At 31.5% G+C, this 63,805-nt stretch overlaps 7 protein-coding genes, 1 long non-coding RNA gene and 1 pseudogene across 15 annotated transcripts in view; 4 read left to right on the top strand and 5 right to left on the bottom strand.

Moving 5' to 3' along the window:
• The first annotated feature begins 3,657 nt into the window (after positions 1-3,657).
• Positions 3,658-10,078, top strand: LOC100778545 (translation initiation factor eIF-2B subunit beta). Of its 2 annotated transcripts, XM_003543116.4 has the most exons (11): positions 3,658-3,755; positions 3,885-3,953; positions 4,123-4,277; positions 4,911-5,198; positions 5,621-5,750; positions 6,943-7,050; positions 7,148-7,250; positions 7,356-7,481; positions 8,924-9,111; positions 9,232-9,359; positions 9,830-10,078. In XM_003543116.4, exons 2-10 carry the CDS (start codon positions 3,901-3,903, stop codon positions 9,326-9,328), a joined length of 1,248 nt encoding a protein of 415 aa, XP_003543164.1. In that variant the 5' UTR covers positions 3,658-3,755; positions 3,885-3,900; the 3' UTR covers positions 9,329-9,359; positions 9,830-10,078. The 2 variants fall into 2 exon arrangements, with proteins under 2 accessions (XP_003543164.1, XP_040860961.1); XM_041005027.1 differs by having other exon boundaries at positions 3,718-3,755; positions 3,885-4,277.
• A 1,896-nt stretch (positions 10,079-11,974) lies between these two features.
• On the bottom strand, positions 11,975-15,636 carry LOC100778011 (syntaxin-81). The gene is made up of 7 exons (XM_003543115.5): positions 15,265-15,636; positions 14,971-15,054; positions 14,752-14,856; positions 13,593-13,736; positions 12,933-13,175; positions 12,680-12,811; positions 11,975-12,336 (listed from the first exon to the last, which is right to left on the bottom strand). The coding sequence occupies exons 1-7, from the start codon at positions 15,340-15,342 to the stop codon at positions 12,193-12,195; spliced, it is 930 nt and encodes a 309-aa protein (XP_003543163.1). The 5' UTR covers positions 15,343-15,636; the 3' UTR covers positions 11,975-12,192.
• Positions 15,637-19,365: 3,729 nt separating this feature from the next.
• LOC100777474 (carbon catabolite repressor protein 4 homolog 5) lies at positions 19,366-25,848 on the bottom strand. 5 transcript variants are annotated; one of them, XR_417698.4, is made up of 15 exons: positions 25,366-25,848; positions 23,912-24,075; positions 23,513-23,578; positions 23,364-23,416; positions 23,058-23,139; positions 22,779-22,825; positions 22,360-22,447; positions 22,028-22,120; positions 21,889-21,921; positions 21,340-21,434; positions 20,558-20,687; positions 20,259-20,344; positions 20,090-20,174; positions 19,795-19,977; positions 19,366-19,636 (listed from the first exon to the last, which is right to left on the bottom strand). XR_417698.4 is itself a non-coding variant. In XM_003543114.5 (14 exons), exons 1-14 carry the CDS (start codon positions 25,490-25,492, stop codon positions 19,909-19,911), a joined length of 1,218 nt encoding a protein of 405 aa, XP_003543162.1. In that variant the 5' UTR covers positions 25,493-25,847; the 3' UTR covers positions 19,366-19,908. The 5 variants fall into 5 exon arrangements, 2 of the variants coding, with proteins under 2 accessions (XP_003543162.1, XP_040860962.1); XR_005886389.1 differs by lacking the exon at positions 25,366-25,848 and adding an exon at positions 24,647-25,344; XM_003543114.5 differs by having other exon boundaries at positions 19,366-19,977; positions 25,366-25,847.
• Positions 25,849-29,059: 3,211 nt separating this feature from the next.
• Positions 29,060-31,292, top strand: LOC100776946 (zinc finger protein CONSTANS-LIKE 16-like; annotated as a pseudogene).
• Positions 31,293-36,701: 5,409 nt separating this feature from the next.
• LOC100526869 (NADH dehydrogenase [ubiquinone] 1 beta subcomplex subunit 10-B) lies at positions 36,702-38,781 on the bottom strand. 2 transcript variants are annotated; one of them, XM_041005036.1, is made up of 3 exons: positions 38,422-38,780; positions 38,218-38,280; positions 36,702-36,904 (listed from the first exon to the last, which is right to left on the bottom strand). In XM_041005036.1, the coding sequence occupies exons 1-2, from the start codon at positions 38,708-38,710 to the stop codon at positions 38,249-38,251; spliced, it is 321 nt and encodes a 106-aa protein (XP_040860970.1). In that variant the 5' UTR covers positions 38,711-38,780; the 3' UTR covers positions 36,702-36,904; positions 38,218-38,248. The 2 variants fall into 2 exon arrangements, with proteins under 2 accessions (XP_040860970.1, XP_003543160.1); XM_003543112.4 differs by lacking the exon at positions 36,702-36,904 and adding an exon at positions 37,053-37,309 and having other exon boundaries at positions 38,422-38,781.
• A 1,863-nt stretch (positions 38,782-40,644) lies between these two features.
• LOC102661588 (uncharacterized) lies at positions 40,645-44,728 on the bottom strand. The gene is made up of 2 exons (XR_417694.4): positions 44,217-44,728; positions 40,645-40,901 (listed from the first exon to the last, which is right to left on the bottom strand). It is a non-coding gene; the product is annotated as an uncharacterized lncRNA (long non-coding RNA).
• A 1,759-nt stretch (positions 44,729-46,487) lies between these two features.
• LOC102661689 (LOB domain-containing protein 41-like) lies at positions 46,488-47,063 on the bottom strand. The gene has a single exon (XM_006595364.3). The coding sequence runs from the start codon at positions 47,061-47,063 to the stop codon at positions 46,488-46,490; it is 576 nt and encodes a 191-aa protein (XP_006595427.2).
• Positions 47,064-54,677: 7,614 nt separating this feature from the next.
• LOC100779403 (kinesin-like protein KIN-14P) lies at positions 54,678-59,831 on the top strand. Its single transcript, XM_041005499.1, has 16 exons — positions 54,678-54,822; positions 55,344-55,471; positions 55,574-55,657; positions 55,799-55,876; positions 55,974-56,066; positions 56,381-56,410; positions 56,495-57,256; positions 57,340-57,421; positions 57,531-57,626; positions 57,704-57,880; positions 58,037-58,143; positions 58,225-58,385; positions 58,546-58,707; positions 58,787-59,040; positions 59,229-59,392; positions 59,706-59,831. Exons 1-16 carry the CDS (start codon positions 54,678-54,680, stop codon positions 59,829-59,831), a joined length of 2,649 nt encoding a protein of 882 aa, XP_040861433.1.
• A 2,399-nt stretch (positions 59,832-62,230) lies between these two features.
• The window catches only part of LOC106794632 (transcription factor TGA7), a 4,146-nt gene continuing 2,571 nt past the window's right edge, over positions 62,231-63,805 (top strand). The window contains exons 1-2 of one of the 2 annotated variants that reach the window (XM_026123810.2): positions 62,231-62,609; positions 62,709-62,978. The gene's annotated coding sequence lies outside the window, so the exon portion shown is untranslated. Of the gene's footprint in view, positions 62,610-62,708 lie in introns of both variants that reach the window. The other variant, XM_041005035.1, reaches the window with a different exon arrangement.

Genomic DNA, 63,805 nt, shown 5'->3' with positions numbered 1-63,805 from the left:
ATCAGAATCACACATAGTACAATTTAAAACAGACAAAAAATATAATTAAACTTAAAATAATTTTTATTAACATAAATAATAAAATAAATGAGAGAAAAATAAAGAATTTCATTAAAAATTGAAAACAAAAATAAAAAATATTAATTAGTTTTTTTAATCATTAACTAGTTATATAAACTTAATTACCCACACACCTTTATTTTAATTTTATGCGTATTTGAATATACGTCACATTTCTTTCAAAATCATGTCAATTTTGCATCTGACGTAGGAGTTTGTATCAGCTTCAATTTTTCCCATTCCTTTGGCACGTGAAAAACCTAATAACCCAGAACCAAACAAGCTAACTAGTAACTCAAACACGTAAATAATTGGCTTCCAAAAAATAATAATTACGTAAATAATTATAAATTAATTGAATTGAATTCCATAGGAACACAACACACTCATCTGACACTGTCTCCGCTTTGGTTGATGATCTCATTCAGACAATGTCACACTTAGTAACACAAAAAATCTCAATTTCAGGGACATAGATAGTGTTTAATGTTGACTTTTTTTTAAAAAAAAAAAAAAAACCTTTCTTTTTCATCATATGAGTAATACTCCTCTCCATGCTTGCTTGGTTTTCTTAGCCTTGACTCCTCACTTGCCTTGGCATCTTTTCAACATATTTAAATGATTCTCGATTTAAGTACACAACCCCATACCCAAATGACAACATTTGTAATACATAACTTTCATACTAGTATACTACCCAGTGAACCCGTATGCCCTTTACCTTGCCAAAGAAATATAAGAAATAAATTGCAGCACTCTTAGTGTGAGGTTCTTAAACTATTTTTTTAATTTAGTCTTTGAATTTATATTTACTTTTTAATTTTTTAATTAGATACTTTCTTCTAATTGTTTATTGTTGTTCCCGAAAATTAACTATTTGAGTCAATTATGTGAGTTATAGTAAAGTTCTTGTAATGTAAAATATATCTGAAGAAACTTATGAAAGAGTATTTGGGTTGAGTGAGTCTATAGAGGTCAAAATACTGATCAAATAACTTTGTTGAGAATATTTGGTTTAGAATTTGTATATGTGGAAATATTTTTTTTTCGGTGAAAAAAATCGTAAACAATATTGGATTCATGAACTAATTAGGACCTTATGATTATTTTATTTTTAGTAATGACAGTTTGGCAAACAGATCCAATTAAAAAAAATATTTGGGATCTCTTTATCAAAAGACTAATATCTTAACCTGTTTAACCGTCTTTTACATGCAATCTTTTTTCTTTTTGTATTTTTGCTATTTTGTTCTCCAATTATAAAAAAATTAATTTAAATTGATTTCAACTCTTAAGACTGCTTGAGAAATCTGATTAATTCCATCATCCTGTTTCTTTCAAGATGATTTTATTAATTTTATCATCATAAATATTTTAGTGTAATAAATAAATTTAGATAATTATGTTATTTTATTATTACATTGAGAAAAAGAATAAGAAGATAAATAATGTGATTATTCTTAATATGAAAAACTCTTTCAGTTTCATATTTAGAAAAACCCATATTTGATTTAGGTTCAAAATTTAGAGGCTAAGCTTAAATTTTACCGAGTGGGTTCAAGTTGGCGAACTCTTGGCACTTGGCAGGCTTGGTCTATTCTTTAGATCGTATACTAATAGCTTAAGTTGATTATTGACCAATTAAAAAAAAATTGAGAAAAAAAACCTTATTTGACTGAATTATAAGTATAAAATAATAATAATAATAATAATATATATTAAGTTAAATAACTCAACTTATCGAGAGGAATTAAAATCACAAACAAAAACTTTGAGTTACTAAGATCCGTCAAAGTCTTTTCAGGGACTAAAAAGTAAATCGTGACAATATATGGACTATTTTCATAATTTATTTTTGGGCGAGTTTAAAATCATAAAAAAAACCAGTATAAAAAATTTTAAAAATACTATTTTGTCACATGGCTTTATGTCAAACTAATAATGCATGTGAATGTTACAATATTACATAATAATCCAAGTTAACAGTGGAAACTAAAAGTGCATATAGAAAATTAATGAGAGACTATAATTGGTCCAAACTTTGTTAAAGAACTAGGCGAGGAATAAAAATATAATTAATTAAAGAAAATTAGGGGTGTATTGGATTGTAATTTTAAAGCACTATTTTGGTATAAAAAAAACATATGAATTTTAAAAGACTTTATAAGAATGTAATGACTTTTAAGATTTTTTAAAATACTTTTATAATTAAGATTTTGTAGTTTAAATTTTAATTAATTTATAAAATATGAATTCATAAGATTTGCAAAGATATTATGAATTTTTAAGATTTTAAATGATTCTATAAATTTGAAAAAATATTCAAAATTATCAATAAAGATTTGTGAATTTTGCGTACCCATTACTTTTAATAAAACTCATTTTATATAAGAAATCCAATAACTGGTACATAACAAATCAATTTTTTCTAACATATTTAGAAGCATAATAGACTTATTGTCCTCTAATCATAAAACATGTTAATTGCATAAAAATTATATACAACAATGTCTACCAGTCACATGAATACTTGTAACCATTTCCAAAATAACGATCTCACCAAACAAAAAACATGCTCGACAATTGTTTTAAATTCCATTTGTATATTTATCTACTTATACATGAGTCAACTTCTTACATTCATTTAAATTATATATTTCTGATGTTGATATATACTCACATTCATTTATATGTATAAACATTTAATTAAGATGCTCCAAATTCAAAAAATCGAAAAGATCTCTCATATCATGTGTCCTAAGATATGTTGATCATTGGTCGAAAGAGTAAAAAAATATGAATGTTTATCGTTTTCAACAAAGACACAAGAGATTATGTGTGATGAAAATAAAATATGTCAATTAGAAGGAAAATAAAAAAAGTTATGAAAATTCGACCGTTTGAGTAAGATTGTTTTATGTGTATTTTCTATTAAAAAAATCTCATAAAACCCATTAAAATCTATCGTAAAAAAAAATCCACCAAAATTTATATATTTTTAAATATTATAAAATTTATTTTAAGTTGTAAAAAATCTTAATTAAATACTAATAAATTTTAATAGATTTCTTAAAAAGTTATAATAGTCTTGATTCACAAAACTTATTTTTATTATTTAAAAATCTTAATTGAATATGTTAAAGATTTTTTTTTAAAAAAATATCTTTTAAAGTCTCTTGAAATCTTAATTCAATACTTCCTTAATTATTTATTTAGGTGATCCTTTAGCTTTATTTATTATTTATTAAAAATTGCTTCCTAAAATAAAATTCAGATACTACGTTAGAAATTCAGAAGAGAAAAAAAAAGACAAAATTTGTGGGCTGGTGGGTATCCGGATCCGAATATGGGCAATCGGATTCCACGAAAGTGAACTGATAAAAGCCTGACACGCTACCGGATTCAGTGCATTTAAGCATTCACGCAGTCATGAACTAGAGCCGTTAGATCAAGATCAGCGGATGAAATTTCGGATGCATATTTTAAGTCTGGATTACGAGGCAAAAAATGATTCGTCAATCTTCATCCAACGGTTAATATTATCTCACTGCGTGAATTCGATAAATTCCCGACCGCAGAAAATATGGGTTTTGGGGACACATTTGCGAATTAATATAGTACCCCTTTCTCTTTCATTCTCAAAAATTTTCTCGCAGACACTCTTATTCGAGCTCCAATTAAAAACCCTTGACACTGTAATACTACTTTAGCTTACTCTTTTATTTGTATTTTCATTCAGTAAAATCCTATTCTGTTTTTTTTTTTTAATTATTATTATTGTTGTTCTTATTGAAAAAAAAAATTATTGTTGTTATTATTTTCAGGTTGCGTTTGGCTAAAATGCCGGATGTTCAGACCCTTGTTAACGATTTTCTGAATCAGCTTAAGAAACGGTAATTATTTCCTCCTTTGATGCTGTTTGAGTTCAATGAATGGCGTATTTCGAGGTTTAGGATTTTATTTTTGTTATTTTTCTCTTTACGCGCGTGTGCGTGTGTGTTTGATTTATTATTTGTTTATATTTGTGATTTCTTATTTATTTGTTTTGCTGAGTGATGCTAGTAAAATTGAAGGTTCTCAGGCCACAGCGAAGCTCACAGCAGAGTTGCTCCGGTCTGTGATTTCACAGCAGCGAGTGCCACACACAAACCAAGCCACAGCTCTGATTAATGCAGTGAGGGCTGTGGGGGAGCAGCTTATTGCTGCTAATCCTGTTGGTATGTTAAGATTAATGTTTTTTTTATAAATTTTTTTATAATTTGTTTATGACTATAAATATGCATGTTAGAGATCCATCATTGACTAATGATATGGTCAAAATAGAATAGATATTAGATAAGTGAGGGGGCAAATCTTAATCTATAAGCTAGCTTTTGGGAGTTGAATTAGGCTCAAATCAGAATTCTAAGAAGGTATTAGAACCTATTTTAGTTGTTGTTAGGCCTATATGGCCATTATTGGACCTTTTGTGGTTGTTCAGTCTTGCAAACTTCACGCTTGAGTGTCTAGTCCCCCAGTGTGAGGGGAGATCCCCCATTGACTAGTTATATGGCAAAAGTAGTGTATATAAGTGGGTGGTAAATCTCACTCCATGAACTAGCTTTTGGGGTTGAGTTAGGTCCAAATTCTAATTCTCAGAATGCATTTTGTATTTATTGTGTTCAATGATTTATAACAGTTGAAGTATGTATTTTTGGGTTTATTTGCAGACTGATTTCCTAGATTAGTAGTTCTTTTGTTGAAGGATGTTCTAGAGTCACACGCACAAGTTTATTATGATTTGGGAATTATGGAGATTTATTTATTGTTTGCCTATCATGATTCATGACATGTAATGTATGTGGTTGCAGAGCTAGCTGTCGGAAATATCGTGAGGCGTGTTTTGCACATTATAAGGGAAGAGGATCTTTCCCTTGCAACAGCTGCTATGGATGGTTTGGGGGTATCAGCTGCAAGTGATGATGAAGATGATGCAGAGCGAGATGAAAATCCTGTTTTATCTGCTGCTGCTGTTGCAGCTGCTGCTAGAAGCACATTGCGTCCACCGTCATTGCAAACTCTTCTAGAGGATACATCTGATTCAGCTGCCCCTCCCCACACATCTTCCTCAGGGGGTGAATCTGATGGGAGAAGTAGATGTGAGGATTGTGCTAGGCTATTGAGAATTTTAGAACTTTTATAATATTTTCCATGATATATTATTTTTGCTTAATAGAAAAAGGCCTTCGCATTTCTGGATACTCAGAAATTCATGCCAAAATGCCATACAGAAGTCATTTTTTATTTCATTCTTTTACATGCAAAGTTCATGTAAGACACCTGATTTCATTTAGTTTTGATAAACTTTTGTTGTGCTACAAGTATTATTTTTTTCACATTTTTTAAAGATATTTTAATGCTTCATTGACATTACAGGATGTTTATTTGTTGATCCCTGTGAATAGTTAATAATGTTGTTTCCTTCTTAGGTGGCATTTGATGAAATATTTGTTCTTGCTGTTGTTTTGCTGTTCAATTGCATGTATTTTTGTGTTATGAGTTTTGTTTTCCTTTGTTACAGCTGTGGAAAAAGGTTCAAGAGGGAGGAAATTGAAGCATGATGTCATCGAAGCAGTCAATGAACTTATTCAAGACATATCTACTTGCTATGAACAAATAGCCGAGCAGGCAGTGGAGCACATTCATCACAAGTTCGTTTCCCATGAAACTACTATAAAGATAAATTGTTTATCTCTAGCTACTTGAAAGTGCTTGTTTTAAAACACTTATACATGCTTTTCAAAAGCCAGATTGTTCTGTGACTTTGAAAAGCTTGCATGGAAATTTTTACATATTTATAGATTATTTATTTTGAGCCTAAAATGTGTCAGAAATCATTCTATTTTATTTGGCATCGATACTAAGATTTATTCTGGTCATAAATGGGTATTTTACAAAGGGTTCCAACACCCAGGAATTATCCTCTTAATGGCTTATTGAAACTTGAAAGCTTTTGCTTCCTGAGTTGAGTATTCTTTACCAGGTCTTAATAGTGAACAGTACATTATAAACTGTTATTGTTATTTATAGCAATTGTATAAGAGGCAATGCATATGTTAAGTGCCCAATACATTCTTTTTTAGCACTTTTTATTATTTTGTTAATGGAAGAAGATTGGACTGAAATGGCAAAGTATAACAGAATTGGAAGATTCCAACTAGATTTTTTATGTAGCTACTTATATGGTTGAGTTTATCAAGCCACACTTTTGTTAAAGCTTCGCTTGGAGGCTGTCTTGTCTTACCCTCATTGTTTTTTAGCTTCCTGTGGAGTATGGATTACCTTAATGTACAGTATGATAGCATTACTGGTCTCAGATGCAAAACAGATAATAGTACCTTATTTTATGAATATATAGTAATTGTATTTGGGGTAGCTACAATTGGCTGACATTATTAGTCAAAGAACAATTTTGAAATACATAACATTACCTTAGAATATCATGTGTCTATTTGATAAATGCCATTTAATTTACAACATCAAACAATGGAGTATGGAGTCTACAATATTTATCTTTTTGAAAGTAACTCTGATGTGGCTTGTTTTCTTGTATATTGGGAAAGTAAGTTATTTTTCATGTTGATGTTTCTCAAATTTAAGGTTGTTTTGTGTTGCAGAAGATTGCCTAATCTACATGACTAAATTTAAGGTTCCATATATTTTCCTTATATTTTTTCTTGTATCCCTAGTATATTAATAACCAAGGAGAATGCTCTTCTGTTGATTTTTGTGATCAAGTATTATGATGATTTTTTCCCTTTTTCTTTAGTTTCTTTTTTAGATAGAAGAAAATGTTTTATTCTTTTTCTTATTATCTAACACTTCTGTTTGCACGATTTTCAGCGAGGTAATATTAACGTTAGGCAGCTCAAAAACAGTGTTGGAATTTCTTTATGCTGCTAAGGAAAAACAGAGATCATTTAAGGTCTTTGTTGCTGAAGGTGCCCCTAGGTTGGTTGTAGTGGCTATGTAACATTTGCATTTATTTGCAATGAACTTGTTTATATTCTTCATAAGACAATTTAATATTTACTGGGTGTGCAATCAGATATCAGGGGCATCTCCTTGCAAAGGAATTAGCCGCTAGAGGCTTACAGACCACAGTAATTACTGATTCGGCTGTTTTTGCAATGATTTCTCGAGTGAACATGGTATGTGAAAATCGTGGCATAATTTTCAGAATCAAGACTCATGCTATATTTAAGTTGATTTTTTTTATGCTGTATTTAAGTTGACTTAAACTTACCATTATATAGGTTATAGTTGGAGCTCATGCTGTCATGGCTAATGGTGGAGTTATTGCACCAGTGGGGTTAAATATGGTTGCACTTGCAGCTCAAAGGCATGCCGTTCCATTTGTTGTACTTGCTGGGAGTCACAAGGTGAGTTGTTAACATGTAATATCTTTGTGCCTCACATGCCATGTTCTAGGAAACAAGAATGCTTTTATGACTTTTGGTGTCTCCCCATAACTTCCTTCCTTTTGTTAAAATCTGGAAATAGGATGATAGTTTATTGCCAAATTCATGGGAGACAAATTATGAACTGTTTTTTGTGCATTTGGAGTTGAGAATTAGTTGTTAATTGATTTGGATAATACATTACAGTTTGTATATTTTTAAATTGAAATATCAAAATCAAAATAATACATAATTAATGTGGTGTTTTTAATTTGTTTTACTGAATTTTCAAAATGTATCACCAAACAATATTTGATAGTTCAAACCTAATATTAGACAAAAGTATTAACTTTTGCCCCTTTTCTTCTTCCTTTCTCTTCTTTAACTAGAAATGGAGGGATAATATAGAATAGTTAACCAACTATGAATGGTCAACCCAAAAGGTTTCATTACATGTTAGTCCTTCTTTAGGGTATTTAGAGAATTTATTATGGCATTAAAAGGCCAATGAGGAAGAAGAGACAAATGGTTTGAATGACTTTTGAATGTATATAACATACAAAATCTTTGAAATATAGATCTAAATTAAAAGTGTGTAAAATTTTTAGCCATTAGTTTAAAATAATGGTACTAAATTTTTTATTATCATGATGAGGTGATAGTGAAGCGTAGAATTCTTAATATATATCCATATAGACGCTAATTATTCCATTTCTACTAGTTTTAGAGAAACCTGATTTCATTTTGTGTTTTAAGAGTTGGTATTATCAGAGTTTGAACTCTGAGTGTCAATATATTTTTGAAAGCTGCTTAATTGTACTCTTGTCGTCTGCACAGTTATCTATTTCTAATGAATGTAATGTATGTTTAAAGTCTAGATATCTCAAACTGTTTAAATTGGTTACTCTTGACGTAATGATGGAATTTGTAGAGATTTGAAATTCTGAATTTAACAACATTTTGTGATGATAATGAAATAGCTGCTTCTTAGGTATTGACTTAATTAAGATGTGTCCAGACTCCAGATTGTGATAATATTACTAATTACTAATAATACAAAATACCTCCAGGCTTTCCATTAATTGCTTTTAAGGAAACTTTGATGCCATTTAGAATTAATTTGTGATCTCCTTCATCATCTCTTTCACCAACATTTTGGCTTTAGTTACTGGCCTGTTGGGTGTGATGGGGAAATTTCAAGTTTCGTTACTGGAGCATTAGCAATTTAGCATTAGTTAATATGCAGGGGGGTTTGATTGTATTAACAAATCGTGTTTGACTTATTTGGCTTAGGCCTTTCTTTGTAATTTCCTTAGTCTGTTCTGGGCACTTCTTGTGCTTTAGTACAGACTGTTAATAAATTTTGCTTACGAAAAAAACCAACTGTTCGGCTTTTGTTGAAATTTGCTATATTTTGTTGACAGTTGTGCCCTCTGTATCCACACAATCCTGAAGTCCTACTGAATGAGCTGAGATCCCCATCCGAGCTACTTGACTTTGGGGAATTCTCAGATTGCATGGATTCTGCAAGTGGTGCCGGTTCTCTTCATGTCGTTAATCCAACATTTGATTACGTGCCACCAAAACTTGTTAGTCTCTTCATTACTGACACGTAAGTTGAACTGAAATTGATTGGAAAAACTTGCTTTCCTTTATGATTGACTATGGAAAATGTGTTTACTAATTGGATTCTTTTTCTGCACTCGTTTGTTTGGAAATTACTTCTTCTTAGAGGAGGGCATAACCCATCGTATATGTACCGGCTCATAGCTGATTACTACTCAGCTGATGATTTGGTGGTGAAACGAAGACCCACTACAGGGAGTTGAGTTCAGATACCCCAAATTTTGTCCTATAAATGTAAGGAAGCAATTAACTATTTTTATACTTCTGTTTTCATTTTGTCTATGTTATATTGGTTGAGAGGACTGGTGAGACAACCATGTTAATTTCTGAAACAAATAGTTATGCGAAGAAGTTGGTGTTTGTGCACAGTCAATATTGTGATAGACTAGTAAAATCTGATCCGATCTGAGCTTATTGAGATGGGACTCTTTAATTTATTCATATATTATATAATAGAATATTAATTATTAATAATTAATAATAAAAACATTTCTTGCTCTCTTTAATTTAATTTTATTTAAACGTTTTATTTAAATTTAAAAATACCCATCTAAAGAACAGGAAACTTACAAGTTATTATTATTATTATTATTTATTATTATTATTATTTTTTAAAGCATCTAAGGCTTTGTAGCAATTCTTGCAATGGTTTTTCTGTTTTAAAGGAACATCTATATAATGACATTTCGGTGGTCCATTTTCAGGTTGTTGGTGTTCTCTGATGAACCATGAGCTAGAGATATTTGTGTAGTAGAAAATGAACCTTATTAAAAATGGTAGGAATTGAGGTGGAGAAATTGTAATCGTGGAAATGATATGGGAAAATACAAAGTGAAACAAGGAAAATTACATTTTTGTGGTTCTGACTTCTTGGACATAACATTGTCGTTTTAGTTTTGGGCCCAATCTTGGGCATTCAAGAATATCAACTGTCCCCATTTTTTAATTGTACATCTTTGTTTCCACATAAAGAAATGCTAATACTATTTTTCGTCTTTATATATACAAAATTCTAGTGTAGCTATCTGAATGTTACTTGAAAATGTGGTTGCGATAGTAACATGTTTTTTATTTGAACAAATGAAAATCGTAGACTTTTAAGCACATAAGGTCTAAGAGGATGGTTTTTGTCATGAAATGTGCCAGTAGTCTATTTTTGTAAAACATTTAATTTTTCATTTTTTAAATTAGAATAATCTCTTGAACTCTCCTTTCTTACATAATACCCAGTCACTTGTCTTGGTAATTTTAAGAGGGTTTTTATTTTTTATATTAAATTAAGTTAATATTTCTTTTCTTTTGATTAATTGTTCCTTAAAGAATGTGTAGTTTCTTTAATTAATACTAGTTTGTTTTTTGTAAAGTTTATGCTCTTGTGACTATTGAATAATAATTTATTAAATATGTTTATATTAAAGAGGTCTAGATAAATTTAACGAATAGATCAAATGAGGTAATCACATTTTACCTAAACAAATTACAAGTGATTCAACTTTGGAATAAAATTAGTGGCTGACCTCAACTTTGAGGGAGTATTTATAGCCAACTCCACATTTCTTATAAGAGTGAGAGTAAACTATAAGAATAAATAATTTAGGCTTGTGAAAAAACTTTACATTGTTATTTTAATTATAAAAATGAATGTTAGTTAAATTTTACAATGATTTTTAATTAGTTAATCATGTAAAACTTTTTACATTCACAATATATAACCTTTAAATTGAAACTATAAAATTGAAATTACTTTTTAATTAAGGGTATTTTAAAAAGTATAAATAAAACAGTTAAACAAATAAAAATAAACAATGGTTGGAGTACACCAATACATATGTACATAAGTCTAAGAATAGACCCTTACACATTCTACACCACATATGCAAATATTTTAATAGGTAATCTTCCAAAAGTTTATGTAAATAGATTATCTAGCCCTTCTCTCTCTAAAAAAAAAATCCCTTCTTCCACTCATCAGATTGTGTACTATACTCGCTTGAAATCTTTTGCACCCTATTAGCCACCATAAGCAATAAGGACTGATGATAAATACTCCGACTTGGATTAAAAACATTTTCATATTTATTGATTGGAAAAAAAATCCTTTAATTTATAAATTACCAGTATTTTGTTTATACGATAATCATTATTATACTTTTACTTTTCAATATTTTTCAAAAGGAATTGAAGTCATCGTCTTCTTTCTTTAAGTACCAAAACTTGAAATCTTTAATCATTGATGATGAAACTTCAATCTCTTAGAATGTGTTTAGATAGAAAAGTTTAACTGAGAAAAATAATTTATTAGAGAATTTGAATTTCTGTAATTTAGAATTCATTGTTTGGATGCTTTTTATGAAGAATTTAAAATTTTAGAATTTTAAAACAGAATTTTAAATAACTAAAAATCTGGAATTTCAATTTTCTTTTAAAAGGTGAAAAATTGAAATTCTCTTCTTACAGTCTTCTTCAAGAAACATTGTCTGAACTCCTAAAATATCGATAGAGTGTGAACATAAAGGATCACGTATAACTAACACATTTTTTTCATCCTCATAATTTTAATTTTTTTTATCCAAACATAAAATTTTAAAAATAAAAGAATTTCAATTGAAGTATTTGAAATTCTTAGAATTTTAAATTTCTCATAATTTTAAATTTCTCCATCCAAACATACTCTTAATTAATTGACACTAAAAATACTTCATTCCAGAAGATATGACAGTGCCTAGTATGAGTTATAACAGGTTCAGTGAGGAATTCTTTTAACATTTCCAGCATGAAAGAAGAAATTTTAGTCCCTTCAATTTCCTTTATTTCTCCTCCAAACTTACAAACCAAATAAGATATTTTGATTTCCCTCCCCTCCTACCAAACAGTAGGCAGGTCTCTTTTGTCATTCCCTTCATAAATTGATTACTAAAATTCTGTCTCCAATAAACATCGAATCTAGAAAAAGATGCCTTCCTAGTGGTAAAAAGTAAAAACAAATATTGACAGCAATAGGGAAAAAAGAGAAAAGGGGCAGAGAGTGTCTATAAGATACACTGTGATAGCAGAAAACCAAAAGCATTTAACTATACCAATCAAGAAAGAGGATTGAAAAAGTAAGCACAAATAGAAATAGTAAAAGAAATGTCCTGCTGCTGCTATTCCTCTGAATGGCTTGTGAGAGTTCTTTGTTACCAAGCTCAACATTCTTAGTAGCTTCAACAGCCTGTAAAAGGCGGCAGAAGAACTATTATATTTCTTGGAAATTGGAAATGCAACTATTTTTGTGCAGATTAAACATTTAGCACAGTACTTACTGCACTACAATGTTGAAACCTGTGAAAATATATACCTTCATAGTATGAATTACTAATACATAGAGTATGGATATTAGGATTTTTAGGTGAATAAAATACAGATTATTTATTTTTAGGATCACTGTGTTATCAAGTGGGATTTGCATAATATTTAGATTACAACAGAGATATGATAGATGGCGACCTTAAAATGTTCACAAAATAATAATCAAAAAGGAGAACAAGGGTGAAGAATATGATATGTTATCTAACCTGATCATACAGATGCTCAATTTGCTGAGCTTGATGCAAAACATGTGTAGACATGAGGTGATTTAGTGCAGACATCTCCACCATCTTAGTTTCGGTTTCTTGAACTGTATCGAGAAGACTAGTCAATTCCACCTACATGAAAAGAAACAATGGCAAATGGTTAGTTATAAGAATCTAATAGCTTACAATTAAACAAATGACACATGATAGAATAACTCCCACATAAACTCATAAGGAAATTGATTTTTATCACCTGAAGGGCACGTGTTTCATCGTCCAAGAGTTGCTGTTGGACTCTTAGAGGCTCAGAGCGTAACTCCTCAGGTTCTCTGAGCTCCATGTCACCTGACTTAGAGGTTTCTGCAGAATCTTTCCTGGCTACACGGTTAAGTTTTCTTCGTGGTATTGCTTTGTTAATAGCGTCCTGGAAGCGTACAGCTCTGAGCTGATCAAACTGTGCCGTAACTGAATGGAGTCTCTCACTTAAAATTAGAACCTAAAATCGGAGCCAACTAAACATTAGCATACAAACAAGCAAATAGCCATCTCAATTCATGAATGTATTAGTATTCAGGAGTTCAATGGAATAAAATTATCAACCATTGACTGTGCATATGGGATCAAGATGATTGTCTCATAGCCAGTGTTTTTCAATTTTATTTTTTTTTGGGGGGGGGGGGGGGCGGGGGGGGGGGAGGGCGGGGGTCCTGTTGTTATCCCATGTCTTGGAGAAAAACTGAAAGTAACACTACTCCGCAGAAAATGTGATTCATATTTTCATGATCAACATGGACAAAGACAAATAGATAAAAAAAAATATATGTTCCTTTTAAAGTATTAGAAAAGGATACAACTGCTGACCCACATAAGTAACTAATAACTGAAAAAATCAACAAGCACCATAAGTCCTTACCACCCCATGTTTGTGGGCAATGGTGTCGGCATTAGATTTTGTGGTTGCAATGCCAAGCCAATGTTTCGAAGTTTCCTCCTCTTGATTTATACTATTCTTAAGAATATCAATTTGTTCCTGGCAAGTTTTAATAAAAGTACTAACCTGCACCAAAGTGATTACAAAATAATATTAAGTCATCAGCAAAACTCTGCACAACTTTTCAAGGATGCTATACAATAACAGGATAACAATTCTTCTTGACCCATAAAGAGAGGAGACTAATAGAAATGACATATAAGTAGCTGAAGCCCAAATCACTTGGCAGGCTTAAAATAAGTTCAACTTATACATTGTTGTGAGTTGTGACTTTTGAGTGACATTGGAGTGAACATCAAAAACAAAACCAAACAGCCTATGAAAGTTCAACTTTGACTGATTTGTGGGAACCCCTACGGATGGAAGCAAAGTGAGAGAAACAATGCTATTTAATGATGATGGTGATAGAAGTGAAAGCATAAATTAATACCAGCCTAAGAAAGACCATAATCTAAATACATGTTATCCCCCAGCATAATAAAGAGAGGATCTAGAAGTTGTATGTGTGAAGGATCAAAGTAGAGAAACTGTTAGACAGCTGTTTGGGAAGTTAGTTAGTCTGGGCTGGCTACCAGATAGACTGTTGAAGTGATAGTTAATAATAAGGGGACATGTTGTATAGAAGGGTAATTATCTGAGAGAAAAACCAAGCCTTGGATTCAGTATTTCATCCTTGAGAAGGAGTTCTCTCCTTGAAGCATTTTTTTGCCCAAAACCTAAAGTGATACATATCTTAATCTCTTCTCTCTTTCTATCACTCGCTCCTTGATCAGTTTCTTGCTAATTTCTCTTTCTATTGGTTGTTTCTCTCCCTAGACAACATCTATAAAGAAAAATGACTTCACAGACCAAATCACAAGACTGTCTAAGTAAACAAATTCATGCCTTATCATGTACTACACAGTTGTGGGAAAGCTGTAAAGCATCAACGTGAAGCATAAAATTAAGTGAAATGTGAAACACTAAACTTTTGCTGAGAACCAATCTGATCAAATAGCAATATCAATAAGCACTACTATTTTCCAATTGTCAAGTATGACATTGACACCGCAATTCTTTCAAAACTAGTGTCCCGGCTTACTTCATGCTCAATGCTATCTCTCTCTTTTTCAGTCGTGCGATGCAGATCCGTGTAGTCCTTTCTATGCTTCAACAAAAACTGATCCAGCTCTCCAATACTCTCCAACTATAAACAAAGAGAAAAAAAGGTCACATTACATAAAATTAGCAATGCACAACACACAGCACAAACATAATCATAGTAGCTGACTAAAAAGAACAATATGAAAGCTGAGTCTACCGTCTTCAATGCGGCTTTGGAAAACGGGGACCTTTGCGGCGGTTTATGAATAATGAAAGATGCCATTACGGACGCCAATTTAGCCTGCCAAACGAATAATAATCACACTAAGACTCGAAACAATTCAAAGCTCAAACCAATAACCAATTACAATAAAATTGATCCAAAAACCGTAATTAGTTGATCCGAAACATTGCATTTCCACAAAAACAAAAATAAAACTAAAATTAACGATTTGGATTATGAGGATCATGAAATAGTGAATGAGAAATTGAGAAAAAAAAAAAAAGAAACCTCATCGTAGCCCAAAGAGCGAGCGGTGTGGCGCACGGCGTCTTTGAAATCTTCGGTTCTGTCCCTTGCTTTTCCCATCTCTCAATTGTCGCCGATCAATGGGAGTTCAAAGACAGAAAATAAAGAAACCAAATTATCGTGAGATAGGATACCACTCAATGAGATAGTGTCGTTGTGCTTGAAAGAGTGAATATGGGTCGAAGAAATGCGTTGAAGGGAGCTCTGCAAAACCTAACCTAAGGGAAGAAGATGAAGACGATGCCTTCTTCCAATCTAAACGTTTCGTTTCATACCATACTAGTGAAAAAATTTCTTCTTCCTTTCTCTTTACATTTAATTAATTAAAATTAAAATAAAGTAAAACTTCATAATTTCTTAATGAATGACTCAAGACATTGGAAAAATCCTAATACTAATGCTAACAATTATTTTAAATGTTATAACAAAAAGATTATTTTTAATGAGAATCTAATGACCGGTCAACTAACAAGTTTAACCATCCATCACTGATTTTTAAAATAATACTAATAGTTTGAATAAATTAAGTTTTTAGTTTTTAAACTTTTATAAAATTTAAAATTTAAATAAATTTAAATAAAAGTTTGTCTGATAAAGGTTACTCAATTTTTTTATTTAGATTTTTAATCTCTAAAAAAAATTTAATTAGTTACTATGATTTAATTATAAGAACTTTGTTATAGTTTCTGCATTTAAAATTTAGAGGATATTAGCAATAACTAGTTTTAAGAGATGTCTTAAAAAATATTTGTTAACTTTTATAATAACTTAACTTAAAATTGATTTTGACCGTAGAAAAAGAACACTTACATATATAAAAACTTTCCATTAAAAATAAATATGAAAATTCTTAATTCTTACGAAACATATGTAAACATTTCTTAGAATGTATTTTTAGATATATTTCTTATCAAATATATTTTAGATCAATGATAAATCTTATGAAGTAAAGAATTGAAGTTTGTAAAAAATGTTATGGTCTACCGGATAACAAGAGATCCTAATTAATGAATAAAATGTATGATAAAATAGTGAAATCTTATTCAATGCTTACACCAACTTTCTATATAAACTAAATTCAAATTTCATGAAGTTGTTTAAGTTATATTTTTGCTAATGTAACCTTCGTTTGCCAAATCTTAAAGCTGAGTTGCGAAGAGCACAGTTGTAAATGCAGAAAAAAAAAAGTAAAAACAAAAACGTAAAGAACAAAGAAGGAATGTGTCTTGAAATTGAATTGAAGCTCAGTTGTCCCCGCGTGAACTCAATAGAATTGCTCTGCCCAAAGGAACTGAGTGAGATTTTGACTGCACGGGGATAAGTAAGATAGTGGAGTCAACCAATTAGTTTCCCTTTTCTTTATTTTCTAACATTTCAAAGAAAAAACAATAAATAAATATATGTAACGACATTATTATATATTCAACTAATTTTTAGCATTCTAATTATAACTAATGTTACACCATTTTGTTTATACGAGAAAAAATATGTTTCAATCATTTGGAAAGATGTGAGTTCAGGTGGATTGGAAAAAGCTGAAGAGTGAAGAACCTATAAAGAGACACAATTCAGTGTTGGGGGGAGGGAATATACTCAGAGAAACAGAAACGAGTTTCAGCATCATTGTCCAGTCAAATTCAACATCAGTTACTTTCCATAATGTCATCACTGGCTGCTGATTTGGTTTCCTTGTTGTATCCATAAGAAACAAAATTCCCCAATAATAAGAATAATATAGAGTCATTGAAATGTTACTTTTTGGTTTCTACGTCCCTCATTTCACCTCCACAGTGTAAAGTATATGCTTTCTGCAGAAAACAGCATGAATCTGATTAGTTTGGAGCTCTGAAGCAGTCTTCTCTATGCTGTGCTTCCTTTCATGCACTCCTTGAGCCTTTGACCATTGCATGCAACTCTGGTCACTTGATCAGAGACACAACCTTTTTACATGAGATTGAGATCAAAATGGTATGTGAGTTCACCTTGGTATCTGTAATTCAGTGTCTCACGCAGGTTTTGCAATTTCTTTATTTATCATTTTTTCACTTCAGAATTTTCATTTTTTTTACCACTTTAATGCAGGACTTATGTTGGGTTTGAATGCTTTAAGGCTCTTGACACAAGTAAGGGAGATGGTTGTTGTAAGATTTTGGGTTTCTCTAGATACTCGAAAACTTTGATCTTTCCTTGTTTATTTAGATTTTTTTTACGTTTTTTTGGTTCCGGCTTAAAATGTCAAGTTTTAGCACCCAATCTTACTCGGCTTGACCAGGATTGTGTCTTGTGGAAGATACCTGCAATCTCATACAAAAAAATGTTAGACTTTCCTAGGAAAACTCAGAAACAAGGAATGAAATGTAAGAGAGGAAAAGAGAAAGCTCCAGTCAAAGAAGAAAACATAAACACATTGAGGAAAATTATAACTGTGTACACTGACCCTGATGCCACAGATTCTTCAAGTGAAGAAGATGATAAGTTTTTCAGCAATGGCTATCCGTTAAATGGTTGTTCTAAGTGGGTTGTCAAGGAAATTTCGCTTCCATGCATGCCAAGCAACTTACATGAAGAGAATTCTTCACAAGAAGATGCCAAAGGTGAAAAGATCAAAGCAAGTCTAGGCCCTTTTGCAAGTAGAAGGAACAGGAAACCATCAAGCATGTACAAAGGTGTTCCACGTAGTAAATGAGGAAAATATGTGGCAGAAATTAAAGACCCTATTCGAGGGATCAGAATTTGGCTTGGTACTTTTGATACTGAAGAAGAGGCTGCTATGGCATATGAGAGAAAGAAGAATGAGTTTGACAGGAAAAAGAAGTATTGTTTCATCCATCTCCATCATCAGTGCTTGATGTCAGTACTACAAAAGCTCCACTAGATGTTAATGACCTTAATGGTTCAGTCAAAGAAAAGGTCAACGTGGAAACAAATGGTGAAGATGGAGGCATTGATGTGGAACCAGTTTATAGTGAAGACAATTCAATTCTACATTTGCTTGAGGAGCCAGTTGTGCCATCATTGGTTGGTCACGATGGTTTCTATTTGGACGAAATAGAGAAAGAGGCGATGCTTCTTGGTAATGACTTCTATAATTTCTTGGACAATGACATGGAAGGTGGCTCTGTGTGGAATGTGGAACATGGGGAAGGCATCACACTTCCCCCTGTAGACAGTGCTTTTAATGAATTAACTTGGATTGTTGAAACTCTAAATTGGGAATGTTCCTAAATTTTGTAGTTAAGTTAGTGAAACTAGTGGTACAGTTATTACAGAGTATATAGGCAAACAAAATGAGTTTAGGCATGTTGCATTCAATTGTAGAGGCTTTGTTCTTCTGTCAACAAATTGTATCATATTTTCTTCAAACTAAGTGTGTCCTCACATCTTCAGTCTTTTCCTTCTTTCTTCTTATTATGTACACTTTGAAAAGACATTGCTCCGAACTGTACTTTATTAGGTTTTGGCTACCGTTAATGCATGGAAAATCAAAACAAAAAGAAAATGCCAAAGGAAAAAGCAAAAGCATTACAATCACAAGAAATAAATGTTCCCATCATGAAAATTTTTAGCAACTATTTTCCCCTTTCACGAAACATGAAAAAGATTAATTAAGAAGAATCATTTGAAAATATTCCGTTCATTCCTGCCCTGCTATTGGGGTGGCTAACAATGACAATCTACACAATGGTGTGGATTCTCATAAAATCTCTTGCAATTAGATAATTAGCATGAGATAAAACAACCTTTTAACTTGACATGGATCCAATGTTCATTATTTTTTCTTCACCTCTGTTGCACGGGACTCCAGTTGCAGGTTAGGGGATGATAAGACAATAAGACACATCTTTTGGTTGAATCAGATCACATAGTCTTATAACAAGTGTGTGCGCTTGGTTTTTGTTAAACTAGTCTAATGAAAAAAAAATCTTTCAAATTTTCTAATACACGTGTAATAACTAACCGATAAGCACAGCCTAAGCCGTTAAATAAAATTTGTGTTAACAAAGAAGAAAGAAGCTGACACAATGTGACTAAACTTCGAAGTGTAATGTGTAATTAGGGGTGTTAGACCTAAAAAGCAATATCTCATGAATTGATAAATATTTCACATGATATTTGGAGAATTGGAGTTTCTATTTGAAGGTGCTGCATAGAACTCTATATAAAAAAAAAATTAGTGGAAATGGCAGCCAATTTGTCTTGGAATATCATAATACTTTAGAAATACATCAATTGCTCTCTGAACCTCGTAATGAGAGGTTACCTAGCAAGCTCACTATGCAGAAAGTTCTTGATAAATTTTTAAGCAATTCCATGTTCCAAGCAACATCACAGCTAGAAAGGAGAGTTTGCACATCTGTTGCAAAGAGGTGTTTATCAGGTGCAATTCATTAGATCTCATGATGCTCCTTTACCACAAGGAATCAGCAGAGTAAGAAATCTTGAAAGGGATAGAAGTGGACATCAATGGTAAAATTCAATGAGATCTGCAACAGCGGCAATGTTTTGACTCACCTCCATCTCCATATTTGTTGATCAGCTTAAATCTCAGACCTCATACATACTCTTTGTAAACAAAATTAAGAATGAGATCATTCAGCACAGCGTTGGAATTGCATAATGAGGCCATCAGGATACATTGGCATTGTTTGCAAAAGCAAATTCACATACAACAGCTAGGTGGTCACTTCCCCATTTCTACAAGTCAAGAAAGAATCATAAAGATATTGATAATCCAAATCCACTGTGGAACAAAATACGTAAACACATTAATAGTCAAGGTTTCAAGAACTAGATTTAAGTAGATTACCTCACTAGGGAGTCCTCTAGATCTTCTAAGAGTATCAATGGGCAAGGTTTCAAGAACTCTAACTGGAATAAGATCCTCAGAATGCCTGCTTACAAATGACATCAGTAACAACTAACAAACAATTTGTAAATGCAAATTTTTTATGCTTAGTGTCAAACAATATAATTACCAGATATAATCAACAGTTCCCATGAACTTGGAGTGGTATGATGTTGCCAAGGGCTCCCCAATATCATCTCTTGTTCTATGGTTTCCCTGCAGCCACAACCACAACCATATGAGATTTATGAATATTAAGGGGGAATGGGAAATATCACAACTGTTTTGAGTATCCAACGAAAAAATTCTAGAGTTTCCCATATCAATATTTCATGGACAATCTTTATATCACAATCACAAAGAAGTTGCAGAAATATTTGATTTTAAAGATTTTATTGAAGTTGGAGTAGACTTGGGAATACAGCATACAGGAACACCACTATAAGCACTGCAGAGTTTGAGCTGGTGCTGAAGACGAGTGACTCCTTCTGCCCCAGACGCGAGTCTTAGTTCTTCCACACTCCATCTGTACAATTGTCTTGAAACAGACATTGAAATGCTGCTCCAAATACTCAAATAATTAATAAAGAATACTGAATACCTAAAATTTGACATAATCAACAATGGCAACTTCCCTCTAACATTGGACAAATAATAATAATAATAAATAAATAATAATATACTTGAAACACAGGCAAGAAATTAGTTTTGAGTGAATCTTGCTTGGGAGGAGAGCTCTCAGCTCTATCAGTTATATTGCAATATGGTACAAACATAATCTCGTAATTAGGGAAGGAAAATTGCAAAATCAACAAGATGTTCTATCCTAATAAGGTGCAGCGTATAATTACAACAAAATTTAATGCATAACCAAGGAAATAATCAACAACAATAAAGGCAATACTATCATTATAGGCATGTTTGAATTGCAGTCATGTTCAGTTGAGCATCAATCCTCCATGAGTGTAGAGTTCAGTTGAACGTGCATTGGAAAGTGAGATTTCAGTAAAACAAGCACACACTATCATTCAAAGCAATAAAAAAACACATTATAAATATCAACAATCAACAATAATCTACAGTCTTGCAAATAAATGGTCATGAATCTGTTTCATAATTGATAGTTGCCTTGTTCTTTAGGAGTAGCAGGAGGGGAAGTTATAACAGATAGAAACCGAAAATAAAAGACTTAACAAAGACTAAAAAACAACCTAGCGTCATCACCAATCTGTGATCTGAAGACTCTGTTAGTCTGGATTTCAAGCTGTCCTGACATATTTCTGCGATCATGTAATTGGATGTCTAACTGCAATAAATGGAGCAATACTTATAAACACTGAATACTCATTAATGGATTTCTCCCCTCAAAGAACAAGCCCCACCTCTAACAGTGTTTGGATAATAGAATGGAATGGGACAAGTAGGGATAAATTGGACAGGCAGGGTAAGGAATGGAACAAAGCTAACTTTCCCTTTGTTCGTAAGATTAATAAGGGCAAGAAACCTTTAATTTCTTCCAATTCCAACCAATTTTCAGCGGAACAAAGGGTGAATAGATGCTCTTGAATTCCTTTTCCATCCTACCTATTTTCAAACTCCCAAACAAGGGAGTTTGTTCCCCACATTATCTGTAATCCAAACACAGATAAATTACTTACTCAAGGTCTGAGACTCGGCAAATAGTCAAATTTCTCAGATACAGCACAACAATAAGCAAAAAGGCTTGAGAGTATACCATGACAAGGAGATGCCAAACTCACCTTTGATGAAGAAAGAAATTTATATATGGCACTCTGACAGTGTGAGATGAAAAAAAAGAATCAATGAAATAACAGCATATTAGATAGCAGATAACTAATTTGAAATTGACCAATCACTAAGTATAAAGCAATACCATACCTGTGGAACACTATTTAAATCCCCAGCAATAATAACAGGAATGTTGCCCCATTCTTGTGACAACTTGTAAGCTTTATCAAGTAAAAGTCTGACCTATCCATTATGTCATGTAGCAAGTTCCCAGAATCAATAAAATAGATTAGACAACTTAATTAACTATAGACAATTAAATGCATTTTGTTTGACGTAAAACGCTTTGCACCAACCCTAGCCCAAGAAAAAAATACTATTAAAAAGTTAAAAAAAATGAATCACAAACACAAAACACAAATGCCTATGCATGCAAAATCAGCATAATGCTACCCATCTAGTTAAGAAAATTCAAGAAGTACCTGGCCCAGTTTGATGTCACCACGATTTGGGTTGAACAACACGTGTATATTTCCTACTACAAATCTTCTTTTTCCGGTGGATGGTGTCCTATAGATGTAGATCAAATTATGAAAATCATTGGCCATGAAATAGGCACCATGTGTATGAGTGTGTAAGAATATGGGAATACATGAGTGTATACATTATTCTTTCCAAAATTTTCAGTTTTAAACTAGCTTTGCTGCTAAAAATTAGGGATAACATAAAGGTTTTAAGAAGAGTAGGAAATAATAGAAACTAGTAAAATAGTATACATTAGTAAATAATAACCATTCCAGGGTAATGGAATGGAAACACTCTCCAAGTGTTAAACAAAAGATATGTCAAAGACAACAAATAACTGTGTTCATACTACCCATTTTAGACATCTGAAACTTACATTGTTGTTAGGTTACATGCATCAGATTCTTTCTTATCATGGTTTGCCTGTACATTGATAATGAAATAATGAGTTATAAGATATAAAACCAAAACCTAAAACAATAGGTTTCATCGCAGCAAGAACTCATGTATGCATAGTATACAGGAGGTAAATCAGAATTTAAGAGCGAGGGTAAAAATTTGCATCAAAGATCATAAATTCAATTCTTCTAATAAAAGACAACAGAGCAAATATAAAATATTGGAGGGAAACAACTTAAAAAAATAGAAACAATACCTCAAAAACACAAAGCTGAGCAACATTGTTACGCATACCAAATCTTTGAAACTCTATATCTTCTTGATGCAAAAGTTTGAATCTGCATTCACATTCCAAAATATACTTTAATTAGGCCAAATTAAGAATATTTTCTCAATTGCTATGTTCTATTTGCACATTTTCTAGCTATTGGTATTCTGTTGCATCAAGGAATACTTGGGCATATCATTTACTTATTGTCAAAGGTTAACATTGTAAGATATTAAATAAATTGATTAATATAGGATACAAAAACTCAATTACTTATGGATAAGGTAAACCTACAACTTGTCTTTCCAAAATACAGCACATCCATCTTGTGCTTCTCCTGTGCGAGCCTGTGACAAATGAAAATAATGACCCAGATAAGGTACTTGATTAAATATTTGGACTTTTAAAACTTCTACGATAGTTCAAATAGGTATGCAACATACCTTGTAAACACCTTTAAAGCCACTGTTCTGGAAAAGATCATCCAGATCATTAAAATGATCAACCTCCTTCAGACACAAGATTTATGAGAAAGCAATTCTTGACAATCCAATTCTACAATGCATGAAGTTAGCTTACAATTTCAAGCAGGGAAAAATTACTAAATCGGGTAAAATTAAGATGTTTGTGCCAACTGGAATTAACATCAGTGTAACTTGTATCTCAGCAAATCCTACGTAACATGCTCAGAATATCAGAGTCACTAGCTACTCTTTTCTACCTTTTCAAAGCTCAATAGAGATGTATAAATCCTAGCAATAAGAAATGATTTAATGTTTGTAACAAGATAACAAGTAGTGCTGTTATTCAATGTATAACAAAAGGAATCACTATTAAACTACCTGGAAGCACAGTATGCTGGCATTATAGTTATTAATCTCTTCAAGTATGAGCCTTTTCCGCCTGTCCCACTCCAAGAAACTATGTGGAATGTTAGAATACAGATCTGGATGGTTTGATGCATTTTCAACACCAAGTATATTGTATGAAACAACCAGAACCTTATCTGCAAGGGAAGGAATGGTTCAAAATAGCAAATACGAGGTAAGCACAATTTAATCTAGAGTTTAAATGACAAAAGGTTAACAGTGGCTCCCAAATTTTAGAGTAAAGTAGTAGCTATCTTCATCATGGACTGTTTGTTAATGTGAAAAAAAAACCATAAGCAAGCAAATTCCTTCTTCTTTAAATTCAAGCCAATTTTTATTTATTTATTTTGTTGGCAAATATACCATCGCCCCTCCTAAAGCAACTGAAATTTGGGAGAAGGCACTGACCAAAATATATATGAATATGTAGAATGGTATCTGGCAATTAAATTATCCATTTTATACATTTGGTGACAATCTCTACCAGAGAAATATAAAACTAAAATGCTAACTTTTTCCTTAACAGGAAAAGAACCACAACAAACTGTATTCGCATTTCTACGCAAAATTAGACCAAAGCACAAAAACAAACACACCCACATGTGTAATGAATTTGGATGACATTTGAATACAATTTTTCATAGTGAAATAGAATTCAAAGTATTATCCTTTTCATCCAATAGCATATAAATTTCTTGAAATTCTGACCCATGCAATTGGAAAAATCTTTCAAAGAGAAAACCCATCTCCTGGAACACACTCCACAATCTGAAACAGGGGCTTCCAGCTGAGGTGTTCTCTGCTTTGACAGGTAACAAGTACTTAAATTTTCCAGTGGAGGACTTCCACAATCGTGGCCTGCCATGCTGCTGGCCAGGATAGATGACGGCGGCTGCGGCAGCATATGAAATCAACTAGGTCTAGGATTTCATATTCACTCGGGAAGACAGTTACTGCTTCTTAGGGACACACAGTAGGGTGTCATTCACAGGTAGCTATTTTACATATCTTTCCATATCATCATGTAGGTAGCATTCATAGAGAGAATCCACTTAGAACACACAAATAAGATACCGTTTAGGCGTTTACTAATTGTCACAAATATTAATTAATTCAAATGCCTCTTCCTTTCACCTAAACCCTCCACCAAATAAAATAAATTCCCCAATTTTACAAAAGCGATATCGGAATCCATCAATTGGTAGCTATCTTAATCAATTGTGTGTGTATGGCTTTTTGTATATTCCAAAAGCGCTTTTTCTATCATTTTGAATCCACTCTCAGTTCCTAATTATCTCCTCGTTTCCACACAACATTACACAAACGGAACACAATTGGCACCGAATGCAGAATTTCAAAGTGAAATTGAATTCGAATTAATGATGTACAAAAGAAGATAGGTGCTATGTTGTATTTATAATTCTGACCCGTGCAATTAGAAGAGTCTTTGGAAGAGACAACCCATCTCCTACGACATTCCAACGGAGAACGTCTTCTTCTCCGTTTGGACGGAGAATTTTCCGGTGAAGGCCTCCCACGCTTGTGCCGCACCATATTTGCTTCGGTTCAAACTGAAACTCAGAACGTGCGAGTGCGACGGCGAGATGGAGAGCGTGTGCGAGGGCGACGTGCTCGAGTGTCCAAACAGCACGACAATCAGGAGCGCCGGCGACGATAAGAGAACAACGTTGGCCTGGGTGCGCCGGTGGTGACGGGTTTCGCGGATGTGAAAGCTAGGGTTGTGTCTCTGTTTTGATTTTTTTTTTAAAAAAAAAAAAAAAATTAAGTTGCAACGAACCTAGCCGGTTGGCGCTGGGTAAGACCAGTTCGAATGCAAGTTAAGCTGATAAAACCTCCGATACGTAGTAGAACCGGTCGGACTAGTCAGATCGTTCTACGTTTTAAAATATCAGCTAACTGATTTAAATGTGTTTGATAATTGATAAATGTCAAATGAGATAAAAAAAATATATTTTATATTTTTAATATTATAATTTATTTTAAATAACTTATAATTTTAAAAAGTAAAATAATAATTTATTAAATTTTATTTTATAAAAAATGGAAAAAAATTATTAATTTTAATTATACGGTTTAAACTCAAAATTTTCATTTAAAAAAATTAGAATTAAATTAATTGACTTTATTGGAGTTATATTATTTAAAATAATTTTATTTAAACTTTATTAATAATATTATTTTAAAACAAATTAATAAAGCCTTTTTTATAATTTTTCTTAAAGATTTATTTTATTATTTATATAAGAAATATTTGAATATGTATATTTCTCACTTGTATGATGAAACATGATAAAAATTATATCTTCTAACTGATAAAATAATTTTTTTTTTGTGTGGTTTCAGTGCTGTAAAATGAAGTACATATAATTTTGTTTTTTTTTATCATATTTTATTTAACAAACAAATATTTTAACTATAAATCCAAATAAATAATATAATAAATCATAAAAATAAATTGTTTGACATTAAATAAACTAAAAAAAAAATAGAATTTCAAGTTGCATAATAACCCTGAATATGCCATAACAAAGAAAAATCATGCATGGAATGCAAGAAAAATTTCAGTACATATTAATTACTTTGGTGCTCATACTAAGGTGACATGCAAAATATCATGAAAAAACTACTAAGACTAATTAATTTTAAAAAATACAAAATTGAACTGCATTTTATAATTAACTAGTATGATACTAAGGCATATGCATGGGTGATATTGATGTTTACACACTTTCTAAAAGCAAATAAACAATAAAATGCATACCATCTCCTTCCCATATTTTCTAATGTTAAGGATTTTTTTAAGTAAGTTAATGTTTAAGGTTATTACACATAGATTAATAAATATTTAATAGAATTAAAATTGTTATATTTGGACTAAAATGTTTTTATTTAATGCTTTGATCTTTGATACTTATATCATTAGTAACAGGTATTAAATAAGAATATATTTGAGAAAAAAAAAATATTTTAGAGACACCCATTATGCTATGAGACATTTAGGAAGAGAGAGAAAACATATAAGTATTATAGGATTTATGATGGGATAAGAAGAGAAAAATAAAAAAATAATAAAAATGTTAGAGAGATGTTTAAAATAAGTGGATATTTTTTTTATCATTACTCTTAAGAAAAATATATTAGATTTTAAAATCCCCAGTCATCAATTGTTTTAGGAAAAAAAAAACATCAAAAAGACATGGGAAGAAAATAGTATTAAATTTACCAAGGTTGTTGCTTATAGAGATTTTTTTTAAAGGTCGTTGCTTCTAGAGATGTTGTGCATAATATATTGTTTACAAAAAGGTTAAACTATGAATTAAAAAACTGAAAGTGCTAATATATTAAAATGTTAACTGATAGCTATGAATCTTAGGCTTTATCAGCAACAAATTTTATCATGCATAATATCCTGTGATCCCGTTATAAATCTAAAAAAAATATCTGATCGATCTGTTACATTCATATCTCATTACACACAACAGATGTCATAAGTTAGTTTGCTCCTATTGTTCCATCAAACTCTTGAAGATTTTATTATATCATCATCAAATTGACATTAACATTGTACTAAGATTCCCTCTATACTACCCCGATCGAGTTACTGCGTTGTAGCACGCAAAATTTGTTCCCTCTGCTTGTCTGTGTCCCCTTTTTTTCCTCCCTGTTGTTTGTAAATTTACAAGAAAGGATAAGATCGTCATGGCACCAATGATAGGGAATTTATTGAAAGGAAAGTTGTAGAAGGGTGCTAAAGGAGGCTCTTGGAAGAGACTGGTCACTGTTCATAATATTGCAAAACCAGCACAAAATTAAATAGCAACATTTTTGGCTGCATCTATATGTGTCTATGTGTAATTTGTGGTTTTGATGAATAGAGAATTTATATATGGGCCCAAACAAAATGTAGGAAATTTTATGGTAAACTATTCTTTGGACTGATTCCTAGAATGTCAACATTTGTAGTTAATTTGTGATAATTTCACTATCTAATTGCTCTTGTATATGTTTTCACATCAAATTGCCTCTCATGTATGGAAATTTGAGTGAAGATATTGATTTATAAGCATAACCAAATGACAGGAAATATCCATTTCACTCTCTTGGTTGGGGTTATATACATCAATCAAATAAATCATCACCATTTATATATATAAGATCAATGCTTACAAAGCCCACAAATTAGAAAATCATGTGATTGGCCAATAATGGAACGGTTGGTGGGACTTTAATGCTCAAAAAATTTGAGCCACCAGTATAAGATAAAAAAGAGAAAGCAAGGTGAAATCCCCACATAGTAAATTTAACCATATTTTTGGACACACTCAATAACAAAACATAAAGCATAAATTTATTTCTGGTTCAAATTTCTGTGAAGCAAAAGTACCAAACTCTAAAGCTGAACTCTTCCAAATTAGTCAACTGGAACCATATATTATTCAAACACAGGGCTGCATCTATTGGTGGAAAATGCACCGTGGCAAATGAGAAAGTTGAATTGAAGGCAACCACAGGCCAAGTGAAAGCAACGTGAAGGGAGGACCGCAGAAAGGAATTATTGAATTACAGTTGCAACACAACAGAAAAGGTCTTACTCTAACACACACACACACCAACAACACTGACACTAGTAGACACTCGCACATAACCTGTTGGATCCACTAGAAATCCCATAAAAGGAAAGGTAACCAATAAGAATTCAGATAATAAGATGAACATCAAAGCTCCAGCCAATGAGCTTTGCGATGAGACCAAGTCGTGGGTCCCTAAGACCTTCACCCATTGTCCTGTAGCAAATTACTAAACTTCTTACGTGGCTAAACCTTAATTACATTGGACAAATTAATTGTATAACTTATGACTATTATAGTCTTAATTAATATATATGACACATAAGTATTATATTAAATTGATAATCTCAATTATATGTCAGATCAAAACCAAAGACACGTGGTATGAGAACCATAGACACACATTGGTTTGAGATTACCCAGAAGATTGAACTCAATTGATTATTTAAATTGTGTAAATTATTGTAAATTTTTTATATCTAAGTTCGACTTACCTAAAATATATAGTAGTTTGAGACTATAATAATTTCTCATTACACTGGGGGGGCAAGGAACCAAGTGAGTAAGAACAAACTATAAGACCCCACTGTGCTTCTCTCTCATCACATTTTCAAGTCTCAGCATAACCAATAATTGAAATTGAATCATTTGGGTCTCTAGCTAGATACAAACACCACCACCCCTCTTTCCCACTCCTCAACACTGTTATGATCCCTTGTTGGTAACTATTCAATTTGCACTTCCCTTCGCAACCAAGAAAATCAGCTCCTATATGACCAACGAAATGAAAGAAGCAAGTGCCTTAGGAGCTAGAACAGCACGAGCATGCGAGAGCTGCCTAAAAGTAAGAGCAAGGTGGTATTGTGCAGCTGATGATGCTTTCCTTTGCCATGGCTGTGACAACATGGTTCACTCAGCAAACCAATTAGCAAGCAGACACGAAAGGGTGAAGCTTCAAACTGCATCCTCCAAGGTCAACTACTCAGTGACCCCTAAGGTAGCATGGCACAGTGGATTCACACGCAAGGCAAGAACCCCTCGCAGCAACAACAAGCACTCATCGCTGCAACAACAACAACAAAAACCATTACATGAAGAACAAGGAGAAGAAGAAGAAGTGTTTTTCAATAACACCATCATTAGTGTTCAACCCCTTGTGCCTGAGCTTGGAAGTGAAGAGCCATTGCTTAATGATGAGACCGAGGAGCAACTCCTGTGTCGCGTGCCCGTATTTGATGCTGAGCTTTGTAGCATATACAATGAAGTGAAGGACGAGGTTAATGTAGCTGGTGGTGAAGTAGCCTTTGACTTGGAAAACTTTTCTTCTGAGTTTCTACCAACAGATATGGATCTTGCTGAGTTTTCTGCTGATGTGGAAAGCTTACTTGGAAACGGGGTTGATGAGGATTCACCTGTGAAGAAAGGATCAGAACTAGTGCTTCTTGATTGCAAAGAAGAAGGAGATGATGAAATGGATGCATGTGTTAATGGAATTGGAGCCAACAAAGATGCAATGGTTAAGGTCAAAGATGAAGAAGAACTTGATGCTGATGATGACACAGCTTGCCATTTGGATTCGATTCTTGACATGAATAGCGAGGCCTTTAATTGGAATATTGCTGAGTCAGAGTCACCTGCACAGGCACAAGAAGATGAAGTGAGTAAAGTGGGAACCAATAAGAAGGACATATTTTTGAGGCTAAACTATGAAGAAGTCATTACTGCTTGGGCAAGTCAAGGTTCTCCATGGACTACAGGAACCCCACCTAAGTTCTTCAACTCCGATGATTGCTGGCTAGACTTGGTAACTTCTCTTCAACCCTCTTTGCTTATGCAGCAGTATCTTCTTGTGTGTTTGGTTTGACTTATTTTTATGAGAATAAATTTTTCAGTTTTCTTATAGTATCATAGCCGATCTCATATATATCTGGCTAAAGGAGGAAGGTTGTGTTGCGTCTTCAGTAACCGATGTAAAATTCGTCGATATACCTGAAATCATTCGTAGGGCGGAGATGTGTTATGCCTTCGGTAACCAATGCAAAGTTCGTCGATATACCTAACATGAATCGCTCACAGTGAGATAAAATTTTGTTGTTGTGGATACATGAGAGCTCTCAAAAGAAAACTATTATATATTTTTTATTTTTTTTAAAAAAGAAAAAGTCTCTCAACAAGCATGCAGCTACTCAATTATGCACAATTGTATTGTATAGGTGGCCGTAGCTCCTTATGAGTTGTTTAATTACATAGCTGTGTTTTTAGTTTTTGAAGTTGCAAACCAAAATACTGAGTTTTTAAAAAAAATTTAGAAATGACCATTTAAATTGTTTTGAAGCTCAAACTTGATCATCACTGTTTCTATAGTTGAAATGAAACTTTCTAATTTTTATTTTATTTTGTTAAGGGTTCGAATGGTGGGGGTGTTCAATGCTATTATGGGGAAGTGAGAAGCTTAAGAGTGCATGCAGATGGGGGAAGAGAAGCAAGAGTGTCAAGGTACCGAGAGAAGAGAAGAACGCGTTTATTTGCAAAGAAGATAAGGTATGAAGTGAGGAAGTTAAACGCGGAGAAAAGACCTAGAATGAAAGGTCGATTTGTGAAGAGTGTTCCTTTGTTGGAGCCACTGCTTTGCCAGCTTAATTATCAATCATCACCACTGACATGATTGATCATCAAAGTGATCAAATTAATGGTTAACTTCTCCAAGTTAATTTGATTTTATGGAAAAGTTAATTTTTAGATTAATTATTAGTTACTTGGTTTTGCCATATATGTACAATATCATCACTAGGTCAGGTTTCTCTTGCTTGGGATATTTATTTCTTTCTCTAACAGGTCTAGCTAGTACTAATGGAAATGTGGTAGCCCCTCTCAGCATTTTGAAGGCTTTGGTAATCAATTTCAGAAGCCCTTTTTCAATGTTGCTTGATTGTCATCATATGAATAAAAATCTGTAACTAATCTATATGCTGATGTTATGTTTACCTTTTAACTCTTTGAGGGTACTGATTAACAGTGTTTAATATATCGGGTACTTATATCTACAAGTTTTACATCTGCTTTGCATATAGGAATTGAAGAAGAAGGAAAGCAGCAGGTGAAATGGACTATATAAAAGATTAAAAATACTCTTCAAATATTTGAACTAATTCACTATCAAATGTTATAAAGAACAGATACATGCATGGGAAATCTTAAAATGGTGGATACAATGCAAATAGCTTACACACACATATGGCATAGACTTATATATAGAGACTAATTAACTAGCATACTAAAGAGAATATATGTAATTCAAACAACAATTAATGAGTGTTGCATCCAACTAACAATCGATTAATTTCTCTTAAATTGCTAAAATTTTGATACTGATATTATAGTGAATATAATTCTAATTAAACTTCACTGAAATGTGTTGCTATCAACCAGCTTGATGCTATGTGCTTTTGGAGATTTGTTGGTTCTCCCAAGTTTGTCGGTTCAGAGATTGGTTGGTTCTTTCAATTTCGTGAGCTTGATTAGTTCTAGATTGGTAAAACTATCTACGTTTTTTTTAGTTGCATGAATCAACTAACATTTGTTTTACATGAACCAATTAACTTAAACCACTACATTTGAAGTGAATTCAAATTCGCTCCTGCATATACCTAGCCACACTAGAGGACAAAAATGTGGCCCAATATATGGTAATGGTGAGCTAAGAAAATACAAATGTTAAGATCGAGCATCCTATCTTGTATATGATTTATGGATTTATATTTATGGAGAATAAAATATTTAAACTTTTAAGTGTGTGTGCAACTTCAAACATTCAAATATTAAAACCACAACACATTATTCAAGACCATGGTATGTGTATGATCACAAGATACATCAAATATTCAAACCACAACACTTCCAGACCATGATATTAGTATATTTTTTTAATACTCAAACACCCTCATGATGCCTATGTTAACGTCCATGGTGTGTGTATGATCAACTTCAAAATTTGTTTGATTGGTAATTTGGTATCTTTAAGGGACACTTGACTATAAGGATGACAGATCTTCACATTTGAGTATGATTCTCTCTCATCAATATGAGGTTCATGTTCAAGCAAAGGCTCATTGGAAGGCTAGGGTCTAGGGGTCAATGGACTAGATCTTGAGACGGTGATATGGATAATTATTTAACACACTTTGTTTTGATACACTCAAAATACATCATGTGATCCATTGAGATGCACCAAAGCAAATAATAAAGTGCATTAAGTAATACTCGAGGATATGATATCACAAAAACTAAAAAAATAAAATGGAATGGATTATAGCAGAAGCTCAAAATGGTAAGTGGACCATTACATCATTTCGGCCATATTAATTTTGTGAGGAAAATATAACTACTTGACTTACCCCTCCTTGCTATGACCATACTCTTTTGTTTTTTTGTCAGCTACGGACTCTTTTGTGATTATCACTTTTTCTTGTTTGGATCGATCCCTTCCTTTGGCAATTGAAATTAGCTTAACCTCACTACAAAAAGACTTACATAGTATTTATAAATGATGTTTATTGTTAATTTTCATTAATATAAATTTATTTAACAAATTTTAAATTATCACTAAACATGTAGATCAATTAATACAAAATTATTTAATCTTAATCAGTGTTCTCAAGGTTAGATATACAATTACATTAATTGCTTAAAAAGAAAATTGTGTCCTTTATAATAATCCAAAACTCGAGCAAAATTGTCCTCCTATATATGTTAGGTACCTACTTGACACAAGACTATGCAATGTGACTAATAGATAGATTTTGTCCTCTTATTATTCAAACGAATAGCATGAATTGAACAAAGCAAACAAAAGCAAGAAATGTCTCCAAAGATAGTGTACGTACACGTATACAGGCATGCATCTCTATAAGCTCACATTAGGTTCTTCTCTTTATTGCACTAGCTTAGTCACAATTAGAGAGTGTAATGGCTAATCTTAATTCTAGTTATTGTTCAATGCACGATCTGTCTCATGTAGCTTATAATCAATTAATCATAATAATGTTGTGATTTTACTTTCATATGATCAATGTGAAACAAAAAATTGCATGATGTAACATTTATTTTTATTTTTTTATTTTTTGTCCATGGGTGTTTTAATATAAAAAAAATTAAAACTTATATTCTATCAAACTTTCATGTCAAAGCCCAAAAGTCTAAATTAGGGCTATAAAAAAAACGGTTATTTAGATCAGTTATAAATATTTTTTTTTATCAGTAACGGTTATTTAATATTTGATATTCAATGGTCAAATAAGCTGAATATTGTAATATTCTTGTCTTATTTATTCACTTAAATGTTAAACTTTTAAAGATCAATCTATTTTAAATGAAGTCGTAGAGAGTTATTTAATATTTGTCTAATAATTAATGATATTTTTTGGTTTATTATTTTTTTAATCCCTTAACTTTGTAAAAATTTTAATTTTAACTTTTTATGACCGATGAATACTTTATTATTCTTTTTTTGTCTTTATTCTTAATCCTTGTTAAAGGATTAAAAGTAAGGAAAAAAAGTTGAAGGACTAAAAATAGTAAAAAAATCAATCATTAAAAAATTCTAAAAAAATTAGCAACTAAAAATATAATATACCTTATTTTTTCTGTTGTCAGCGAGTGAGAGACAGGAAGGTGTATGAAAAGTATTTTGTTAGGATGAAACCATCTATTCTTCTTTATGCCTTATTCTTAGCTTTTAATCCTAATTATTTATTTATACTTGTATGATTTAAATTTATTCTTTTCTTGGTGAACTTGGGTATTTCTCGGGTAATAGTCAATGACTAATATCTTAAGTATTATTAAAATTTGCTATCTAGCAATAATTTTTTATCAATAAATATTAATGATTAACTTTGTTAGAATATGAATGACAAGAAGATTATATACCAATGATGCTATATCATGTGAATAAATTTATTATTTTCATCATATAAACAGTCCTCTTACTTGATATGTATACTCCAACAAGCCTTTCTCTAGCTCTATGTATATTAATTGTGCAAAATGTAATGAATAGGCACATAAAATATTGAATGATGAAATGGCAAGAAGCAGGAAGATGACAAGACTGATCTGATAGGGGAATCCGAATCCGAGGTTATTGGAGGTGGACAAATACTAAAATTCAAAGGTCAAGCTACCTCGGAACTCAACCATAATGTCATGTCACAAGAAGCGTGGCTTTAGAATTGGATAGAGAATGAGTTTTCTTGTTGAAGAGGAACTACGTACCCTTTTGGTTTTGGACGTTGCAGCATCGTGCATGCAGTTCTTCAACTGTTTGCTTGCTTGTCCGTTGTCATTTTATGTTGTGAGTTGAGAAAGGAAAGGAAAATGGCAATACATACTTTTCTCTTTGTGCATCAGTGTTCAGTGATCTCGTGGGAATCCTGCAGTCATTGCTGAATTTGTTTACCGTGGCTATGGATTTCGGACTTATCTGGTTCTGTACTATATAATTTCTGGAATATTAATATACGCACACACATACAATTTAATTTTTACAAAAGAGAAGTCTTTACAAACACCCCTTTTAACATTATAACTATATTAATCACTTTTTTTTAATTCCGATGAACTGAGTAATTGAGTTTTATAAATAGGACAAAAGAGAATAAAAGTTTGCATTAAAGCTTAAGCATAAATTACCAAAAAGTTTAATGGGAGAACAACACCAATATATTGCATATAAGTTTTGTCCTTAAAATTAAAATTTTACATGGTAAAGACTAAAGACAACATTTAAAGTACCTGTAAAAAAGTACACTTATGTTTTTTTTATGGATTAGACACCATGAATATCTTTTAATCCAATAGATTAAAGATTAATTTCGTTTATGATGCGTGATTGTTGCTGGTTTAAGAAAATTTTACACCTATGTTTGATCTTTTAATTTTTTAATTTGCAACAAATTTAATTTGGACTTTTTGCTCTAAATGCTGACATGACTTTCCTTTTCCTTGCTGGTGTTCAAATGTTTGTGTATATATATACATGTGCTGCTTCATGGAGGGGGACAAAACTGGTGGTGGAGAAAGTAGAAAGCATGGTCCATGAGCCATTGTTGAGAATGCAAGTAGGAGGGTAAATAACCACCTTTTTTCAGTAGTATTTAAGGAGCAAGGAGGGAGTGGACCATTTATGTTTATAAGTTTCGTTCTACTTGAAATGAGAAAATGATAAGGAATGAGGGGGGTGAAGTACATATATGTATATATATAGGGAGGACTAACTAAAAGGCAAAGAGGAGCTCCTTTCAATCCAATAAGGAGGGCTGAGGAGTGGCAAGAGCTGTCATCTCATGCATTTGGCTACCCTTAATGTTTGTGATCAGAAAAAGATCTTGCATTGGGATTATTTTGAAATGTTAAGTTTGGCCATGTGCATGGTGTGAGAGCAACTCCACCCGCCTTCTTAGCCCTACCATTGGATTGAAGGGAGCTCCAAATTTCAGCTCTTTTTACTTTTTTCCTTTGCTTGCAGTGCAGACCATGTTTTCATTCACCAAGGATCCATGACACCTTTGTTACAGCCTCCTCTTCCAACTGTTTCAAGCACTTTAACAGGTTTGTTTTCTCATTGTTTTATCATCTCATACTTTCTTCTTTAACATGTGCATGATAAGCTAACTGGCTCTGCCAACAACACAGCATCAAGTATTTACATTGTTACGAAATCTTTGACCAATAGACAGATCTTTCAGCTCCAGAACTAGCAGTCTATCAACAAATAATGGTGACAGGTGGTGCAGTGGTTTTGACTGCCACCAATGAGTCTTCTTATTTAGGGTTTTAAGTATTTTACTCTACTGTTATAAGAATGACAAAACACTTGTAGCATCTTTGGTTTTGATTATTTTATTAAAAAAAACAAGTCACTTGTTTATTAAATTAAAAATCTGTCAATAATGCCTGATTAAAAGTTATTACTACTTTCATATACAAAAGAAGCTAATCTAAGCATGTACACTGTATTCTGTTATTTTATTGCATCAAATTGAAAATGAAACATTTCCAGATACTCTGTTGTTTCTTTTTATTATAGTTGTTATGTTTCTTTCACTTGCCATTGAATTGTAAGGGAAGTCTAACTAATATCAAGTAAAACTCGATGATAAAAGTGTGAACATACGTGAGGCAGGTGTAACTTTCCTTTATTGACCTTTTATATCACCATTCAATGATCAATATAGAATGTGCACAAAAAACTGTTGAGAGGAGACATGGGAATTCACTTGAATGTAATTCATTTTTCTACCGACCCAATCTTTAATTTCAAGACCACCACTGATTATCGCTTAAAATGGTCCTCTACCAAGTCTTCCAGCAGTTTCCCCTGTATTCATAGATATGCAACGGTAACACCATCATTGTAATAGCTGAAAATTCAACATGACGGTGAAATTTCATGATTAACAAATCGATGTATGGTATTTGAGTTTCAAAGAGTCTTATTATTAATGTAGCATTTATCATAACATGGAGGACGAAATAAACTTATTTCATAATCTGATTGTGATGTACTCATAGCATTTCCATACTTGTTTACATTTAAATGGTAACAAGCAAAAATAAGACTAATAAGCCAAGGAAAAATAGCCGAGGCTAAGTCAAAATACAGTTGTAGTTTGCAGAAAGTTCAACTAAATAAAAACAACATGAACACAATAACTGCAAAATAAGCACTCCTCCAACCCAGTTTCCGATTTAGCAATATGATCAGTTGGATAAACAGTCTTCCCTGCAAAAGGAAGAAGACTTATTTTCATTCACAGATGCAAAATCATTGTGTCAATAAAATAATCTTTTAAAACAAAGAATATTACAAGTTTACAACAAACAGAAATGTACAAGATATTACAAATTAAGATTCCAATTTTATCAAATATGTATCTGTGCACTAGTCTTTGACCAATAACTCACCCTACGATATCAAATTAACTAAACAAATGTTCCTGACCAAATACATCAAATAACTCCAACGATTAGTTCCTACCAATTTAACAACAATCCAATGAGTCTTCTTATTTAGGGTTTCAAGTAACAAAAGTGTACTATCGCTTCCTTAAATTTACTTATAAGAGCAATTTTCCTTATTACAGTCACACTAGTCATCTGCATCAGTCAGAGGATCTGTCTGTACCAAGAAGTTTAAAGTGACAACAATCAAGTGATGATCCTGTAGAAAGCTGTTAATTAACTTAATTTAGCCCTTTATTATCTGCTATGCATAGTAAAAAATAGTTAATACTGCAGATTTTTAACTTCCTCCAGCAAAGTTTAGGATGCCCTACAACAACTTGCCAGGTATCCAAATTTTTGAACAAGGAACACAAATTCTAGAGACATAAGAAGCATGGAAAGCAAGCAGCAACATAAATAGATTTCTAGTCAGTATTGTCCATTTATTTTCCAGTAGCATTCAATTAAAAACTAACTCCATCTATGATCTCATAGCCATTCCCAATCCAGCTAATATAAAACTTGCCAAAACCCTAAACATGAATAACTCAATCCTAGGCATTCAACTAAAACTTGTCGAAACCCCAAACATCTCCAAACACGAATAACACACGACGGATTCATTTAACAACCATTCATATAAAAATTAGAGAAAAGCATAGAAAATCAAATAATGATTCAAATTACCTTCTTTTTTATTTATTTATCCACAGGACAATCAATCAGATTCAACCGGCTCAACCTTGGGAGCTGTTTGAGAAAATTAAACAAGGAACAAGCAATCATCACAAAACCATCAACAGACATAGAAGATTAACACAATTGAGAATTCCGAAAATCCTAGCAGATTGAAATTGGAAGAGAGAAGGGTGAGTGAGTGAGAGTGATGACCGTGGAGAGAAGGATGACGACCGTCCTTGCCCCAACCGATGCCGCGGGTGGACTCGAGATACTGGTTGACGAGGTGGCGGCACTTCTGGAGGTGGTTGACGCCTTCGATGCGGTAGCACCATCGGAGCTTCTCCCTAATGATCTTGGCCTTCTCGATTTGGATCCACTTCTCCCTCACGATGTGCTCCCTCATCTCCAGCATCGCCACCGGGTCCTTGTACGGATGCGCCGGATCGAAATCGTCCGGCGGCGACTCCTCGAACTCAACATACCCCTTCTTCCTTCCCATTCTCTCTCAACTCGCCTGCTTCTTCTTCTGATTGAGTTTGTTTGTTCACTTCGCTTGGTTTTTCCCCTTCTTTCCTGTCTGGGCCTGTCATTGGCCCAATAAACATTTTTCGTTACATTAGGGCTCCAGACTTCTAGGGGGCATGGATTGAACATCTATCTATCCAATTTATATTTACTTAAATGTTATAAGTAAAAATTTAACATCTATCCACTTGAACTTATAATAATTACTTCAAATATTAAATGTGTTAATTAAAAGGTCACTAAAAAAAATTAATCATACACTCGAACTTCACAAAGTTCTATCATAATTATACTCAAATTATTAAAATAAAATATAATATAAACTCTCAAAACAACAAACAATTTGAAGTCTAAAGGGTGAAGCACAATAACAACTACATATCCTTAAATTAATAAATCAAATCAAATGTATACATGTGTGAGACACATGTTTGATTAAATTATACATTTTTTAATTTGTAATTAATATTATTTAATATATATATATATATATATATAATAAATTTATCTTTTTCTAAATATTTAGTATCATGTTAAATATGATTACATTAAAATCAAGTAAAAAAATTAATTATATTTTTAATTAAGCAGGTATTATCTTCAAACATATTTAAGCCTATTGAAAATTTTCATGATTTGCTCTTTATGTGTATAAATTAAAAAAGAAAATAGTAAATATAAATTTATAATTATTTAAATTTAAATTCATTAAACTTTTGCATTATAAAATATTTATAAAATAAATTTCTTATTATTTTATAATTTATTATAAATAATTCATTATAAATGAAATTTGTAAGTATTATGAATATCTTTTAAAATTAAACACATTGATGATCAATCTTTTCATGGGATTATCATCGTAAAATAAAATATATCAAATATTATGATTTATTAAAGTAACTTATCATATTTTTTTTATAACCTGTATATTTTATATTTATTAATATTTAGAAAAGTAAAAAGAGTAAAATATAAAATAATTAACTTAACTTTGAAATCATCAAAGATATGAGTATAATTTTATAGCATATAATCATGATAATTGTTCTTAAAATAATGTGAGTAAATTTCACATTTATATAATTTTTCACTCACATAATCGATATGAAATAATGGGTAAAAGCATAACAATAATTGTTCTTAAAATAATCATAACAATAATGTGTGTTGTTTTATTTATTTGACTTATTAATGATATTGTTTATTTTTTTTTGTCTTTGTAGATGAGATTAATGGTGATGTTGAGAAAGAAGACGAAGTTGTTATGGATTTCACAGTACATGACTCTAATATTTAATCTCAATAGTTTAGAAGTTTATTTTTTATGATATTTAAATTTCAATTATCTTAATGTTGAATGTTTATTTTGAAGACTTCAATAACTTTAATATTGTATGTTTGGATTTGATTTAGTTTGATTTTTATATTGAATTTTATTTTAAGTTGTTTGGAATAATTTTATTTTATTTTTACAAAAAAAAGGCAGAAAAGTGGGCCAGCCTACATAATCCACCAACCTGTGGTGGGCCGGGCCGGACTGGCATTTTGTTAGCTCACACAATAGTGGGCCGAGCTAGGCTAGCCCACTTTTAGCTTAACCCGTTGCGGACCAACCCACGTGAGCCGAGCTGGCCCATTTTGACAGCTCTACATCTATGTATCCAATTTATATTTACTTAAATGTTATAAGTATTTTCTTTAAAAAAATAGTAATTAAACACTGAAAAGTAAAAATTTTGAACTTATAATAATTACTTCAAATATTAAATGTGTTAATTAAAAGATCACTGAAAAGAATTAATCATACACTTAAACTTTACAAAATTCTATCATAATCATACTCAAATTATTAAAATAAAATGTAATATAAACTCTCAAAACAACAAACAATTTGAAGTCTGAAGGTTGAAGCACAATAACAACTACGTATCCTTGAAGTAATAAATCAAACCAAATGTGATTTGGAACAATTCATCCATCTAATCCTCATTGTTCATAGTATTATTCCATAAAAAAAATACTGAAACTATATTTATTAAATTTTAAAAGCAACATTGAAATCCAAGAGTCCATCCATCCATCAAATGGCCCATCAGCTTCACTCATATGTATCCTACGCAACCAACAATATAACGCTTGTCTTTCACCAACCTCAACGCTACCTATGCCCAAAACCAAAATCAACAATTTATACACAAAAATAAAAAACAAAACAAAACAGAATTCACATGCAAAGTGTAACATTAAAGTACTTTGCCAGTTGCAGAGTGCAGGAATTAGTACTAATCTCAAACACTACTTTTCAAGAGAAATAGTAGTTGAACCAACAACACCTTGCAGAGAAACCAACTTTATAGAAAAACATAAAACTTTCTATTACTCAATAAATAATTTAATTATAATATTACTACAAAATTGGAAAACAATATTCCTTTGTCAAAACTTTGAAACTCTTCTAAATTGAAGTCTAACAATTATGTTGAAGGTGTATCTTTGAGCCAATCTTGTGTACAGATAAGGGCCTCCACATTTTCATGTGATAAAGAACTACGAAACAGATCAGGCACCCTTCCACCTGTGCTAAATGCAAACTTAGATGCTATTGTAGAAACAGGCATAGCTAATAGCTCATGAGCTATGTTTGAAAGGATTGGAAATCAACCTGAATTAACTTTCCACCAATCAAGAATATTCATATTTGCACTTGTATCAACCCCTTCATCTAAATACTTTTGAAGCTCAGATTTGTTTGATGAGGTTAGCCCTAATGTTTGCAAATATAGATTCCAACCATATAATTTTTCTTGTAACAAGGTACATTTACATGTGCTTGTTGTGTATCATCTTGAGTCCCCCCTTTATGACCATTATATTCATTAAACAATGATTTCAAAGAAGACTTTAGCCTTGACTTAGACCTATTTGCTTTGTTCACATAAAAAAATTGATCAATTGCCCAATTCATATATTTTACTTTAGACATCGGATCTAACACAACAACAATTAGCAACAACATGCTCAACTTGTTATGATCACCTCAATATTTCTAATATTTTTCTTTCATATTTTTAGTCATCTTATGTGTAGCACTATCTTCAATGTTGTAGTTAAGCAAATCGTTAATCCCATGCCAAATACCCACCACCTCTAACATGTACGTGTTACTAGTAACATAAGAGGTACCTGAGATGCGCAAAGTGACTTCATAGAAAATGCTCAAGAAGGATGGATAGAATAGCCTCAACATATTCCCAATCTTCATAGGAAGGCAGACCTATCCCTTTTCCTAACTCATTAGCATATTTTCTATCATGAAACTCAAACTCCCGAAATGTCTTCCTATGCTTTAAAGCAACATCTAACATCAAATAGGTGGAATTCTACCTTGTTTCAACATCCAAGCAAATGTGACCCTTATATTCAATGTTTTTCCGTTCAACGCATTCTTTGAAGCTCATAAGTCTAGAAGGAGATGATCTTATATATTCCACTGCAACACAGATTCTTAAAACAAAGTTGTCAATATCTTTAAGCCCACTATTCACAATCAAGTTCAAGATATGTGCTCAACAACACATATGAATATTCTTTCATTTTCAAAACTAAGTTATTCCAACACAATAGTTTTTTCTTCAAGAGTTGAATTCCTGTGTCATTTGCTGAAGCATTATCAACTGTCAAGCTCAGAACGTGATTCAACCTCCATTCATTCAAGCACAACTCAACAAATTTTGCCATGGCCTCTCCCGTATGACTTCTTACTTGGCAAAAATTCAAAATCTTTTTGAGCAAATTCCAATCATTATCTATGAAGTGAGTTGTCACACACATGTAGCTTACATTTTGAGGTGATGTCCACACATCACTAGTAAGACAAACTCTTCGACAATGTTGCAAAAGAAAATACTTTAACTTTTCCTTCATTGTATTCCACAGTATTACAGTTTTACGGGAAAAGGTATAATATGATCAGATATCAAATTTTTACTGTAAAGTATACGAATACCTCCTAAAAACTGGATGCTCTACCAATTGAAAAGGAAGTTCAGTTTCAACAAACAACTTTACCATTTCCACTTCACACAAATCTTTGTCAAACTTGTCGTACGATGAAGAGCTAATAATCCTGTCATTAGTTGAGGATGCAATTGTTTTTTTCCTCTTGATTGCTTCTTTGTTAGGGTTATTCAGATATCTAAAGACATGACCAAGCATTGAACTTGTTCCATTCTCATAGTTAATCATGACATCATAATACTTGCTTTGAGCCCTCTTATCTGACTTTGGCTCTAGTTGATTGAAATGATTCCAAGCTTTTGATCTATTTCTTCTTCCATTATGGTGAGGGGTTCTCACAACTGTCGAACTAGTGACAGCTGGTGAAGTAGAAACCTCAGTGTTTAAGATTGAAAAGTTGGATGACATCTGTATGGTTGCATTTAGATTATGCACAGGTAAGAAATTTGTATTGGGAATTCCGCAAAAAAAAAAAAAAGCTTATATAAATAATCCTTTTGTAGTTCAACTTGCAATCTTTATCATCATGGTCAAGTTTCAAAATAATGTAAACTTAATAAAAGATAAACACAAAAATACATAACATGGAAGAAAAATAGACTAGGCAATTAGAGAGTGCCAAGTCTCTCCTTGAGGTCCTAGCCAATTCCAGTCTATCCCTTACCATCATTACTTAGCCTTACACCCACTAAAACCAAATTTCTCTCTCCCTACCCTCCTTATTGCCAATTCAACAGTTAGTTAATGGATTATCCTCCATTTTCTCCTCATGTACACTTCATCTTCTTTAGGGATCCTATTATTAAACAAGCAATATGCCAAGAGACTGGTGAGCTCTACTATGATGAATTATTTTCTTATGACACTTGCTTTTAGTCTCTTTTAGGAAGATATCTTATCCTCTACTCTTGTAATCTTCTCTATCTTAATTGGTTGCTTGCACTCCTAACACATGCTAATTAATGTCCTACCTTGACATTATTATGCATGCTATATTGCTAACAAATGATCAAAGTCTGAACCTTGACATTCCATATCCTAATGGTGCAGAAATAATGTACACGATGCAATATGCATGCCATCTTATTTTCAAGTATGTGTGATTAATCTAATCTTAACTTGGAGCTAGCTAGCTAGTTGTTTTCATGGCAAAACCTTAACTAGGACAGTAAAAAGCCTTAACTCGATCTGAAACTTGTTTTTTATTGGCAAATTACACTCTCATTACAGGTGGAATTTGATTCTCAATTAACCATGTTCTATTTTAGTTTCACCTGAACCAAATCATAGAGGCTATATTAATTCCTAAATCAAAAATCCCATTAAGGAATTTCATCGAATAGGTTTGGAGCAACAAAACAAAGGCATATAAAAAAAAAAAGTACTGGTGAAAAGAACTCATTTCAAGAAATTACAAAACACGTGTGAATGATAGAAGATACAAGGAATGACAATTTTACCGATTGAGATGAGAGCAATTGAGAAAGTACGATTCTTTAGAGATTTGCAACTATGATTTGAGCAATTCAAACTTTCAGCAATTGATTGGGAGGGATTGAGAAAGCAAAGAACGATGGGTAGATGCCTCGATGGAATAGTGATTGAGAGAGTGAAGACGATGTCCGACCAATGGGCTTTCGAACAAATTCGAATCCAAATATGGACTTTGGATTTTCCACTTAAAAACTATATGAAAAAAGAAAGTGGATTTCAGATTTATAAATGAGTGTAAATTATGGATGTAGTAAAAAATCTAATCCATTAAAAACAATTAGAATAGATTGGGTCAGATTAGTTGTTGGACTAGATTTTGACACCAGATTCTTTTGTCTAGGCCTCCTACTCAAGACTCAAGAGTAAGCTTGTGTCCAATAATTTCCTCAATATGCTTTGTCTCCATTTTACAAGTGCACAATTGATTTTTATTTTATTTTATTTAGGATTACAATTGATTTTTTTTTCTATTTCCTTACTCTTTTCTTTCTGTTAAATATAATATATGTAATAATTAATCACATGGTAACAAAAAAAAAGGTATTATCTAATTATCATAATATATATATATATATAATATTACCATGTGATTATAATATTTTAAAAGATAAAATAATAATAAAATAGTACTATAAATATTTAAGCCAAAATATAATTTTAATTGCTTATTTTTTTTTTCAAATCATAATTGCGGTCTACAATTTTTAGGTTGGGGTAGTTATATAATTTATTGTTTTAAAATTATGAATTGCAATATTCTTTGTGCGGTACAATGTTTAATTTATATGATGTGTACCAATAACAAATTGCTTATGATGTAGGATTAGTTTCTGAATGAAAAGTTGCTTCAACATTGCACTTTACAATAGAACAGTTACTCCGTTCCTAACCATACTAAACATCACATGGGGAAGGATGATTTCGTTTAATTTCTTTGTCATCAAATCAACTCTATTCTAGGTTGAGTTATTACCTTTTAGTTTGCAGCCATATAACTTTGGTTGAATTGGAAAAGCTTAATTAATTAATTGCTTTTTTTACACAATTAATTGATTAGTTTTTAGCATTGACGATTGTCTGTTATTCAAATATCGCCATATTCCAATATTCTTATGTTTATTAAATAATATCATTCTTTTTTTTTTTGGAAAAAAATGTAAATTATATTAAACTCAAAATGATACAATAATAAACGGGGCATACCCTGCAGTTAAAGAAAATCAAAAGTCTCCCTAATACAAGAAGACCTATATCAAGATGCTAAAACAAATACAACAGATGCGATTGTCTATACATAAGAAACTTAATCTTGCTAATAACCTCTATTACAGAAAATTAAAAATCTTCAAAAATCAGCTTGTTCCTAGACAGCCAAATGCAGTAGACTGTAATTGCTATAGCCAGACAACGTAATTTTTCTTGAACACTTGATGTGGATCTGCCCCTAATTAAAGAGTCAGTAATGCGTTGTAAAGAAGTGAAACGCCTGCGGAAAGGAGCCAAATCACGAATGTGAGCCCAAACTTGGAGAGATTTCCTGCAAGAAAAGAACAAATGAGCATTTGACTCAAGCTCATTTGAACATAAAGGACAGAGGGAACCCTTATTCAAAAAAGCAACTTTGTCAAGAGTAAGCAGCCGATTCCTTTTAGCAAGTCACAAAACGAAAGACATCTTAGGGGGGATTGCTGGGTTCCATATAACAGAACACCAACTAACAGTAGGTTTGACACCTCTAACGTATTCATAGACTTTGCCAACAAGCAATTGTTCATTGGTACTCCAAGATTGAATCCTTTTTTTGACCTCTTCCGTACTTAGCTCTTTAGAGATAATAAAGTCCCTTATTTGAATGATTTTCTTTATCAAAACTGAATCTGATGAAGAAGTATTGTAATTCCACACATCGCTCCCTCTGAAATAGTAATGGTGAACCCACCGAACCCATAGAGAATCTTTCTTACAATGAAAGTCCCACAAGATACGAGAAAGAAGCGCAAGATTTCAGTCCTTGAGATTAAAAAGGCCATAGTGGCGTCAACTGCCAAATGACCAATTTGTAGTTTTATAAAAAAAATGCTTTTATAATCTTCAAAATGTACATGTGAAAAATCCAATTAATATTATCATATAAGCAAAAGGGGTGAGGATAAAAAAACATATTTCACCACCTAGCTAACACAAGCCATACTAAACAGTTTGTTTTGCAATGCAACTTGGAAATGAGAAGAACCAAACTAGCCAGAGAGATCAAGCCCTACACGTGGCGTCATCAAAGCCGTTTGTCTCTTCACTGGACCCCACCCCAATGTCAATTGAAGCTCTATTTCTCCACCATTGTCTAGAGCCGGCTCCACACTCTGCACGGAGCCGTTATCGGCTTCCCCTTCAACGAATTTGTTCTCACTCATCCGAGTCACCCCAGATCCCGTGTCACAACTCACTGAACCATGACCACCTAACTCGCTTTCAGCCAACTCAGCCACAACTGACTCTACTCTGGACTTCACGGCTTGGCGCTTGAACTTGGTGGTGCGAGACTTCACCTTGTGAAGCGTATTAGAGTCGCACGATTTATCACTCTTTGCCACGTGGCGAATATCACAAGCCTCGAGCTGCAGGCTTGCGGCGCCGCCCAAAGGAGCCTGCTGAAACGGCGTGCCATTTAGAACGGCTTTGACCGCGGCTTCACATAAATGCCAATTCCCGGTCGAGAGCAACCTAGTCGAGCCGAAAACCGGGTTCACCATCCGACCACAAGCTTCGTATAGCAAGGATTTGAAAACGGCTGAAAAGAACAAAAGTAAAAACATGTTCCAACGTTAATAATAGAAGGATACAGCCTTAAGAATAAAAAAATGCACAATTTTGTAACAAATGGATAATGAATTTATGTTACACTTAACCCTCTACTTCAAAAATCATATATAAGGTTTATGTTATTAATCCATAAATAAATTTTTATTTAACAAAATTTTATTTTTCTTAAAGCATTTATTTTTATTTTATAACTACTACCTTCAAAGAGTATTTTAAGAAATTTTTTTAAATTAAATATTATTAACTGAATTTTTTAATATATTTATATTTATATGAGAAGAGAGTAAGAGATTAGAGGAGCCAGTGGTTTTGAGAATGAATGGCCCCACTTGCATCTCTCACCCAACACCCCCTTTTTCCTTCCTGCTTCCGTGTTTCCCTACCCAACCTTCTGTTCACGCACATGTCCATATATTATATGCTTTTTTTTTTCTCTGTTTTTGAATTATCTTAATATTGATAAGAAGTATTTATTAACTTTAATAATTATTAAATTTTGTTAAAGAATTTAATTGACAACTTTAAATAGAATCTTTTATTTGAAATTTTATTATAAAAAGAGATCGGACTCAATTTTACTTGGACTTATTGATCCTTTCTCTTTTGTTTTAACAAAAAATGGAGTTTTTAGCTATGATATGGTCGAAGACTTAAGTTTTTAGCTATGATATGGTCGAAGACTTATCCGAAGATGTTATTGGTGAGGCTTTTTGTAGGCACAACTGGTTGTTTATTTTCTCTTGCTTGTGGCCCATTTTTTTAATTACTTATTCATCTGATAAATTATTGTAATATATTTTTTCTACAATATTTTTTTATTACTGTCAATTCATGACTTATTTCCTCTTATTTTATTCTTCCGTACGTTTCTACTTTTCTCTTTGTGGTATAATTTTCGTTGTAATACAATTATGGACAAAAGTCTAATGTTAGATATGAATAAGCAAGTCTACAAACTAAAATACTTTAAAGTTTTTGTTAGAGATCGAGTGTCGGATTTCTTGATAGTTTTTTTTGTTATTAGTCCATTAACTTTTCTGGAATTTTGCCCACATTCCCTAATAAATTTTTTTGTAAAAAAAATTGTACCAAAAAGAATTTATTTTTTCATAACCATTCTATTTTACATGTAATGTACCTCACACTTGAAAATAATAGTTAACTAGACATACATAAACGTGTTGCACACGGGTGGATCTCATAAATATCTAAATTATTTTTTTCGTAATGGATAATTAAATATCTAAATTCAATCAAATAAGAGATATTTAGAAGAAAAATAAGTTAAACAATAAGCATGGGTGGATTACACATATTCTTTAATTTTATGATAAATGAATTTGTACTTCACTCGTAGTCTTTAAGAATGTAACTATGAAGTAAAAAAATAAGTCTTTAAGAATGTAACTATTAAAATTTCATAGGAAGAACTTTATTCCCCTTATGGTCATATTTTATCCAATGAGTTATAGCAGAGTGGATCTCTCCCTCTATTTACACTTCACTTCACGCGTCTTCCACCATAATAGAATTTATTTACCGTCATGTTCCAAACTGAGTTTGCATAGACTATTCAAAATTGTATATTTCTTACTTTATTTTCTTATTCTGAAATATCACATTCCTATTTCCTTCAACACCTTGACAAACTAAATATAAGCATGGAAGGACCAGTCTCAGTTGAATAATGAATCGATATCATAAATGCTTCTTAAACTTCTTGAATTGGCAATGGCAAGAGAGAGAAATATTCAACAATATGCACATTATTTATTCATCAATTTACTATTATTATTAGTAGTAATTTTGTCATATTTCTTTTTACTATGCAAACCTATAAATTAATGCTATAAGAAAAATATGCAAACATATAGCATCGCACATTGTAAATGAGACAATATGCGATATAGAAGCTGGCTACATTTTCCACAAGATATACATATGATATTGATGATATGAAAAGATCGAGGAGACAGAAGAATCTTTATTATAAAGTTACTTATTTCACCATATCAACAAAAAAAAATATAGATTCCCACATGATTGGCATACGGTAACACACTAAGGCTATGTGTATAACTAATTAAATCCAGTCCATTTTTCAATTTAGTTGGCTTAACTCAAGGTAAACACCCCCTCCTTTGTATCATTGTGTCGAGTAAAATTAAGTTCAAATTTCTTAAGTATCAAACTCAAATTTTGTGAATAAAAAACATAATTAAAATAAGAAATTTTACTAAAGATGAAATTAATAAGATTTTTAAATAGACACTGATGGTTACAAAATTACAAATATTTTACACTAATAATATGGTAAAGAAAACACCTCTCCCCCAGCTCATGGTTGTTTTTTATTACTCCATTTACTTAATTCGTAGTTGGGAATTAATTCATGATGAACTAGAATAACTTCACTAAGTTCATTGGAAAGGGGGGAAAATGAAGAAAATGTAGAAGGAACTCGACTCAGTCTAAGGCAACTTTCCAAACCGGCCTATGCCACCCTACTCTTAGATGAATAGCATAAGTAACTGAATTATCTCACTTCTTGTAGCCACCAAACTTAATTATGCCCAAGACGAAGAAAATTTCCAATGTCATGAGCAAAGGATTCAAAAACAGTTTTAGATAAATGCACTTTTTTTGTGAATAGATAAATGTACTTTAAAATATATATTACGTGAGGATATTATATTTGACAGTATACGACGTTATATATATTACTAGTACCTTGTCCTTTTGCTTTCGACGGCCATAAAAGAGAAAGATATTAATGTTATGTTTAGTAGAGAAGAAATAGAGAAAATAGGAAGAGATAAAAATTATTTGGTTGTTTGGTTGAGAAGAATTAAAGTAAAAGTAATTTTAAAATTTATGAGAGTTACTGAAATAAAATAGCTTGTTTATGAAATTGCAAATTATCAATTAATTTAGTTTCTAAAATTATAATAGTCGATTAAAATGGTTTTTAAATTAAAAAAATGGCAAAATGGTGGTCTCAAATTATAAACTATCAATCATGAGTCCCCTATAATTATATTGACTTAATTGTAAATTTTAACACTAAACTTTTATTATTTTACGAATTTTACTACTCAAGTTTTATTTTTACACATTTTACCATCCAACTTTTATAATTTCTTGGGTTTTATTAGTGAAGTTTTTTCCCCACAAATTTTATCATTAAACTTTTAACATTTTGCAAATTTTACTATCCAAATTTTTAATTTTTATGTATTTTATCATCATGTTAATAATAAAATAATATAAAAAATTATTTTTCTAAATTTTTATACAATAATTATAGTTATAATCGATGTAAAAAATGATTTTCTATATTTATAGTTATATTTGTCCATGTTAGTTGTGCTTATGGCCATATACGATTTGGGCTAGGGAAAGGACAAAATTTATAGCTGAAACCTAATTTAAATGAGTGGGGATAGATGGGATCAGAGGGCTGTGATTCCTCCTTGAGCGTAAACTGATAGATTTAGGGTCTATTTTTTTTTTTTGAAAGGCAGATTTAGAGTCTATTTTGGATTAAAAAAATCATAAACATTTATAAGAGAAAAAAATTAAATAAATTGAGTCACCAAGCTTGTTGAATTTCAATAATTTAACCACATAAGCAAATTATATACTCTCTGGTCGAGTGTCTTTCTAACTTTCTTTTTAACAAGTCTTAATTAATCTACCATGAATGTAAATTAATAACTTTTTTGGTTACAAAATTATAACTTTAAAAACTATTAACCTTATATATCAGTTTCTTTTTTAATAGTCCTCACTCTTGGCTCGGACTGTTCATGCTTGATCAGATGTTTTAATTAGTTTTTTATTAGAAGAAAAACTAATTTGATTATTCGATAAATAAGTTTTTTTTTAACTTTTATCATTTTTTAAATGTTAGTTGAAGTAGTATTTTTTAAAACACTAACTTTTAGTTTTTTTTATATATATTTTTTTATCCTTAATATATTTATCAATTTTTCTATTTATCATTTTTAAATAAATTTTTATTTTTATTTTTTAGTAATTTTATATTTTTTAACCACTTCACCAATTAGTTTTATCAAATATTTATAATTTAATAAACTAATTTTTTAGTTTCTAATTTTGAACTTCTAATTAATTTTTCAACTAATTTTTATGTTGCATTTGAGTGGCAAATTGATAACAATACACTATGATATTTCACATTATGTAATAACAAAGACATTTTGTTAGGGGTATAATAGCAAAGACGTTAAGTCTATTTGGATAAACAACTTGATTAATATCTTATTCAATAGATTTTTATTAAATAAGAGCTTATATCATAAGTTTTTTAATTTTGATAAACTACTTCATTTTGAATATACATGTTAAAAATACTTACATAATTTTAAAGTGTTTAGATACATTGTTACATTCTGTAAAAAAAGATATATTGTTACCTAAATACTTATTAAATATCTCATTTTACAAATTAAAAATAAAATAAAATAAAATTTTAAAGTAACTAAATAACCCAAGAAAAAAACATTTTTAAGAAGATGTAACTAAAAAATAGCATTATATATTACGAGAAAAGAGTGACAAGGGCCTCGTGAACATCAAGCAACAAAAAAATGTATAACAAAAAAAAAAAAAAGAGTGACAAAGGTTTCCAATATTTCGAACAGAGATATGTATTTATGAGACAAAAACCAGGAAGGTTTCCATGAGATGTGGGCTATTTGTTACGCTGGTTCAAAAAAATAATGGAACAAACGGAAAAATAAATAAACTGATACGCGAACAAAAAATAAAAACTGATACACTTAATAATGGGTGAGCCAATATTCTAATCTTCGTTTTCTTATATATATTTTTATAAATTAGTTTTTTCTTTTAAAAAAATCACCGCATGTTGGTAATAATAAGCTATATTATATACATTGATCAATTAATTACTCTAATTGATAAGGTTTTTTAAGAAAAAAAAATTTCCTTTTTGTAAAGAGTTTAATTGAGAAGGGTTGACCACATATCAATATCACGTATATATTAATTAATAATTATTGGTTAATCTTTGACATTCCAGTAGAGCAAGAAACTATTAATCATTTAACTATAATTAGTAGAAAAATAAAACTGTTTGATTACAAAATCAAAGAAAGCTCAAAACTATGTTCTCTTGTTCACATTATTTTTAACTTTGAGGATTAAAGCATCTAAAGTGTTAAAAAGAATAAATTTATTATTCGATCCCACAAATTATATGTAATTGAAATAGATTTTATTTAAAATAAAATTTAAATATATTATTGTCAACTCTCAAAATCTTGTCCATGATCATAATTATTATCTTGATTATTTTTTAATAAGATAAAAATTGTTCAAAATTTTAAAATAAATTTCTTATAATTTTTTTTTTTTTGAAATAAACTTGTGTCCCGCTCGAGTTGACATCTAATTCATCATAATTTCCAAGAATTACTAAAATATCTTGCTACTTTTGATAAAGGTTATGGTAATAGAGAAAAAGTCTTTTCAAGCTATAATGCATAGATACGGAACGACGATATGATTATTCTAAAAAGTTATATGATACGATACGTGAAAGACACATATCTAGATATGTATCAAAATTCAATAAATTTAATAAATATATAATTGAAATTCTATAAATTAAGAAATACCTCTTGGACATTGTTAAAAACAAAAAAATTATAAATCATTACCATAATAAATTAATTCCTATTATTTACAAATAAGAATAGTGCTATTGATCTCATTCCTTTCTTATAATTATCTATAAAGAGGGAAATTTTCATTTTTGTCCATCAAATGACAATGTTTCAAAGTTTTTAAATTGTAAATGCCTATATGTCTTATGTAGCCGTATTGGATTTTATATTTTTTTAAAAGACACAAATACTCCACTGATATGCTATCCATAAAAAGATATCTAAAAGTATCGGTATCATATATGTAAACCAAATGGAAGTATTAATGCTTCATTGCTTTTAAATCCATATAAAGAGTCACAACCTAATGATGGCTTTTATATGCTTAGATGGTGTTGCGCACTCAACAAAAGTTTTCTGTAATATTACGATGTTTTCTTACTTTGCCAATGATACTTGAAAAATCCATGTTCTTGTACCTTGAATTAGAATAATTCTTATAAATTTTAGCTTGCTTCTGTAGTATAATTTTATCTCTGTTGGTAAAAGATCAAAAGCAACATTTGGAGCTTATATGTGTATTGGCTTAACAGGTTAGCAATTTACATGGAGGAAGAAATTAGGAGGGTGAGTAATTATTTTTAAATTGGAAATAACAATCATATATAAGATGAGGTTTGTCAAGTTATGCATAGCTCAATGGAGATGTGATTTTTTTTAAATTTTTTTACGAGTACCTTCAAGATTAAGATTATTTTTTCACCTTTTACCAAAAGTTGTTTGGGTATTTTCAAATTATTTTAACAAGTGCAGGTTCTTTGTTTTTGTACGAAGAGGTGGAATGTGGTTGTGGGAGTGGCGGACAAAGGAATGTGTTGTGAAAGGTGGACAAGGAGAAATTGTGCATGATTATTTTGTTTGTTTCTCTCTTTTTTAATTATTAATTTTTTTTTTAAAAAAATAGATAAATCTGAACCATTAAATAATTAAATGGTATAAATAAACTCATTTTGTTTTCTAAAGTCAGGTGACTTACTTTAGGTGATTCAAATCCTTTTTTGGCGAGACATGAATGCAATGATGTTCTTCCACTAGAATGATTGTAACGTAGAGAATGTTGTTCTCCTATTTTTGAGGAGCCCCCTTTCCTTCTCTCTCACAAATCCCTACAAAAACTATAATTAAATTATTTTAAACAAAACTAACTATTTTAAACAAAAACTATATTTACAGAGAAAAAAAATCCCAATTGATGTTTATCCAAGTTTACTCAACTCTCGTCGCAACAAGAACATTTGATAAATGTTAACATCCTTAAGGTTGGATTCTCCAGTACTGGTGCTTCACACATTGTCCATGCTACCACTTTGGTAATTTTGATATTCACACTAAGATGTAGCTTGATTAAATTCAGAATGTGTTGATTGTAATTTCAACAAATTGTCATGGATGGTGTAACATGTTTAGTTCTTTATTTTAATGTTTTAGACCCATGTTCAGAATTGAAGTGGTTTCAAGCTTTTATCATTTGTACATTAGTGAGAACTAAGAAGAGATTAATATATATGCTCCAATATATTAATGATTGGAAATGCAAAATGATAGAACCTTAGGTTGTTTAATTTTGTTTAGGAATCTACAAACATTCAACCTTTGATCCCTTTGAGTTTGCCTTTTGCTACTCTTCTCTTTTGAATGAATAGTCCATGGTTTTTGATAGTGAATGAAATTGAAAGCAAAATGTTTTTAAAGGTATTGCATGCACTGCATTATATTCTATAATTTAATCATTTAATGTTAATAAATGATTTTTACTATTATTTTTGTTGGGATAATTTGGATATTAAATTCAGGTTAGAAAAGTTTATTGGGTGATATGATACAATGGAAAATGTTATGAAACATCTCTACATGAATGTATGAAGTCATTGTCCCTTGAGGAATCACCTAGTGATGAATCCACCATCTAATAACCACACCATCGAACCCAGAGACTTGGGCAATTCAAGTGCCAATTTCAACGGAATTAACTCACTCCAGAGTAAGGTGTCATCCGAGGCAAAGTTTCAACATATTTTGCATAGCCCAGTTATGACAGGTAAAATAAATTTTAACCCAACCCTTACCTTTTGTGATTGTGTTTTGATGCTTATAGAGATAATGAGATACAAATGAATTAACAATTTCTTAATTAGAAATGCTACACATGTTGTTAAGCTAAATACAAAAATTTATAGAAAAGCAAACATAATTAATTTTCTAACTTTCAATAGTAATTTGTTTGTCAAAACTGGAATAATCGACATGTGATATGCACAAATGTTATGCTTGTGTATAAAATAAAATAAAAATGGAGCTCTAAACTTTTTTTAGTTGCATGGTATACAATTTACACGAATGCTTTAATTAATAATAAGCTAGGTTTGCTAGAAATAAATATTCTATCTCCAAGCCTATCCATCCACAGGAAAATGAAAAAGAAATAGGGAAGGGAGAAATAAATGTTTGTGTGAAAGACATATATACTATGGAAATCAAAATATATCTCTTATTTTGTGATTCATTAGACCAATTAGATAGTGTTTTTTCTTTATGGTACTTATTCCATATCTTCTACAGAGCCATCAACTACATTAATAAGCCAAGTAGGTCATAAGTTCCCGGAGGTATTTCGACTGAGACAAGGAAGTTACGGAGATCTTCCTTCAGCAAAAATTTCAGAATTGATGAAATCAACTAGTTTGGATGTAAATTCTCATATTCTTTTCATTATCTTTCAATTTTTACAAATTATACACATCTTTTTAGTTCTATGCATCATTGATTTGTTTCAGCATTTATTGTTGCAGAATGCTCCTACCCAATCACTTTTGAGTGTAGTGAATGGCATCTTGGAAGAAAGTGTTGAAAGAAGAAATGGTGAAATACCCCATGTATGGCATTGGAGGCTTTAGTGTTACATATATCATAAATGTATTCATGAAAAGCACATATATAAGTTCATGCAAAATGAGTTACACATTATAATAAGGTTTAGTTTGGAGTATTGTCTAACAAATATCTTTGCATCTTAGCGTGTGGCTTGCTTATTGAGAAAAGTTGTACAAGAGATTGAACGACGTATATCAACTCAAGCAGCACATCTAAAAACTGTAAGTTAGTTATAATAACATTATTTTCAAGGTTAGTTAACCTTTGTTTTTTATTCAATTGATTTAATCTCGCCATTTTCTTACTCTTTGCCTTTAGCAAAATAACCTTTTTAAGGCGCGTGAAGAAAAATATCACTCAAGAATCAAAATACTTGAGGCCCTTACATTTGGAACCAAGGAAGAGAGTGAGGTATCCCAAATATCTTTACCAATCATCATGTTACAAGTGAATTAATACATAGTACATGAGTACAAGTTACAAACATTTCTATTTATCATAGAAAACTTTTTTCTAACATATGGTTAATACAAATCAACTTCAGCAGGTAAATGTAATATTTTTTGTATTTTCCAAGTAACTGCAAGCAACATGTGTACGCACTTTTAGAAATAGGATATTACAAGATGATTTTTAATTTGTGTGTATTCTAAAGCTAAAGAAACAAATAATATTGAATTATTTTCATTTGTTTGTATTGTAAGCTTTTTGGCCCCTTAATACAGGTTGGAAGGACTAAAAAAGAAGACAAGAAGGTAGAAGAATTAAAACATTTTGACAAGATTAACATAGAAAAAGAGATGGTGAATGACTTAAAACCGATTGAGGGCACCAAAAAGATGGAAAATGATAAAGATGTTATTAGATATACTAAAGATATAGAGGACAAAAATATGGAAATTTCAACATTAAAGCAAGAACTAGAAACAATGAGAAAAACCTATGAAGTACAACTCTCACAGTTGGAAGCAAAAGCTGAGGCAGAAAAGAAAGTAGATGACAAAGAGATTATTAAATATGTTAAAGAGTTGGAGGACAAAAATATGGAAGTTTTGACGTTAAAGAAAAATTTAGAAACAATGAAAAAAACATATGAAATACAATGTTCACAGTTGGAAGCAAAAACTGAGAAGGAAAAAATGGCAGATGACAAAGGGGTTATTAAATATATTAAAGAGTTGGAGGACAAAAATGTAGAAATTTTAGCATTTAAGCAGGAACTAGAAACATTGAAAAAAACATATGAAGTAAAATGCTCACAATTGGAAGCAAAAGTTAACGAGAAAGAAAATGTAGATGACAAAGAGATTATTAAATATATTAAAGAGTTGGAGGACAAAAATGTAGAAATTTCAACATTTAAGCAGGAACTAGAAACAACGAAAAAAACATATGAAGTAAAATGCTCACAGTTGGAAGCAAAAGTTGAGGATGCTAAAGAGGAATTGAAACATAAATCACAAGAATATGAACATTTGTTGGAAAAACTAAGAAATGAGGTTAAAGAGAATGAAGTCATTTCTGAGTCAAAGTATCAAAAGTGGATCATGAAAGAGAACGAGATACGAAAAGCTGTGAATTTTCAATTTAGTTCCATACAGGTAAACTTACATATAGGTGAATGTCAATCTTATTGTTATTATGTCAAATATTTCAATTTTCTACTAAACTTGCAAACATCCAGAAATTGAAACTGTCATGGGAATCCATTAAGCAAGATGCTATGAAAGAGCAAAAGATTTATTCTGAGGAATGTAATCTATTAGGTAAGCCTAGTTTGCAATTACATGTCACTTTTATGCTCCCCTTACCCTCCATTTTATTTTGTTTTTTTGAAAGAGGTAAGGTATGATAATTGTATTGTAACTTGTTCAGGTATAAATCTTAAATCACTAGTAGATGCAGCTGAGAGTTATCAAATAGTTCTTGCAGAAAATCGAAAATTGTTCAATGAAGTTCAAGAATTAAAAGGTGGCATTATATGTGTTTTTCTAACATGTAATTGATGTGAGTTGATTCTGAATTCATGTGAAACATTTCCAATACAGGAAATATTAGAGTATATTGTCGACTTAGACCATTTCTTCCTGGACAAAAGGAAAAACAATCTATTGTGGAACACATTGGTGAAACAGACTTGGTTGTGGCAAATCCCGCCAAACAAGGAAAAGAAGCACTTAGAACATTTAAGTTCAACAAGGTCTTTGGCCCAACCTCAACTCAAGGTTTATTTCTATATACTCACCATTTGCCATTAGGCTTTGAATGGAAAAACATTTTTTCATTATAATACTACCTATTTATATAGACTCCAATTTCTTGTTATTTGGATTTTTTACACTTTATTGTTGTGTTGATTGTTATTACTCTAAATGATGCAGCTGAGGTGTATGCTGACATACAAGCCTTTATACGATCAGTACTTGATGGGTTTAATGTATGTATATTTGCTTATGGCCAGACTGGTTCAGGGAAAACTTACACAATGGTAAGCAACTTTATATATATATATCATTCATCATTTTAGATAAAGGAATTACTCATTCTATAAGATGTCATTATTTCTTAGAGTGGTCCAAATGGTGCAACAACTGAGAGTCTTGGTGTTAACTATCGAGCTCTTAATGACCTCTTTAGCATATCCACAAGTAGAAAAGGCTCCATAGAGTATGACATTGGGGTTCAAATAATTGAGATATATAATGAACAAGTGCGTGACTTGTTATCAACTGATGCTTCTTCAAAAAAATATCCTTTTTCAATTATTATGGACAATTTATTCTTTGCATAAACTTTCTTCTTCTAGTTTTTCTTTCAATTATTTTTGGAAAAGAAAATATATGAAGCATGACATGTTTATGACCTATGATTTCCTTGATTTGCACACACTTGGGATATTAAGTCACTCTCAACCAAATGGATTAGCAGTACCTGATGCTACAATGCAACCTGTGAAATCAACTTCAGATGTCATTAAGCTAATGGACATTGGCCTAAAAAATAGAGCCAAGGGTTCCACTGCTATGAATGAAAGAAGTAGTCGTTCTCACAGGTTTGTCTTTTCACTCTCCTGACAATTCAACAATGCAAGTCTTCTAGTATAATGACTTTCAATACACTTGTGTGCACAGTGTGGTCTCAATTCATGTTCATGGGAAGGATAAGAAGTCTGGTTCTTCTCTTCAAGGTAATCTTCATTTGGTAGATTTGGCAGGAAGTGAAAGGGTAGATCGCTCTGAAGTAACTGGGGATAGACTTAAGGAAGCACAACATATTAACAAATCATTATCTGCCCTTGGAGATGTCATTTTTGCTCTTGCTCAAAAAACCTCCCATGTACCATACAGAAACAGCAAGCTTACTCAACTTCTGCAATCATCTCTTGGTAAAATCATAGTTTATCATTTCTTACCTTGCCTTGCTAGTATCTAACACTTCATGTCTTGCCTTGCTAGTATGCACAAAAGTGAAAAATCCTTGAGTTTCTTTATGTCTTTTGGACTTGTATTCTATACCACTATTTCTGATTAGATAAGATTCCATTTGAAACATATGTTTAATTTTATTGCACAGGTGGTCAGGCCAAGACACTCATGTTAGTCCAAATTAATTCAGATTTAAAGTCTTTTTCTGAATCTCTAAGTACTTTAAAGTTTGCTGAGAGGGTTTCTGGAGTTGAGTTAGGTGCTGCTAAAAGTACCAAAGATGGTAGAGACGTCAGAGAATTAATGGAGCAGGTACTTAACTTGATTAATATGGTTATGTTACTTTTCTTTCAATATATATTTTATGAATGCATCAATGCCTTTCATCTGATCTAGTATCAACATTCCTTTCTTTTCATTGTCTCTTTCTTATAAAGACCTATAGAAAGATATAAGTAATTCAGTTCTGATATCTATCTTATATACTATCTACTAGAAAGACAACTAGTTCAATTTGCTGACCAAGGTGGAGTTAGCATTTATCAAGGATTTAAAATTTCTGACAATAAGTTAAATTTGTAGACAAGTAGTTTAACTTGTTTGAATTTTCTACCTAACCTTTCAGGTGTCTTCCCTTAAGGACACTATTTTGGTTAAAGACAAGGAGATTGAGAAGCTACAATTACTTAAGGATCTGAAAAATGTTTATCCTAGTGTCAATTCTGAGAATCCTGAAACTACCTCTGAATGAGTTATGGATTCTATTTTTCCAATCAAAGGCTTATTTGGAAAGAAAAACAACAAAAGCATAAATGGAAGTAGTAAGAACTTTGAAGGTGAGGTTATGATCATTGATTTGCATATGCATATTTTGATTGAATATTACGTAGCATTTCTGACTATGGTATTGCTCTAGAACAAATTTTGATTTTTTTTTTAAATTCCATTCTCAATGAGGCAACAAAACATAAAAAAAACATAAAGAAGTAGTGTTTATATTGTTATAGCTTTCACCATTGCCTTCAATATTTCTGCTTAACAACTTTGCTATAGCTATTATAAAGGGTATTCTTATTAACTTCCTTCTTGATGATTTATGCAATAATTTTAGAAAATAGATTTTGTTCCTTGTCACACAATGATGCATATTATAGCATGTTCTCGTCACAATTTTTTCTTATGGGAAGTTTTAGAATGTGTACACCTTGGAGGGAACTTGAATCCATATTCATAATCTTGGTGTAATCTTGAAGAGAAAAGAATAAGAGAAAATTAAGATGTGTTTGATATCTACTTTCAAAATTTGTTTAGTTTTCAAAATATACTAGAGAAGGTTGCTCAATCAATTGGAGGCGGAGGGTGATACAAGGCACATAATAGGGTGGAATCGAGAAAGGTTGAATGAGATGAAAACAAAAGAATTTAAGAAAATAGAAAAGATCTTTTAGTTGTTTCTATATTTTAGTTTTTAAAACTCTTATTTTTGAAATAATTATCAAACCTTAATAGATTTTGAATGAGAAATTGATTGTTAAGTAATGTGTGTGTGAGAGAGAACTTGCATATCATTCCTTTCAAATGAATTGAACTTATTAATTAGGTCTTCTTTTTTTATTAATGGTGCTTTTAGTCCTTTAAAAATGTTCAAATTTTAATTTTAGCCTATGACATTTTTTATGTGACTATGTTGTTGGTGTGAAGTTTCTATATACTTTATCGATAAATTATTTTTGTCAGAGAACTTGAATGACCATTTTTAATGAAATTTCTCTTCTTAATTATGTTCTTTTTTATTCACACAATTCAAACTCAAGACCTTGTTTAAAGTGATTGAATCTAGTTCCATTTAAACTAATGACTTGTTGATTTAGTCAATGATTTTTAAAATATTAATTTTAGTCTCTCTCTCAACTTTGAATCTTATATACCAGAACAAATGTTAGATTTAGGGATTAAACTTCGAGTATTTTAAAAAATATGGAAACGAAAAATATTAATTTTTTAAAAGAGAAGAATTAATATCAAATTTTAGAAATTATTTTTAGACAAAAAATTATTAACCCATTTTTTTTGTTACAACATGTTTTATTGTATCTAATTAGGTACTATAAATTAATTATATGATGATTTTGTACTTTCATTGCACTTGCAAATTAATTTTTGTTTTTATTTTATAATTCTATGAAAAAGGGCGATTTCATTCAATAACTTCTTCTTTTTTATTTTTTATAATTCTATGGTTTCTTTTTCTAGTAGTTTTTATTTTCTAAAACAATGTTGTAATGGTTTCAAGGCTTCCCTACTTAAACTCTAATACTTGAGCTAAGTCTTTTTTCTCTTAGGCATGATTTAGCTACAACATATATAATCTTAATAATAAAAGACTCCACGACATTTATATTTAAAATTGTAGGTGTCTACTGTATTAGTTCTTTTTGCTTGTTAGAAACTTTGTTCATAATTGTTTCAACTAATTCCACAAAATTTTCATTTCAGGTATTTAAAGCAACTCCAGAATTGGATACATTATAGCTTCAAAACTGTAGAAATAAAGTAGGAGGCAATGGTTAACATTTCATTCATGAAATGTTCACACTCGTACATGCATATAAGATGCACATATTCTTTCTTTTTCTTTAAATATAAACATATAATTGTCTGATTGTTCTGATCTTTGATTTGTAGTCACGTAACAATTTTGTGTGTATATGGTAACCAATTTTGGACCACCATGTGTAGTATCTTTACTTAATTACATATGTTTGGACCTGGACCTACTAGATAATTACCTGCAAAAAAAAATAAAATTGAGTATACATGTGGGTTTAGTTATTATTACGATGTCTCACTTCTTGTATCCGCACTTATATTATTTGATAATAAATATATTTTTTAAATACAATTTTTGTTATATTAGTTAGTACATTAAAAAGAAATGCATTGATTGAAGGTAGAGATTAACATTGTCGGCCTAAAAGTAAAATAAGCCAAACAAGTGACGGATCTACATTCACTTGTACCCTCTTACTTTTTAAAATTCATTAAATTTATAAATAAAATTTTATATTTTTATATTTTATTTTATTTATATTTATATAATTGAACCCACTAATTTTATTTTTTATAATTTGTATTCATTCATTTAGGGTCTTCACTACTAAAAGATTATTCTTTTACGACGCACTTTCTAAGGCGGTTCCTTAGAACCGTCTTAGAATGTGCTTCAGTGGCATTTTTGTAATTAAGGCATAATTAACTACGACGGTCTTTAACACCCGTCTTCGTAGTTACGGCACGATGACATTTTCGTAAATTTTACAATTCCTTCTACGACGGTGTGTTTAGCAAACCGCCTTTGTTAATTTTTAAATCAATAAATTAAAAATTCTTGAAGCTCAGTTGACGCGCGTCGCAAACCCTAGAATCCAAGCTTCGAGCTTCTCAAGAGTCGCAATGGCGCCTCCGCGAACACCTCCTTTCCCTTCTCCCCTAATTGAAGCGGAAAGACCAACTCATCGGCCGCTTCAAGGTTTCACGCCTCTTCAAGATCTTTCTCTCACAATTTTAATTTTTAATTTTGGAAGTCGATGTTGAAATTTTTGGTTATGGTTTTTTTTTTTTGGAGCAGTATGAAGCGGGAATGAATGCGCGAGCTCTGAAGAAGTTCGCTGAGGAGAATCAGCAGAGACTGGCGACAGAGTGTGAGAAATTGTTGGCTCGCTGCCAGTCGTTGGAGAATGATTGCGCCCTGTAGGATAAAGACAGAGAAGCGTTGATGGAGTTTGGGAACAACGCTGACGAACGGGCACGGGAGGCTCAAACCCAAGTTCTTGATTTGGAACGAGATTTGCTCTTTATGGGGAATGAATTGAACAAATATAAGAATCAACATCAATTGGTAAAACCATATTTTTTCCCCCTTTTTGATTTTTGTTAGTGTTTTGCATTTTAACATTTTTTTGAAATCCCGACTTAACACATGACAACTTGCATTTTTTGCATCGTGCATACGTGCTCGGTGCTCCCATTTTTCGACTTAAACGACTGTACAACCGAACAATTACAGTGACAAATTGGTAATTCCCAAATCCCAAAACCCTAGCTCAATTTGGGATATATAAATCAACTACGAGCCTCATCCTCACACATGTTTCTCTCTCTCTCTTTTTTTATATTTTAAGATCTGATCATTTTTCTTAACCTTAGATGGATATAACTTCTCCAATTTTTTTTGTTTTCAATAAGCGATTTTTTGTTGAAAGTGATGTGCATCTACTATGATTCTCTTTTTCACTAACAGTGGAATAGAGAATACGAAAAGATGCAAAATCAACCGGTTCCTCTATGGACTGGCATAGTCCCAATTCTCAATGGATTTTTGCTATTTCTCGTAGGTTCCACAATTTCTAACCTTTTAACCAATTTTCGCTTTCCCCCTTTTGGGTTTTGATTTTCATTCCCCAAAATTAAGGAATCCATTGCAAGCATCTTGATTTTGTGATGTTAATGTAAACTTGAAAATTTTAGAGGTCTCTCTTCTAAGATTGCAGAGGAAAGCATGGAGGGGGGAAACAATTAAAAGTTTTTTGTTTAAATTTTTCTGTTTATTGGGGATTCTTTATTCTAGAGTGGAGATAAATCCTCTTGTTCATTTCATTATGTTGATTCGTTCATCCTCGTTGAAACCGAATGATATAGTTTCTTCTAATTCTTTGAATTTGAACT

This window comes from Glycine max, chromosome 9, assembly GCF_000004515.6.
Source record: "Glycine max cultivar Williams 82 chromosome 9, Glycine_max_v4.0, whole genome shotgun sequence".
In the NCBI taxonomy this organism is placed as follows: domain Eukaryota; kingdom Viridiplantae; phylum Streptophyta; class Magnoliopsida; order Fabales; family Fabaceae; genus Glycine; species Glycine max.
This window is presented reverse-complemented; position numbering and strand designations above follow the sequence as displayed.

Coding starts and splice junctions, on each gene's coding strand:
- LOC100778545 (XM_041005027.1), top strand. CDS start 3,989: ATGAATGGCGTATTTCGAGGTTTAGGATTTTATTTTTGTTATTTTTCT. Junction 7,482..8,923: donor TACTTGCTGGGAGTCACAAG/GTGAGTTGTTAA, acceptor TTTTGTTGACAG/TTGTGCCCTCTGTATCCACA. Junction 9,112..9,231: donor AGTCTCTTCATTACTGACAC/GTAAGTTGAACT, acceptor ACTTCTTCTTAG/AGGAGGGCATAACCCATCGT.
- LOC100778011 (XM_003543115.5), bottom strand. CDS start 15,342: ATGGGAAAAGCAAGGGACAGAACCGAAGATTTCAAAGACGCCGTGCGC. Junction 15,055..15,264: donor GCTCTTTGGGCTACGATGAG/GTTTCTTTTTTT, acceptor TTCGTTTGGCAG/GCTAAATTGGCGTCCGTAAT. Junction 12,812..12,932: donor ATGAAACACGTGCCCTTCAG/GTGATAAAAATC, acceptor CTTTTCATGTAG/GTGGAATTGACTAGTCTTCT.
- LOC100777474 (XM_041005028.1), bottom strand. CDS start 24,842: ATGCTGCCGCAGCCGCCGTCATCTATCCTGGCCAGCAGCATGGCAGGC. Junction 22,826..23,057: donor CTCAGCTTTGTGTTTTTGAG/GTATTGTTTCTA, acceptor ATCAATGTACAG/GCAAACCATGATAAGAAAGA. Junction 21,922..22,027: donor ATTTAAATAGTGTTCCACAG/GTATGGTATTGC, acceptor TCACACTGTCAG/AGTGCCATATATAAATTTCT.
- LOC100526869 (XM_003543112.4), bottom strand. CDS start 38,710: ATGGGAAGGAAGAAGGGGTATGTTGAGTTCGAGGAGTCGCCGCCGGAC. Junction 38,281..38,421: donor TCGTCATCCTTCTCTCCACG/GTCATCACTCTC, acceptor TTTCTCAAACAG/CTCCCAAGGTTGAGCCGGTT.
- LOC102661689 (XM_006595364.3), bottom strand. CDS start 47,063: ATGTTTTTACTTTTGTTCTTTTCAGCCGTTTTCAAATCCTTGCTATAC.
- LOC100779403 (XM_041005499.1), top strand. CDS start 54,678: ATGAATCCACCATCTAATAACCACACCATCGAACCCAGAGACTTGGGC. Junction 57,422..57,530: donor TGAGGAATGTAATCTATTAG/GTAAGCCTAGTT, acceptor TAACTTGTTCAG/GTATAAATCTTAAATCACTA. Junction 57,627..57,703: donor TGAAGTTCAAGAATTAAAAG/GTGGCATTATAT, acceptor TTTCCAATACAG/GAAATATTAGAGTATATTGT.